Source organism: Myotis daubentonii, chromosome 8, assembly GCF_963259705.1.
Source record: "Myotis daubentonii chromosome 8, mMyoDau2.1, whole genome shotgun sequence".
Classification (NCBI taxonomy): domain Eukaryota; kingdom Metazoa; phylum Chordata; class Mammalia; order Chiroptera; family Vespertilionidae; genus Myotis; species Myotis daubentonii.
This window is the reverse complement of record NC_081847.1, coordinates 32,626,556-32,697,998: the sequence shown is the minus strand read 5'-3', so window position 1 is coordinate 32,697,998 and position 71,443 is coordinate 32,626,556. Positions and strand designations below refer to the sequence as shown.

At 42.4% G+C, this 71,443-nt stretch overlaps 4 protein-coding genes across 5 annotated transcripts in view; 3 read left to right on the top strand and 1 right to left on the bottom strand.

Annotated features, from left to right (window-relative positions):
• Positions 1-8,082, bottom strand: part of SIRPB2 (signal regulatory protein beta 2) — a 14,576-nt gene extending 6,494 nt beyond the window's left edge. Inside the window, exon 1 of the mRNA XM_059705813.1 lies at positions 7,862-8,082. Within this exon, the coding sequence (XP_059561796.1) occupies positions 7,862-7,931 (70 nt within the window). The 5' untranslated portion in view covers positions 7,932-8,082. The remainder of the gene's footprint in view (positions 1-7,861) is intronic.
• Positions 8,083-14,757: 6,675 nt separating this feature from the next.
• On the top strand, positions 14,758-34,358 carry LOC132239444 (KRAB domain-containing protein 5-like). Of its 2 annotated transcripts, XM_059705756.1 has the most exons (6): positions 14,759-14,955; positions 18,449-18,612; positions 25,189-25,315; positions 25,666-25,761; positions 31,138-31,211; positions 32,062-34,358. In XM_059705756.1, the coding sequence occupies exons 2-6, from the start codon at positions 18,598-18,600 to the stop codon at positions 33,082-33,084; spliced, it is 1,335 nt and encodes a 444-aa protein (XP_059561739.1). In that variant the 5' UTR covers positions 14,759-14,955; positions 18,449-18,597; the 3' UTR covers positions 33,085-34,358. The 2 variants fall into 2 exon arrangements, with proteins under 2 accessions (XP_059561740.1, XP_059561739.1); XM_059705757.1 differs by lacking the exons at positions 31,138-31,211; positions 32,062-34,358 and having other exon boundaries at positions 14,758-14,955; positions 25,666-26,227.
• Positions 34,359-45,607: 11,249 nt separating this feature from the next.
• Positions 45,608-65,201, top strand: LOC132239453 (KRAB domain-containing protein 5-like). The gene is made up of 6 exons (XM_059705770.1): positions 45,608-45,759; positions 57,727-57,889; positions 61,043-61,169; positions 61,796-61,917; positions 64,110-64,183; positions 65,146-65,201. Exons 2-5 carry the CDS (start codon positions 57,875-57,877, stop codon positions 64,155-64,157), a joined length of 312 nt encoding a protein of 103 aa, XP_059561753.1. The 5' UTR covers positions 45,608-45,759; positions 57,727-57,874; the 3' UTR covers positions 64,158-64,183; positions 65,146-65,201.
• On the top strand, positions 64,111-68,253 carry LOC132239448 (zinc finger protein 501-like). The gene is made up of 2 exons (XM_059705765.1): positions 64,111-64,183; positions 65,146-68,253. Exons 1-2 carry the CDS (start codon positions 64,175-64,177, stop codon positions 66,340-66,342), a joined length of 1,206 nt encoding a protein of 401 aa, XP_059561748.1. The 5' UTR covers positions 64,111-64,174; the 3' UTR covers positions 66,343-68,253.
• The last annotated feature ends 3,190 nt before the right edge of the window (positions 68,254-71,443 follow it).

Below are 71,443 nucleotides of genomic sequence, written 5' to 3'. Positions count from 1 at the left end.
TCCGTCAATGCTTGTTGATGCACTGTGAAGTGAGCCTATCTGGGGGGTAGGTTGAACTTTGAGGTTGGCCTCAGACTAAGTTCAGAGAAAGAGGGTGGAGGCCATCGATGGAAGTTCTTCTGCAGCCAGGTTATGAACATCATAGGTACCAGCACTCTATGAGAAGGGTGCTGTTTTACTACCTCTGTGGGTTTTTTTTTTTTAACTTAAAAAATACCTTTATTGGTTTTAGAGAGAGAGGAAGGGAAGAGAGATACATATAGAAATATGGATGCCCCTCCTGCATGCCCCTCACTGAGGATCGAGGCTGAAACCCAGGCATGTGCCCTGCCCAGGAATTAAACTCTATGACCTCCTGGTTCATGGGTTGATGCTCAACCACTGAACCACACTGGATGGGCTATTATGTCTATTTTTGAGACAAGAAAACTAATATCAGAGAGTTGAAGAAACCTGAGGTTAACCATGCATTCAGTAGGTATCATGGCCAGGATTGGAGTGCAGATCAGGTGACTTAGTGTTCTGCTCCGCACAAGGTCATCAGCTTTGTGCCCTTGGTTTGCTCCCATCAGGCCCTGGGAATAACTCAGTCTCACTCCAAGACATAAGCTTGCAGTATATATCACGGTGTTTCTCAGTTGCAAATGAGGTGAGGTAGGGCAGTGAAGCAAACGTCCCCTTCTAAGAGGATGTGGGGAAGGGTTGTAGAATTCTAAATTTTTTTTCTGTCTGCCTTCTGCTAGATGTGTGCTATTAGTCACAGTTGTGACCAAGCGACACCCCCTATTTAATCCTAGGGATGCCTTTTGTCCTGGGTGTCCTTAGTTTCAAGAAGTTCAGCAACACCCACCCCAAACACCATTATCTGAATTAGTCAGATCTGTTCTCTCCAATCTTTTCTGGTGGGCCTTTCTTTGGCCCAGGTAGTTTCCTCACATGTATGCACAAAACAGTGACCATCCCTCAGCACAGGACTGAGAATTGTGCCTGTTCCCACCAGCCAGACTGGAAGACCTCATGATCCACAGGGCAGTGGATAGACTACGCAGGACAGAGTACTTTACTCAGAGAGATGTGCTCCTGTCCCACTTAACAAATCTGAAAAAAAGGCCCCAAATTTATAAAAACTAGTAACATTCTAATGTGAGGTTTATAGTGCTTATTTAAGTAAAGAAAAGAATAGAATAAAAGAAGAGATGGAAGAAATGTTAGTATACTATTGTAAGGTTCCTATACTATAGTCATGCATCACATAATGACGGTTTCATCAACAATGGACCACATGTACTACAGTGGACCCATCAGCTCCTCTACAATCTTCCTAGTGACATTGTAGCCATGGTAAGGTCATAGAGCACCATATTCCTCATGTGTTTGTGGTGATGATGGTGTAAACAAACCTACTGTGCTGCCAGTTTTATAAAACTATAATATCTATACTAATAAAAGGGTAATGTGCTAATTAGACCAGACATCTTCTGGATGTCCTTCCGGACAAAGCCACAGTAGTGGGGGCTAAGGCAGAGGCAGTTGGGACGATCAGGCCGGCAGGGGAGAGCAGTTAGGGGCGATCAGGCTAGCAGGGGAGGGCAGTTAGGGTGATCAGGCCAGCAGGGGAGGGCAGGCAGGCGAGTGTTTAGGAGCCAGCGGTCCTGGATTGCAAGGGGGATGTCCGACTGCCGGTTTAGGCCCGATCCCACAGGAATCGGGCCTAAACCGGCAGTTGGACATCCCCTGAGGGGTTCTGGATTGGAGAGGGTGCAGGCCAGGCTGAGGGTCCTCCACTCCCCCTGTGCACAAATTTTGTGCACCAGGGATTTTATATATATATATATATATATATATATATATATATATATATATATACACACACACACACACACACACACACACAGTACATAATACTTGATGATGATAATAAATGATTATGTTACTGGTTTACATATTGACTATGCTATACTTTTAATCATTTTGGAGTGTACTTTTTCTACTTTAAAATAGAAGTATTTAGGGGAGAACCAAGATGGCGGCATAGGTTAACGCCGGAGTTTGCTGCTTTGAACAACTACTTCAAAAGTGAAACTAAAAGACGGAACGGACATCACCCAGAACCACGGGAACGCTGGCTGAGTGGAAGTCCTACAACTAGGAGGAAAGAGAAACGCATACGGACACTCAGAGGAGGCGCAGTGCTGAAGTCAAATTCTGAGGTGCGGAGTGCGCGGAGTGGGCTGGCGGCGGAGGGCGCGGTTGTTGTTTTCAATCGGGAGGGAGTCGCAGACTCTGAGCTCCAGATCCGGGCGAGTCTTTAGGGACCCAGACTCAAATGGGAGAAGCGGGACTGTCTGGCTTCGGTCAGAGCGAGTGCAGCTTTCTCTCCGAGCTTTGCAGCGGGTGCTGGGACTCAGAGAGGCAGAGCCCCTGGGGACAGGACTGAGAGCCGCCATAACTGCTCTCTCCGGCCCACCCTGTTGATCCTGTGCGACCCGCTCCGCCCAAGCCCTGCACAGAGGCATTTGCCGGATAGCCTCAGGCAAAGGCTAGATTAGCACCTCCCTAGAGGACAGAAGTTCTCTCACTGCTGACACAGCTGATTCTCATAGCCACTTGGCCTGGAGGTCAAACCCTCCCTGGGATTAGCTACAACAATCAAGGTTTAACTATAAGACTGCGAACAAAGACCACTAGGGAGTGCACCAAGGAAGCATAACAAAATGCGGAGACAAAGAAACAGGACAAAATTGTCAATGGAAGATATAGAGTTCAGAACCACACTTTTAAGGTCTCTCAAGAACTGTTTAGAAGCCGCCGATAAACTTAATGAGATCTACAAGAAAACTAATGAGACCCTCGATCTTATATTGGGGAACCAACTAGAAATTAAGCATACACGGACTGAAATAACGAATATTATACAGACGCCCGACAGCAGACCAGAGGATCGCAAGAATCAAGTCAATGATTTGAAATGCGAGGAAGCAAAAAACACCCAACCGGAAAAGCAAAATGAAAAAAGAATCCAAAAATGCAAGGATAGTGTAAGGAGCCTCTGGGACAGCTTCAAGCGTACTAACATCAGAATTATAGGGGTGCCAGAAGATGAGAGAGAGCAAGATATTGAAAACCTATTTGAAGAAATAATGACAGAAAACTTCCCCCACCTGGTGAAAGAAATGGACTTACAGGTCCAAGAAGCGCGGAGAACCCCAAACAAAAGGAATCCAAAGAGGACCACACCAAGACACATCATAATTAAAATGCCAAGAGCAAAAGATAAAGAGAGAATCTTAAAAACAGCAAGAGAAAGAAACTCAGTTACCTACAAGGGAATACCCATACGACTGTCAGCTGATTTCTCAACAGAAACTTTGCAGGCCAGAAGGGAGTGGCAAGAAATATTCAAAGTGATGAATACCAAGAACCTACAACCAAGATTACTTTATCCAGCAAAGCTATCATTCAGAATTGAAGGTCAGATAAAGAGCTTCACAGATAAGAAAAAGCTAAAGGAGTTCATCACCACCAAACCAGGATTATATGAAATGCTGAAAGGTATCCTTTAAGAAGAGGAAGAGGAAGAAAAAGGTAAAGATACAAATTATGAACAACAAATATGCATTTATGAACAAGTGAATCTAAGAATCAAGTGAATAAATAATCTGATGAACAGAATGAACTGGTGATTATAATAGAATCAGGGACATAGAAAGGGAATGGACTGACTATTCTTGGGGGGGAAAGGGGTGTGGGAGATGTGGGAAGAGACTGGACAAAAATCGTGCACCTATGGATGAGGACAGTGGGTGGGGAGTGAGGGCGGAGGGTGGGGCGGGAACTGGGAGGAGGGGCGTTATGGGGGGCAAAAAAAGAGGAACAAATGTAATAATCTGAACAATAAAGATTTAATTTAAAAAAAAAAAGAAAAATAAATAAATAAAATACAAGTATTTAGTACGCTCAAAAACAGAATGCCATGTTATGCTGGCAGCAGCCTCACACATCTCATGTCTATTGCATCTCTTGATTGCATCGGTTTCTCTTGGGCATGACTTAATCTCATGTTGCTTTGTTCATCATGACCCCTAAATGTAGACACAATGACAAATTCACCTAATGATGCCTTTCTCAGTCCCCACTGTCCTAAATAATGCATGACTATATATGTGAAATGGTATGATAAAAGGTAGATGGTGATAAATTAAAGGTGTGTAATTAAACTCTAAAGCAACCACTAAACTACAAAATAAAGAGTTATAGCTAACAGCCAATAAAGGAGATAAAATAGCATTATAAAAATATTTAATTACCAATAATAGGTAGAAGGAAAAGGGAACAAAGAACAGAGAGGAGGGTAATATATTTAAATTGGTCAATGTAAATGGTCTAAATATGTTAAGTACAGGTTAGAGCTTGTCATATTAGATCAGTGGTTCTCAACCTGTGGGTCGCGACCCCTTTGGCAGTCGAACGACCATTTCACAGGGGTCACCTAAGACCATCCTGCATATCAGATATTTACATTATGATTCATAACAGTAGCAACATTACAGTTATGAAGTAGCAACGAAAATAATTTTATGGTTGGGTCACAACATGAGGAACTGTATTTAAAGGGCCAGAAGGTTGAGAACCACTGTATTAGATAAAAAATAAGACCCAACTATCTGTTGCTTATAAGAAATGCAGTATAAATATTAAAGGTGTAAATAGGGTAAAAGGAAAATGATAGAAAAATATACAGCATACTAACACCAATCAAAAGAAAGCTGGAGTGGTTATTTTAATATCAGATAAAGTAGACTTCAGAGCAAACACTATCTCCAGAAATAAAGGGTATTATCTCATAATGATAAAGGAGTAAATTAATCAAGAAGCCATATAAATCCCAAACATTTATGTACCTAATAACAGAACTTCAAAGTATATAAAGCAAAACCCAGTAATAGAATAGCAGGGAGAAACTGACAAATGCACAAAGTGTGAGATTTCAACATCCATTCTTTCTATAGTTAATGGAGGGCTCAGCACAATGCAAATGCTAAACATATTGATAACCTGAAGGGTGAGCTGAGGTTTTTTTCCCAGGGTTGCGTCTCTGACGCCTAAGAGTGAGCTCCACGGACCAGAAGATTTAACTAAGCAAAAGTGTGGAAAATTTATTACAAGCAGATTCAGACTCCCCGCATGCGGGGGGGGGGGGGGGGGGGCAATAATGGGCTGCCCCCTTGAAGCCTTGTAGTCTAGAGGTATATATTTGCTACACACCTGCTCTATATCTACCCATGTAGCCACCTGATTGATTCCCTTAATTGTTCTTGCCCAGCAACGGATCTGAACTTTCCCAGTTCCTATGTGTCAGTTCACCTTATTGTTGCAGACCTTCCTTAGTTTCACCTGCCCCGCTCTGAGTCCAAAAACATTTTGTTATCCTGCTTGGTTGGTTTCTGTGATTAGGCTGCTCAACCTGCCTTGTCTGCCTGGCCTATGTTCCACTTGCTTTTGTTTTCCACTGGACCCCTGCCCTGTCTGCCCGTGTTTCATGCTAACTTCTCTCAATATTAGCTATCATTATTCAAAGCCCCACACCTGAGTCCCACCAGGACCCCCCTGGGGGTTACCATCTGGGGGACCGAAGGTGTGATGAACAGAATCTAGATCTCAATAGGGCCTGGGGACAAGGGCCCAGATGGGCAAGAGATGGAATGAGCCTGTTGAGAACCAAGCATTTTGTCTGGTGGATCACAGTGTTTTGGGCTGAGAGGCTGAACAATACCCAGGAGCCTCAGGCCCTGCAGCTAGATGATCTTAGAGGAGATATGAGTCTGATAATAATAGCCAACAGTTATCCAATCTTTACATTGTGCCAGGTACAGTTGACCCTTGAACATCATGGGTTTGGACTACGTGGGTCCACTTCAACATAGATTTTTTTTTTTTCAGTAAATACATACAGCACTATAAGTGTGTTTTCTTTATGATTTTCTTTAAAAAGTTATTTTAAAATATATTTTTATTGATTTCAGAGAGGAAGGGAGAGGGAGAGAGAGATCGAAACATCATTGATGAGAGAAAATCACTGATCGGCTGCCTCCTGCATGGCCCACACTGGGGATCGAGCCCACAACCCAGGCATGTGCCCTGAGTGGGACTCGAACCTAGTTCGATTGACCTCCTGGTTCTTAGGTCGATGCTTAACCCCTAAGCCACACCAGCCAGGATCTTTATGATTTTTTTAATAACATTTAAAAAATTTAGCTTACTTTATTCTAAGTATACAGAGTATAGAACATATAACACAAAATATGTGTTCATGGACTGTTTATAAGGAAGGCTTCTGGTCAACAGTAGACTACTATTAGTTGAGTTTTTGGAGAATCAAAAGTTATACATGGATTTTAATTGCTTAGGGAGTCAGAACCCCCAAACCCCTGCATTGTTCAAGGGTCAACTGTACTTATAGGTATAACCTCATTGAAACCTCCTAACAAAGTCATGAAGTGGGTCTTATGATTAGCCTCACTTCACAGAGAGGGAAACCTGAGGCTCAGAGAGAAGTTAATTCAAGCAATCGGTGGCGAGATTTGAGCCTAGCTTTGTCTCGGGCTGGGCCAGTGCTGGCTCATGGCTGTTCCATGTGAATAGTCACATAGGCCCTCTGCTTGAGTTAATGCTCTGTTGTTGCTGCCTTACATTATTATTATTATTTTTAAAGAATGGAATATTTTGCCCTAGCCGGTTTGGCTCAATGGATAGAGCTTGTGGACTGAAGGGTCCCAGGTTTGATTCTGGTCAAGGTCACATCCCCAGTGTGGGGCGTGCAGGAGGGAGCCGATTAATGACTCATCATTGATGTTTCTATCTCTCTCTCCCTCTCTGAGCTCAATCAAAGAATGGAATATTTTTGTTGTTGTTGTTAACAACAATGGCAATTGACCCAGGTCTCCCAATACTGGAGGACCCTGAGGATATTTTTCCATTGATTTTTATTTTATTTATTTATTTTTTAAAAAATATATTTAATTGATTTTTTTACAGAGTGGAAGGAACAGGGATAGAGAATTAGAAACATCAAAGAGAGAGAAACCTCAATCAGCTGCCTCCTGCACACCCCCTACTGGGGATGTGCCCACAGCCAAGATATATGCCCTTGACCGGAATCGAACCTGGGACCCTTCAGTCTGCAGGCTCTATCCACTGAGCCAAACCAGTTAGGGCGATTTTTATTTTTTTTAGAGAGAGTAGAAGAGAGAGGGAAAGACAAAGAGAAATATCCATGTGAGAGAAACACATTGATTGGTTGCCTCCTGCATGCACCCCAACCAGGGCCAGGGCTGGGGATGAGCCTGTGACCAAGGTACGTGCCCTTGATTGGAATCAAACTGGGACCCTTTGGTCTGCAGGCCAACCCTCTATCCACTGAGCCAAACCAGGAGCTTTAAAATTCTTAATACTTCTTGAACAAAGGACTTGCATTTTTATTTTGCACTGAAGGGCGAGGGCCCTGCCAATAACACCAATGGCCCTGGGCTGCGCCTCACCATTTTTATGTTTAATGCTCCCAGCATTTCTAGAGAAAGGTCCCATTAGCGGTCCTGCTTGGTGGAAGAGGTGACATGGGCACACAAGTGTCCGAACCAAAACCCACCTGGCATGAGCCCAGAGCCTGGGAGCTTAACTTCCTTGTGCTGCCCAAGAAGTTCTGCTTCTTTGGACACTGGATCTGTGCTCTGCTCGGGTCAGGAAAGTTCTCAACCTACTCTGTCTTGGTGGGTTCTTGCCCCACCAGGCATGCCAGGGTAGCTGATGCCCCTCTCCGGGACCAGCCAGGGGTAAATTCTGTTCTGTTCCAGATCCCACTCACCTGAGAGGACAAGGAGCAGCACCAGTTGCCAGGACGGAGGTGAGTGGGCCAGGTGGGGAGGGGTGGGCATGACGAGGGGCACACGGTGCCTCTTGTAGTCCCTGACACCGGCCGTGTGTTTGCTCTCAGATGCGTGTTGGAGTCTGAAGTGGGGCTGTGGGCAAGGCTGTGTCTGCTTCTTGTGGTGAAGGATACTTGGGGAAGTGTTTTGAACACAGCAAAATAAGGTTGCTGATGCAAGAGGGAGGAGCCTGGTGGACCGGTTCCGGCTTTTGTGTCTGGGCAGTGGTTCCTATAATTAGCCTTTCAAAACTTTAATGATCCCTTGCCACACACTCTGTCCTCAGCACCTTGGGAGGGAGATGAGCATGGCTGTCAAAGTGTGTGCTGTTTTCGGAGGTTGTAAAGCTTGCGAGATCCGGCCTGCAGAGGACATGGGATCTCATTGTCCTCCCAGCGATTCAACCCTTCCCTGAAGGCCCTCAATAAAATAGATTGTTCTTAAAAAAAAAAATAAATAAAAAATGGTGTGCTCAAGTCAGCCAGACTTTGGACCAAGTACTGGGTTTGCCTCTTCCTGGCTGTGTGAACTTTCAAACTCACTTGCCATCTCTGAGCCTTTGTTTCTGAGCCAAGAGTGGAAATGCCGGGTTATTGGGTATGTGAATGTTCAATGTAAAATTTTCCAAAGTAATTGTGCCAATTTATATGCCCACCAGTAGTGTGTAGGAAAGAGCCATTGTTTCCTTATTTTTGCTATTTGAATAGGGACAAAATAGCATTTCAGTGTGGTTTTATTTGGCTTTTGCTAATTACTAATGAGATTGGATGTCTCTTCATTTCTTTTTTGGCCGTAATTGTTTCTCTTTAATCCCATTTTAATGATGGGGCTGTAAAGGTTTTGTGGCAGAGCTTGGGTATCCACAATGGAGTTTCTAGGAGCCAGGAAGGGTCCTTTCAGAATTGCAGGTACGCGTTTCATCTGGGAGGGAGCCTGTCCTGTCTCTGCTGGATTTCCTGTTCTGGGTCAGAATGGCCACAGAAGCTTCTTTCCTGGGGAGGGCATGAGAACCCACCTTTGCCCTTCCCATCCAGGTTTTTACCTCCTCTGGGGGCTGCCGGCAACAGGAAGGGACAGCCAGCACTGACCATGTCTCAGAAGGCTGATGAGGCAGGAGAAGCTGGGGTAGCAGCTACAGGCATCATGGCAAGTGTCCCTCGTGGCTTGGTCCTCCTGAATAAGACAAGAGGGGACTTGGGTCCCTGATCAGCTCAGTGAAAACATTGTCCAACTGGCTCTGGAGAGTCCGGATGGGGCGAGACGGAAGGAGATGGTGTATCTAAGCTTCCCTGACCAGGCAAAGGAGCACTGGGTGCCACTTGAGGCACCTATGGAGGTGGTAAAACTGGCGGCACTTCCTCGGGGGGTTCCTGTAGAACAGGGGGCTGAGCTTCCTTCCGAGGGACCTGCTTCTGTTCTCCTGCCACTAAAACCTTACTCTGTCCCTTCTTACACACGCAGAGCCGGATCCAAGGAGACCTGTGTCGAGCTATTTCTAGCCATTGATCTATGCAAGAAAACTGATCAGGATGACCAGGGTCACCCGTGATGACCTCAAAGAGGGCCCTGACAGTTGGGACATCTAGGGTTCCCTCTGAGGGCCAACCCACACCATAGGCTGGCCATTCTAATTCACAGGATGTTCTTAACTTCCAGGGAATTAGTTTCACACTATAATCCCTGGCAAATTCTTTCTGTAAAACCCAATATTCTATATTATTATAACTAATAATAATTACTTTGTATTTGACAAAGGCTCCTATGTACCTTCAGTATAAAATTTTCTTTCATGAAAGAGAAAACAAACATTTGAGGCATTTCAGAGCCTATTGGGATGATCTAAAGCCAACTACAGGTCAAGAGGAAGTTTCTTAAAATTTAAACCCTTGAAGGATTGTCAAACTTGATTTTACCAAAAGATAATGTATCAATGTGTGTTAGACACAAACATTCTTATAACTTTCAGAAATTACCAGCTTTAGAAACTACCTTCTTTCTCCTTCAAAATGCATTTCTATGCCTATGCTTTCTCTATTGCACCAAAGCCATATTTTCCTTAACCTTAATTTTTAGGTGACATGTAAGTAATTAACGTTCCATAGATTTATATTTTAAGAGAGATTTCAAATAAAATACAAGACTTACTTATTAATGATTCAACGTCATCCTTGATTCTCCAGAGAAGGTAAACTCAGATCAATTAATGTTTCAGTATCATTTTGTAAGGTCCCAAGACCCCCGGTGAGTCCGACGGAGGGGGCGACGACCCCAAGTCAAACGCAGAGACCGAAACTTGATGCAAAAGCAAGAGGTTCTTTATTACAAGCGCAGCGCAGGGGCTCTCAGGCAGACAGACAGCAACACAAGGGAAGTGCTGGCTGACTGGAGCCCTGAGCAATTGCAGAACATGAGTTTATAAAGGCAAAAACCACACGCAGGTGGTCTGGAAAACAGGGAATTGGGTTAACAGTTAACAGTTGACTCATCTCCTAGGGGGCAGACCTGTGTTAGTAGTTGACTCATTTCCTAAGGGGCAGGGTGGTCTGTCTTTACACATACCGATCCCAGGAAGAGATAAGATAGCTATGCTATGACCAGACCAGGGCACCAGAGCTTACTGGAAAGGTCAGTTAAAACACAGGAGGAGGGGGGGTTTTCTCTTTGTTCTTACAATAACCAGGGCTTACTGGAAAAGTTAGTTAAGAGGGGGAAGGGAGGTTTCAGCGGCCTTACAATTTAACCCAGCAATGCTCCAAAGCCTTTCAGTTATCAAAGACTTTGGAAAATTATGTATAGGCCTGTATTTATAAACCAGGGAAAAGTAAACTAAAGTCCCTAAAAGATTACATTACAGATATACAGACAGAAATCTCACTAGCTTAACTGGGTTTCCCAAAGTGGGACTTGCCCCATCTTCAAACAAATTAAACAAACAACAAAAAGACATACAATTTCAACAGAAAACTCCCTCTGTCTGGCCACTCTCTCGGTGGAGACAAACTCTTAGCTTTGGAGAATCCGTATAAATCCTGGAACCGGATCACCACAGCAGGGAGGGGCCGGATTGCCTCAGTCCCCCAGGTGAGGATGCCTCTCTTAGCCATGTGGGAATCACCATTCACGCTCTCATTCACACACAGTCAGTCCGAGTTTGACTTCCTCCCCAGGAAGCCCCAAAACAGAGGCAGATCAACTACCTAAGAGCTCCACAGTCAGTCCGCCCAGCAAACAGAGGCAGATAACTGCCTAGCGGGTGATCAGCCAAACTCTTCTGTCCGGAAAGACAGGCCTGAACTCGGCCAAGTGGGGCGGGGGACGAGGGGAGGCGGGGGGGGGGGGGGGGGGGGGGGTGAGAGATATAACCGCGGGTCCGGAAAGCGGTTTCCTGCCTCAGTGAGTCCCCCAGAGCGCAGAGTCGCAGCAGTCTCTGCAGGCCCCACGAGTCCAGGAACCGGCGAATGTGCCAGTGACGCCTTCCCAGGGTCTCAGAGCCTGAACGAGTGCCCCAGTGCCCGGGAGTCCTCTCTCATCAGCGGTGGCCCCAAAACCCAGCGCAGCTGACGCTTTGTGGGTCAGGGAACCATGAATGTTGTTGCAAATGGCCCAAGGGAACAGTAGCTGGTAGCCGGCACCCAGAGGAATCTGGAAAGTAAAATCTTCATTACCCAGAGGAATTAGGAAAGCAAAACCTTTATTTTGCAGTGCTGCTAGTTCAGGGGACCTTGATCCAAAGCCTGAACTGACAATGTGGGGAGGCTTTGATATATACACTGAGTGGCCAGATTATTATGCCCACTTGACGTTTGTAGGCAAATTAGCCATACACTGCATCGTATGGGATATGGAAGCCGAAGGCCTGTTCGGACACCTTTGCTGTCTGCAGTTACCAAGATAAAATGTCTCCAATTGGCACAGGAACACAAGGATTGGACAGTTGAGCATTGGAAAAAAGTCATGTGGTCCGATGAATCACGTTTCCAGTTGCATCATGCAGATGGCAGAGTGAGAATTTGGTGGAAACAGCATGAAAGCATGCACCCCACATGCATGAGTACAACCCTTCAAGCTGGTGGGGCAGTGTTATGGTTTGGGGCATGTTTTCCTGGCATGATTTGGGCCTTTTAATTCGTGTGGAACAACGTCTGAATAGCACAACATACCTAAGTATCATTGCTGATCAAGTTCATCCTATCATGTTGATGGCGTATCCCAATGGAGATGGCTTCTTCCAACAAGACAATGCGCCATGCCACGGTGCTCGTATTGTGCAGGAGTGGTTTCAAGAACATGAGGGAGACTTTACCTTGCTTAGGTGGCCCCCACAATCACCACATCTCAATCCAATTGAGCATTTGTGGGACGAAGTTAAAAGAGCCATCAGGCAGCTGGTTCCACAACCATCAAATCTCACAAAACTGGACAGTGCTATTCATCAGGCATGGTGTCAGATTCCTCGCATCACCTTTCAACATCTCGTGGAGTCAGTGCCAAGAAAAGTCGCCGCAGTATTGAAGGCAAAAGGTGGCCCAACAAAGTACTGATGGGGTGGTCATAATAATCTGGCCACTCAGTGTGTGTGTGTGTGTGTGTATATATATATATGTGTGTGTGTATATATATATGTGTGTGTGTATATATATGTGTGTGTATATATATAATATATATATAAATATATCTCCCACGTTCAAAGGCTGTTAAATCACATTGTTTACCCATATCTTCAGAAAAAAATCACTTCTGTCATGGTAAACAACCTGCTTCCCTATTTATAATGGTCTGGCCCTCTAGCAACTTCAGCGCGAAATTATAACTAATTTGCCTAAAAACGTCAGGTGGTCATAATAATCTGGCCATTCAGTGTGTGTGTATATATATATATATTCTTGTGGCGGGCCCCTTGGGGTGGGCTTTGCAGCTCCGCCCAAGTCAGTTAGAACGGGGCTTGTAAAATTAGTTTAATAGATACTGAATTAGGCTGTACGCCCCCAAAGTTGCCCCCCTATTTTCCTTCTCAGTATTCTATACAGAAAAGTCAATGACAAATGAATTACGAAATCACAAAGGTCTACCTCAACAAAGGTATTTGAGTTTATCATTCCCCTCAAGTGCCGAATATGTAAAGGACAATACAATTTATATCTATTTTGTAAAAGTTGTTGCTGTATTTAAAAAACAACAACACCATGGATGGTGACCTAAATTATCACATGCTTCATCCTTCCAGATCTTGTCCTTATAAAATTCAAGGGTGAGTGGGGAATAGGAGTGGGAATGGTGTTCTGATAGATGTCGGTCTGTGAAGGCTTGTTTCACAAAGGTAGAATTTTGAGTTTTACATTTAAATTTGCATCTCCTGCACAGTCTCCTTTCCTTGCTTCACGAAATTGCTTACTTGGATGGTTCCTCCATCCAATTACTGTTTCACCACAACTCGCTATGGAAGTCCAGGTTCCCAGAACCCAGAGCTGGAGTTCAGCCGCATCTCAGCCAAGATGCGCAGGCATGTCCACTGCCGGGAGCCGGTCCATCCTTGCTGTTTCAAGGGACCTGGCATATATGGCATACGGTTCTTAATATGTTTGCTCACCTTCTTGGTGCTGTGTTTTAACCAAGGTCACCTCTCCGAGAAAGGTTGAATCCCCAGGTAGGGATTTTCCCCTGAAGTTAGGGAGGGAATAAAACCCCTCAACTAAGTGCCAGGCGGGTAATTAATCACTTTAACTATGAACAATCATGCTTAAGCTACATAATCTTTACTCCCTGGAATGGAGATAAGAAACGCCCTAACCTTTGTAATAGAGATTGATAGGATTGAATCAACTGGTATAAATACAGATGTAACAAGACAGCAAGACACAGAACTTAGAACACAGAATTTAGAAGTCAGAACTCAGAAGACAGGACCAAGAGAGACAGAACCTACAGGGAACCAGGAGATGGAGGAGCTTCGCTGGAGAGAACATGGCAAGGGATCCTGGACTGAACTTAACTACAGAAATTGGCAAGAGAGCCTGACTAGAACCTGGTGACCGAACCTGGCTGGAGATCTCAGACAGAACCTGGCTGGAGAACCTACCGAGGGAACATGGCTACAGAACCTGACTGGAGATCCTGACCAGAACTTGGCTGGAGATCCTGGCTAGAGATCCTGGATAGGCTGCTGATCAACTGAATGGTGTCTCCATGTCATTCCTTCTTCGCCGACTCCGTCCACACCTTTGGGGACCCCTGGACCCGCTGGGGTTGGACCCCGGCAGTCCACCACTTCACACTAGCAGTTTTGAGTAAATCCATTGTCAGCCTGTTAAAACAAAGACAATTTAACTTTCTTCCTTTCTTTTTTGACAATTTAACTTTCAACATAAGTGGCCCACAGGACTCTCAATTTTACATTACACTGTTTGAAACATGTACTTAAAATGGGCAGGAAATAGCCCTGCTTCACAGGGCACAAAAGAAATTGAGCAAGTTGAGAAATCAGAAAATACAAACTCAGACCCAAGACTGGAGTCCGGGCCCAGCCATACCCGCCCCGCGCCCGCCCCTACGGCCCCCCACCCCGCGCGGAGCTGACCCTGGCCATCATTCTGGGGGCCTGGCTCCACCCGCCTGCCATCAGGCGGCTCTGGGCCCAGTTCCACCACATTCTTTTCCCGACCCTGTCACACTCTTCCACCCGCTGAACCACTTTTGCTGAGGCCAAACCAGTTTCGTCGACCCCCATCCCAACGCCCCGCCCCGGACGCAGCCGGGCCCGCCCCTCTCTGGGTGCGCCTTTCCCGGTAGGACGGCTCCGCCCCGCCCCGCCCGCTGCTGCTCACGTCCCATCCGGGCCCGCCCCATCCTCTCCGGTCTCCACCGCCCTGGCCGCGTGTCTTGCGCACCCGGGAGCTGCTCAGACAGAGGGAAGGTAACTATGCGGATTTTTTGGTCTTTCTCCTTTAAACCCGAGCATCTCTACCCAAGGTCCTGTACAGATGAATCCTGGGGCCGCGACGGACTTTGAAATCCCAAACCCGCGTCTCCAAGGGCGGTAAGTCTCGCGTCCCCGTGAAAGGTTGGAATCCTTAGGGCTTTGCTTTTGAAACGGAATTTTTGGATTGGAACACGTGGTGTTCCCCTGGACTGGAACCCTGATTCTCTGTCCGCGGGAATTGAAGAGTGAATCCACGGACAGGAAGTGGTATAGCGAAGATGGAGATTTATTGAGAACAAGTACACACTCCCACGTGGGGAGGGGGAAAGGGTCCCACTGAGTTCCTTTTCCCTTTGGCTTATAAAGGCTGCAGATCCTAGTGCCTTGATATCCCCTCTGACTGGTCACTGTTCCCTTAGACAGCTTACTACAGTTGTAAGGCCAGAGAAAATTCCCCCCCTTCCTCCACCCTGACTGACCTTTCCGGTAAGCTCTGGTTTAGCAAGCTCTGATCTAGTCACAGCAGAGGTATTTTATCTCTTCCTGGGATCGGTCTGTGCAAACCAGACCACCCTTGCCCCTTAGAAAATGAGTCAACTGCAAACGCAGGTCTGCCCCCCCCTTAGGAGATGAGTCTACTGTTAACTGTTAACCTAGTTCCCTGTTTTTCCGGCCACCTGCGTGTGGTTTTTGCCTTTATAAACTCATGTTCTGCAATTGCTCAGGGCTCCAGTCAGCCAGCACTTCCCTCGTGTTGCTGTCTGTCTGCCTGAGAGCCCCTGCGCTGCGCTTGTAATAAAGAACCTCTTGCTTTTGCATCAAGTTTCGGTCTCTGCGTTTGACTTGGGGTCGTCGCCCCCTCCGTCGGACTCACCGGGGGTCTTGGGACCTTACACAGTAACTCCTAGGCTCAAAGGTCCAACCTCACGTGGGACATGTGAAGTCCTCCACCCCCCCCCCCCCCCCCCCCGCCTTCCTTATTGTTTTTCTGTTCCCTTCGGGCTTTTTCTCCTTCTGGATGAAGGGCTTCCTTCTCTCTATTTTGTAAATACAGACGTGTTGCTGTTCCCAGCTCCCTCATTCTATGGAAATATGCCTGTTGCAGCTTTTCAGCTTCCCTATTCTATGGAAATGTACCTTCTGCTGCTCTGCAGCCCTGTGCTTCCTCCATGGTCCCCTTAATTTCTAAAATTTCCTAAAACCTGTTTTTTTTCACCCCCCCACCCCCCAAAATTCCTGTTTCACTTTTGCGTTGAGGTTTCCCTTAATTTCTGGTTACATTCTTTCTGCATCCGCCCTGCCTCTGCACTTTCCTTCTTGGGGCCACTGCACACCGCCTGCCTCGATGGTTTTCTTGCCTAAAACCTCCCACTGGAGAGCCTTCCCACCCCAGGCCATTTAAAGTCCTGGGAGATAGACTCAAACCCTCCTTCAGCCTCGGACTCTCTAGGCCAGTTAAGGCCTGGATTCCTTCCTGGCTTGGGATTCTGCAGACTCCCCCCCAACTCTCCATTTAGTATCTAAAAGGCCAGATGCCAAGGAAGGGCACACATTTCTGTGAGACGGGATTTAGGCTAGAAAAGCACTGGGTGTCCCAGTGTTACCCGTCAGGGTCTAGTAGTGTGTGGGTTCTTTTCACAACCTGAGTCCAGGTGGCTTTGAGAGTAGCTGGGGACAGTAAAATGAAATAAGGCCTTAGGATAAAAGGTAACTGTAAGAAGGGAGTCTTACTCTGTGGATCGACGACACCCCCAATCAACGGCAGGAGGCGTCACTTGATGCAAACAGCAAGAGGCTTTATTCCAGCGCGCTGGGGCTCAACTCGTAACTCACGCAGGAGCAGAGGAGTCGAGCCCCGAGCAGAAAGTCTTACAAGTATATATAGGCAAAAACCACACATTGGGAGGGGTTACACACGGAAGGGGGGAAGAGGGGAACAAAGGAATTCCAAGGGGGAACTGGGCTCCTTAATAACGTGTTTCATGACAGGGCTTAAGCTTAGTCAACAGTCCCATCTGGTAATCTCATATCCAGTTTTTCTTAACTGTCAGAGCGCTGTTTGCTCTGCTTGCTCTTTGCTCGGGGCTGTTTCCTGGGACAGCTTTAAGGGCTTTGTTCCCATCACTGGCGGGGGACCTTGGGGAGTTGAGATAAAACAGGCAGCTTTTAAACATTTTTATTCTTTCAGAACCTAAGCCCCGCTGCTTTGTATTTGGGGGTCACTTGGAGAAAGTGAACATGAATGGCGTATGAGCAATCTCATATAGTGACAGTCTTCTAGACTGTGCTCCCTCAGTTCATTTTCAAACAAAGCTGTGATGGAAACACTTTTCTGCACCTGGTCCCTTAGGGTTTGAGGCACCTGTGGACAGGGCATCACAGAGTATGTTCTCCTGTTGTACATGTGTCCCATGGGAGGGGACTGGGTGAAGAACTGGGGACAGGGTAGTTGGGGAAGGGTGCTGAGGGCAACCCTGGGTTTCTTCTCCCCTGGTGCATCTGCACAGTATCCAAGGATCTGGCCATGCCCATTCCAGGACAACCCTACCTCTATGTCGTGTCTGTTTCCTTCCCACGTCCCGCGTGGGTCAGGGTTCAGGATCTGAAAGAGGAGCCGCACACAAATGAAAGAGAAAAGACACGAGATAATTTGAAATATTGGGGAGACAGGCGGGCAAGTCCAACTCAAGGAGAAGGACTTCCGCCGATGCTCAGGCCGCTCCAACCTTTTATTTTGTCTGGGGTAGCCCTAGGGTAAGGAGGTTTGTCTGGGGTAGCCCTAGGGTAAGGAGGTTTGTCTGGGGTAGCCCTAGGGTAAGGTGGTTTGAATGACACACGGATTAACTCATTGGTCTACACAAGTATCTAAGGAATTCAGTGAACTAAGGTGGGGATGATGTTTCAGCTACCATTATCTAGATTAACTGGGTGGTGTCTAAATTAACTGGGTGGTGCACAGTCCTGACGTTTTCTAGGACTTTCAAAGGTTATTAGCTTTTGGGGGTCTCTGTCTATACTCAGCTAGTGAAGACAGTAAATGGTTTCCTGCACCTCTAGGAATCCACCCTGGGAGTCTGCGCTCTAGACATTCCTGTCCCAACTCCTCACACTACTCAGATTTCAGATGGGTTGGGTCATTTGGATTCAAAACGAGGCTAGTATTTATCAGAAGAGCTATCTGCCCCGGTGCATTTATGAGAGTTGAGAGCAGGCTTTGGCCCAGGGCAGGTAACAGGGTTCTCTTTTGGGTTCGGGAGGAACAGAAGTGCAGCCCACATTCTCATTGCTGGGTTGGAAATTGTGCACATCTGTGGGCTCGGAGAGCAAGGGAAGACAGACAGGAGAGAACAACAGTTTGGTCTTCATGTAACATCTCATTGTTTCTTGATTTCAGAGAGGAAGGGAGCGGGAGAGATAGAAACATCAATGATGAGAGAGAATCATTCATCGCTGCCTCCTGCACGCTCCCTACTGGGGATCGAACCTGCAACCCAGGCATGTGCCCTTGGCCAGAAAGGAATCTGGGACCCTTCAGTCCGCAGACCAACGCTCTATCCACTGATCCAAACCTGCTAGGGCTCATTGTTTCTTATTCTCTTCTGTGACAAAGGGCAGGGGAGTGTGAAATTTTTCATCATTCAAGTCCTTCTGCCTGTGAGTTTTGGTGGAAGCACGGCATATCCTCAAGATGCAGGTGTGATTGGTCAACATAGAGTCGCCTGAGAAAACGACCCAGAGCAGGAGGAGGAAGAGGACAATATGGCTGCTTCTCAGGTAAACGCTCTGTCTTGGCTCAGTTCTGTGTCTGCTTTTCCTTCTAAAGTTCACGGATGTAGGTGGTGCAGACCTGCGGACCTTTGCTTCTCTATTTCTGATGATCCTGCCACAGGAAGTTTGTTTTCAACTACTAACTTTTTTTCCTTATAGCTGTCCAAGTTTCCTCTTTCAAAATCGTCACCATAGGATATATTCTCCACACCCCGCCACACACACACACACACACACACACACACACACACACACTGATTCTAGAGAGTGGAAGGGAATAAGGAGGGAGAGAGAGAGAGACATCTTCTTGAAAGAAACATGTGGGCTGGTTGCCTCCCACATGCACCCCTACCGGTGTCAGGGAACCTGCCACCGAGGTAGGTGCCCTCAACCTGGACTCTAACCCGCATCCTTTCTGTCTGGGGCAGATGCTCTAATCACGGAGAATGGCAGGGCCCAAGTTCCCTCTTTAAAATGTTAATGTCATTTGGGGTTTTGGGTTCTCCAAGATAGAATTCAAGAGGAGCTACCAGAGAAATTTCTGGGCATATTTTCTTAGGCTTTTGCTAAAGTATAAGGGAGATGACACAGAAGAAAGGAAGGGCCTCTGAGCTGACTCAGGGGCTGGCTCTGCTTGGCGGCCATAACAAGCTTGGGACACATAGGAGGGTGGTTGGAAAAGGCCTGCTGGTGGTTACTTGCTTTTCCAACAGGGTTACCTGGTAGCGCCTGCGCTGTGAGGGAAAGATGGCAGGGTGGTCACTAGAGCCACCCCAGGAAGTTCAGGTAGCAGTCAAGCCTTCATCAACTGCTCAAGTACATCAGCAGTTCCAACATCTGCAAGGAAGCAGGCCTTTAGGAGGGAGATAAAGTCAGCTACCTCTGCGTTTTTGTCCACAGCTTTCTGTCTGTCGTGTCCATCCAGGTCCCACATAGGAATCTCACCAAAAGTTAATGACCATTGTGTGGGAGGAAGATACTTTCTTCTACCTTCAAGGTTCTCTCAGCTGGCCTAATCAGAAAGGGGATATGTATGGGAGCTGCACACACATGACAGAGTCAGAGACCCCACATGCAAGAGAGGCTCAGAGACTGAAAGGGAAATTTAGCATATGAGACAGTCTGAGCCTGGGATGAGGTAATGCACTTTGAAACTTCAGAAGATCTTTGACTGGAGATCACATGTTCAGGAGGTATTAGTTTGCCTACCACCTAGATAGGTAAAAAGTCATTATTGGTTTTGACACTTATCATGGGCCAGGCTTCGAATTTAAATTCTTCTGGGTAGTTCAGGGGGAGAGCAGAAGCTTCTCTTGAGCCCATAGGGTCTTGGTCCCTTCAGCTCAACATAATCTACCTACTGTTGAAGCACATCTTAGGGTGCCTTGTTTTGAACCCCTACCTTCAACTCTTGGAAACATTTTTGTGTGTGTGACAGACCAACATGGGAAGGCACTGATATCCAAGATCCCTATAGAGATGAGATGTGAAGTGTAGATGGGAGATGTAGGTTTTAGATTTCGTATGGCTGCAACATCTGCTCTGTAGAACAGGATTGAGACACTGCACATTTAACCAGGCCCCGATTAGATCAGATGGTTCTGAAAGAAAAATCGTTGCAAGAGACTTGCTCACTACGTTGATAAGAAGGAATTACTTTTTAAAAAATAAATATATTTTTATTGATTTGAGAGAGGAAGGGAGAGGGAGAGAGAGAGAGAAACAATGGTGAGAGAATCATTGATAGGCTGTTTCCTGCACACCCCCCACACTGGGGATTCCTAACCGGGAATCGAACTGTGACCTAATAGTTCATAGGTCAGCACTCACCCACCAAGCCACACCGGCCGGACAGAAAGAAATACTCTTTAAATCAGTGGTTTCCAAACTTTTTTTGGCCGTGCCCCACCTAAGCATCTCTAAAATCCTGATACCCCTCCTGTGACATATAATTCTTATTATTCAAAAAGTGAACTTCTATTCCTGTGGAGGAAGCCTAAAAGGCCATTAACTTGGTCTAAACAATCTTCCAAAGAACATGGCATCCATGAAAGAGAAAAGTAAAAGAATGAAAGGACAATCGAAATACTGAGGAAGAAATCACTAAGGAATTGTTAAAAATACTAATGCTATGAAGTGATATGAAAAAAATAGCAAATAAAGTTTCAAAACATAATAGATAACTGAAATGGATAAATATGTCACAATATATATTCATATACTCTACATGAAGTCCCTAGAACCATAAGAAATGCAAAAAATACATTGTTAACTCATTCTTGAATTTCCCCTCTTAAAGTCAAATTGCCCCACATTGGGACCCCTGCTTTGAATGCACTGTTCGATTTACAGAGCCTGGGAGGTATATGTGGATGGAAATCTGTATAAGCCAGCGGTTCTCAACCTGTGGGTCACGACCCTTTTGGGGGTCGAACGACCCTTGCACAGGGGTCGCCTAAGAAAATCGGAGAACACGTAGAATTACATATTGTTTTTGTGATTAACCAGTATGCTTTAATTATGTTCAATTTGAAACAATGAAATTGGGGGTCACCACCACATGAGAAACTATTACAGGGTCGCGGCATCAGGAAGGTGCAGGTGTTCTCTGCCAAATTCCTGAGCTACAGAGTTAAATTTTTAAAAAAAGTATGTTTATTGATTTCAGAGAGGAAGGGAGAAGGAGAGAGAGAAACATCAATGATGAGAGAGAATCATGGATCGGCTGCCTCTTGCACCCCCTCTACTGGGGATGGAGCCTGCAACCCAGGCATTGAACCTGGGACCCTTCCGTCCACAGGCCGACGCTCTATCCACTGAACCTAACCAGCTAATAAACTTCAGGGTAATTTGTTGACATGAAAATTTTATTTTGTATTGCATTCAGTGTGTACATTATTTCCATTTGTATGTCTTGGTTTTTGCAGAAAATGCTAATGTTGAGCTCTTCTTTCTTACCTTCTTGTTTCTATTCTTTACAATTACAACAGCTGTGTACATTCATGAGGGTTGTGTCTGTGTGCTGGTCTTTGTTCTTTCTGACAGATTCCAGGTAAAGTTTGGAATAACACCCAGGCTCTACCAAATGCTGGATGTTTTACAAAATTTTCTCATAAAAAAGAAACAATCGCCATGGCTCAGTTGGTTGAGTAGTGACCCTGAGAGGTCACTGCTTCAGTTCCCAGTAAGGGCACATGCCCGGGTTGCCGGTTCAATCCTTGGTAGGGGGCATGCATGAGTCAGCTCATCAATGTTTCTCTCATCGATGTTTTTATCTCTCCACCTTTCACTCTCTCTCTAATCAACAAAAACTTATTTTTTGAAAAAGGAAGAATAATATTATTGTTCTTTGATTACTTTTGAGATTGATTAATATGTATAAAACTGTTAGAACAATGTATTAAAGAAGGACTGTGGCTGTTAGGTTTACTAATCAATGAGATTTGTAAATTCCATAAAACTATTCAAAGTCTTGTATATGAATTGTTTCCTGTGTTTTCTTCTGTGCTATGTAAAGTGCAGCACATGAACCAGACACAGTGGCATTGATAGTCATACGTGAGTTAGATAAACATGTGGAAACTCAGGCCCCACCCCAGAAATCCTTAAAATTTTAGAAGTACTTTATAGTTGTCACTCAGAATGACTTCTCCACCTAAAAAATATATACTGGTACACTTGATCCTCTATGATTCAAACAAAGCACTCAAAAATGAATATGCCTGTGTTGATGCCTTTATTTATTATTGTTATTTTTTAAAACATATTTTTGTGGATTTCAGAGAGGAAGGGAAAGGGAGACAGAGATAGAGACATCAATGATGAGTAAGAATCATTGATTGGCTGCCTCCTGCATTCCCACTCTGTAGTGGAATCAAGCCTGCTACCCGGGCATGTGCCCTGACCGGGAATTGAACCATGACCTTGTGGTTTATAGATTGATGCTCACCACTGAGCCATGATGGCCCGGCTATTTTTAAAATTTGTCTTCTAGAAAAGTAAAGCTTCAACTGTGGTTTTGTGGGTCATATGCCATCCTTTCTCAAAATACATTAGAGAATATTAGTGTCAAAGTGGTGTTATTAGATAACTCAGGATACTTCCCTGGCTCAAAATCAGTTCAGCACTAGCCGGTTTGGTTCAGGGGATAGAGCTCTGGACTGTAGACTGAAGGCTTTCTGGTTTGATTCCAGTCAAGGGCACATACCTTGGTTGCAGGCTTGATCCCAGGCCCTGGGTCGGCCGCATGCTGGAGACAATCAATCCATGTGTTTCTCTCTCTTTGTCTCTCCCTCTCCCTTCCACTCTCTCTAAAAATCAATGGAAAAATATCCTCCGTTGAGGATTAACCAAAACCAAAAACAACAGTTCAATCGAACTGTTTTCTTTTCTTTTTTTTTTTAATTAAATCTTTATTGTTCAGATTATTACATTTGTTCCTCTTTTCCCCCCCCCATAACTCCCCTCCTCCCAGTTCCCGCACCACGCTCCGCCCTCACTCCCCACCCACTGTCCTCATCCATAGGTGCACGATTTTTGTCCAGTCTCTTTTCGCATCTCCCACACCCCTTTCCCCCCCCAAGAATAGTCAGTCCATTCCCTTTTTATGTCCCTGATTCTATTATGATCACCAGATTATTTATTCACTTGATTCTTAGATTCACTTGTTGATAGATGCATGTTTGTTGTTCATAATTAGTATCTTTACCTTTTTCTTCTTCTTCCTCTTCTTAAAGGATACCTTTCAGCATTTCATATAATACTGGTTTGGTGGTGATGAACTCCTTTAGCTTTTCCTTATCTGTGAAGCTCTTTATCTGACCTTCAGTTCTGAATGATAGCTTTGCTGGATAAAGTAATCTTGGTTGTAGGTTCTTGGCATTCATCACTTTGAATATTTCTTGCCACTCCCTTCTGGCCTGCAAAGTTTCTGTTGAGAAATCAGCTGACAGTCGTATAGGTATTCCCTTGTAGGTAACTGAGTTTCTTTCTCTTGCTGCTTTTAAGATTCTGTCTTTGTCTTTTGCTCTTGGCATTTTAATGATGATGTATCTTGGTGTGGTCCTCTTTGGATTCCTTTTGTTTGGGGTTCTCCGCGCTTCTTGGACCTGTAAGTCTATTTCTTTCACCAGGTGGGGGAAGTTTTCTGTCATTATTTCTTCAAATAGGTTTTCAATATCTTGCTCTCTCTCATCTTCTGGCACCCCTATAATTCTGATGTTGGTGCGCTTGAAGCTGTCCCAGAGGCTCCTTACACTATCTTCGTATTTTCGGATTCTTTTTTCATTTTGCTTTTCTGGTTGGGTGTTTTTTGCTTCTTCGCATTTCGAATCTTTGACTTGATTCTTGCGCTCCTCTGGTCTGCTGTTGGGAGTCTGTATAGTAGTCGTTATTTCAGTCAGTGTATGCTTAATTTCTAGTAGGTTCTTTATCATAACATCGAGGGTCTCATTAGTTTTCTTGAGGATCTCACTACATTTATCGGCGGCTTGTAGACAGTTCTAAAGAGACCTTCAAAGTGTGGTTCTGAACTCAATATCCTCCATTGACAGTTTTGTCCTGTTTCTTTGTCTCCGCATTTTTTATGCTTTCTTGGTACACCCCCTAGTGGTCTTTGTGCGCAGTCTTGTTGAAGTTGAGCCTTGATTGTTGATGGCAATACCGGGGGTGATTTGACCTCCAGGCTAACTGGCTATGAGAGTCAGCTGTGTCTGCAGTGAGAGAGCTTCTGTGCTGGATCTCTAGGGCGGTGCTAATCTAGCATTTGCCTGAGGCTATCCGGCAAATGGCTCTGTGCAGGGCTTGGGCGGGGCGGAGCGAGCAGTTATGGCTGCTCTCAGTTCCGTCCCTAGGGGCTCTGCCTCACAGAGTCCCAGCAACCACTGCAAACTTCAGAGAGAAAGCTGCCTTCGAGTTCCGACCAAAGCCAGACAGTCCCGCTTCTCCCGTTTGAGTCTGGGTCCCTAGAGACTCGCCCGGATCTGGAGCTCAGAGTCTGAAACTCCCTCCCGATTGAAAACAACAACCTCGCCCTCCGCCGCCAGCCCGCTCGCTCGCACTCCGCACCTGAGTATTTCACTTCAGCACTGCGCCTCCTCTGAGTCTGGGTATGATATTCTCTTTCCTCCTAGTTGTAGAATTTCCACTCAGCCAGCCTTCCCGTGGTTCTGGATGATGTCCGTTCCGTCTTTTAGTTGTTTTTTGAAGTGGTTGTTCAAGGCAGGAATCTCCGGCGTTAACCTATGCCGCCATCTTGGTTTCTCCGAACTGTTTTCTTTTTTAAAAAAAATACATTTTATTGATTTTTTACAGAGAGGAAGAGAGAGGGATAGAGAGTTAGAAACATCGATGAGAGAGAAACATTGATCAGCCGCCTCCTGAACACCCCCCACTGGTGGTGCACGCAACCAAGGGACATGCCCTTGACCAGGATCAAACCCGGGACCCTTGAGTCCGCAGGCGGACGTTCCATCCACTGAGCCAAACCGGTCAGGGCTCGAACTTTTTTCTTATTGGGTGACATTATGACCTCTGCCCATGGTCACTTGAGTAGCGTTTGTTTGTTTTTTCTTTTAATTTCAGGGGCACTTGACCTTCAGTGATGTGGCCATAGAATTCTCTCAGGAGGAGTGGGCGTGCCTGGACCCAGCTCAGCGGAAACTGTACAGGGACGTGATGTTGCAGAACTACAGGAACCTGGTATTCCTGGGTGAGGACCGCTTCCTTCCAGAATTTCTCCTCCACCCGCAGGGTTTTGTTTTCTTCATTAGCACAGTGTCTGCTTGTAGCTTCTGCTTTTTATGATAGAGTTTCAGATCCGTGTTAGTAAGGAAAGCAACTGGGGTTTTGCTGGTGTACTTGCAAGTGGAAATCAGAATCTGAAAACTTTAAATGTAGTCTCTAGTATGGTAAAGGTGAGATCAGAAAATAATATTTTGGGGAAATGTTTTCTAGACTATTCTGATATTCTACAATATCCTGTCTTCTCCCTTGAGCTCAGTATATATTTGAAATTGGAGAGTCTCCTTTAAAATTCCTGTTCCTTTTTCTCATAAACAGGTCTTGCTGTGTCTAAGCCAGACCTGGTCACCTTTTTGGAGCACATGAAGGAGCCCTGGGAATTGAAGAGAAAAAGAACAGTATCCATCCACCCAGGTAGGTGGGAATGAAGGAAGCAGATGACCCAGATGAGAGGCCAAGGTTGACAGAGGAAGCCAGACCTTAAACTATGGTTTGGGAAGCTTGGCTTCAATGGAAATGATTTTTGAGAGGGTATATTTGGGTGAGGTATATTTCTTTTTAATCTTTTATATCTCATGTAATTAATTTGTGAGGGAAGCAGTTGAGATACTAGAATTTAGTTCTCACAAACCAGGAACACTAGAGATAGGTGTCCAAGTTGTCTTATTTCTCCTTCTGTTTGATCAGGTCTGTTGCTGATAGTTCTATTGTATATTTAAATTCAGGTACTGGGTCCTTCAGCTCCCAATATATGTGTTTTTTTTTCTTATACTTTCTGTCGCATTTTATTTTTCCCATGCTTAGTTTTGATGATAATATTTAGATTTTTATGTTTTCTATATTTTGCAGTATTTCCCCTTTATGTTGGTTTATTTGAGATCTTTTTTTAAAAAATATATTTTATTGATTTTTTACGGAGAGGAAGGGAGAGAGATAGAGAGCTAGAAACATCGATGAGAGAGAAACATCGATCAGCTGCCTCCTGCACATCTCCTACTGGGGATGTACCCGCAACCCAGGTACATGCCCCTGACCGGAATCGAACCTGGGACCTTTCAGTCCGCAGGCCGACGCTCTATCCACTGAGCCAAACCGGTTTCAGCATATTTGAGATCTTTGTCAGGTAATTAACAGATGTTATCTAACTTAGGGCCAGTATATGGAGATTTATTTTGTTCCTCGGGCTGGACTGTTTTTCTGTTTCTTCGTAAGCCTTGTGATCTTTTGCTGCTACTTAAGGTCATTAGAAGCAGCACATTCTTTATGAAATTGCTTTGTACAAGACAACCCAAATAATTAGCTGTGGTAGATTGTTTTTGTTCGGTTGTGTTTACTATTTTATTTTATTTTTATTTATTTTTAAATATATTTCATTGATTTTTTACAGAGAGGAAGGGAGAGGGATAGAGAGTTAGAAACATCGATGAGAGAGGAACACTGATCAGCTGCCTCCTGCACACTCCCCATTGGGGATGTGCCCGCAACCAAGGCACACGCCCCTGATGGGAATCGAACCCGGGACCCTTGAGTCCGCAAGCCGACGCTCTATCCGCTGAGCCAAACCGGTCAGGGCTGTGTTTACTATTTTAAATATATTTTTATTTATTTCAGAGAGGAAGGGAGAGAGAGAGAGAGATAGAAACATCATGATGAGAGAGAATCATGATGAGCTGCCTTCTACATGCTGCCCCAGGGAATCAAACCTGATCTCCTGGTTCATAGGTCAAAGCTCAACCACTGAGCCATGCCAGCCTGTCAGCTGTGGTAGATTTTTTTGCCTGTATATCCCATATTTTACTTTTTTAATTTAAATTCTTTATTGTTTAAAGTACTACAGATGTCTCCTTTCTGCCCCCCCCCCCCCCCCCCCCACTGTGCTAGATTTTTAATGGCCTGTCAAACCTATTCTGGAAAGTGTAATTGGAGTGTGTGTGTGAGTGTTTGTGTTTCATTCATTTTCTATTTTCAATTATAATTGCAAGTACAATATTATATTAGTTTCAGGTGTACACTGCAATGAATAGACATGATATAGTTTTTGGCCTGGGGCTACTTAGCAAGTGGTATGGGGCACACTAGGGCCAGCTGATGCTTATTTGACATATTGTAGTAAAGACTGAAGCTCAAGCCAATCAGGCTGTTTGTATGGAAGAGCCAGTGGAAACAGCTTGGGTCGCCCCACAAGCTGATGGGGCGGGTGGTCAGGAAATCTTCCGGGTGGGGTGAAAAGTCTGAGACAGGTCGATGGAGACTCACCTATGGCCCCTATCTGATAGCCATTTGCGGGGAAAGTTTCTGAAAAGGAACAATGGCTTCTATCAGATCTTATGTCTGGGAGAAAGCTCCTCCTCCTGCTCTCTCCCGTATGCAAGACATTTCAGTTCCTCCCTGTATGTCTCTCATGCCAAGCTGCATCCATAGCACTCAGAAGGCATGAGTCTGAGTAAGCCTGAGCACGAGCCCTTTAAGAGGAGCTGCCTGGGTTTCCATCCACTCTCTGACTCACTCAGCCACAATCACTGCTGGTTTTTACAGCCATAGTAATGGTCACATCTCTGCTCTGCTTTGGAACCCTGGGCTGGTGGCCTGGGACCGTTCACTCCTCAAACATGACTTCTGCAGCAGAAATATATCTCATGATTTTTATCAACATGGGACCAACCCATTCTGTGACTTTGCCCCAGTCCCAGTCTCAATGAAAGTTCTTCTTTATATTCTCAGTTTTAAAACTTAATTCAGCCAGGTCTGTGGCATTTCTGAATTATGGTTTAGTTGTATATTTTATGTGGTTGCGGGAGGATGCCAGTGCCGGAATTACCTACACTGCCATCTTTTTTTTCTTTTTATCTTTATTTTTGAAAGTATTACATAGGTTCTCCTTTCCCCCCCATTAACCTCTTCCAGCCCACTCCCATCCTCCCCCACAAGCCCTCACCACCCCATTGTCTGTGCCCACAGGTTATGCATATATGCATACAAGTTCATTGGTTGATCTCTTCCTAGCCACCCTCCCCTGCCTTCCCTCTGGGGTTCAAAAGTCTGTTTATACTTCTGTGACTCTGGGTCTATTTTTGATCATCAGTTTATTTGGTTCATTAGATTCCACATATGAGTGAAATCATGTGGTACTTAACTTTCTGTGAATGGATTATTTCACTCAGCATAATACTCTCCAGGTTCAACCATGCTGTTGCAAATGGTAAGAGTTCTTTCTTTTTTATTACCTCGTGGTATTCCATTGTATAAATGTACCATAGTTTTTTTATCCACTCATCTGTTGATGGGCCCTTAGGCTGTTTCTAAGTCTTAGCTATTTGTAAATTGCACTGCTATGAGTATAAGAGTGCATATGTTCTTTCTGATGAGTGTTTCAGGTTTCTTAGGATATGATATATTCCTAGAAGTGGAATGACTGGGTCAAATGGGAGTTCCATTTTTAATTTTGTGAGGAAACTCACTGCATACTGTTTTCCACAATGGCTGCACCAGTCTGCATTCCTACCAGCAGTATACTAGGGTTCCTTTTTCTCCACAACCTCACCAACACTTGTCATTGATTGATTTGTTGATGATAGCCATTCTGACTGGTATGAGGTGATATGCCATTGTTGTTTTGACATGCATTTCTCAGATGATTAGTGACTTTGAGCATTTTTTCATGTCTCTTGGCTTTCTGTATGTCCTCTTGTGCCAGTATCAGGCTGTTTTGAGTACAATGGCTTTGTAGTATAACTTGATATCTGGTATTGTGATACATCCTACTTTTTTCTTCTTTCTCAAGATTGCTGCAGCACTTCAGGGTCTTTTTGGTTCCATTTAATTTTTGGAGTGTTGGTTTTAGATCTGTGGAATATGCCCTTGGTATTCTAATAGGAATTGCATTGAATCTGTAGATTGTTTGGGTAGTATGGATATTTTAATGATGTTGATACTACCAATCGATGAACATGGTATATATTCTTCCACTTTTTTATATCTTCCTCTACCTCTTTTTTCAATGTCCTGTAGTTTTTCAAGTACAGGTCTTTTACCTCCTTGGTTAAGTTTATTCCTAAGTATCTTAATTTTTTTGTTGCAATTGTAAATGGGATTGTTATTTTAGTTTCTCTTTCTGAGAGTTCACTATTATTAAAATGAAATCGATTTTTGCATGTTAAATTTGTATCCTGCTATGTTTTTGAATTCAGTTATTAAATTTAGTAGTTTTTTGATGGACTCTTCAGGGTTTTCTATGTACAGTATCATGTCAACTGTGAATAGAGTTTTACTTCCTCCTCTCCAGTTTGGGTGCCTTTTATTGCTTCTTGTCTGATCACTATGGCCAGGACTTCCAGAACTATGTTGAACAAGAGTAGTAAAAGAGGGCATCGCTGTCTTCTTAAGGGAAGTGCTTTTATTTTTTGCCTATTGAGTATGATATTGGCTGTTGGTTTGTCATATATGGCCTTTATTATTTGGAGATATGTTCCCTCTATTCCCAGTTTGCTGAGTTTTTATCAGAAAAGGGTGGTGGATTTTGTCCAATGCTTTTTCTGCATCGATTGATATGATCATGTGATTTTTGTCTTGCAATCAGTTTATGTGCTATATCACATTTATTGATTTCCAAATATTGTACCAGCCTGGCATCCCTGGAATGAATCCCACTTGATCATGATGAATGATCTTTTTAATGTATTGCTGGATCCGGGTTGCTAAAATTTTGTTGAGGATTTTAGCATCTATGTCCATCAGGGATATTGGCCTGTGATTCTCTTTCTTTGTCATGTCGTTATTTGGGTTTGGAATTAGGGTGATGGTGGCCTCATAGAAAGAGTTTGGAAGTGATCCTACCTCTTGAAATTTTTGGAATAGCTTGAGTACAGGTGTCAGTTTTTCTTTGAATATTTGGTAAACTCCCCTGTGAATCCGTCTGGACCAGGGCTTTTGTTTGCTGCATCTTGACCAGAAGCATGTGTGTGTGTGTGTGTGTGTGTGTGTGTGTGTGTGTGTGTGTGTATTTTGTAAGTTCCCAGTTTAAAACATAATTTGATTTCACATCTTTCCATTTCTGATGTCTTTCTTCAGCATTGCAGTCTCTCTGGTGTTTGAACAATTACTCTCTTACCTTCTTAGCCACCATAATGCAGTCACAGTATATTAACATTTCCTTTAAATCTGTGTCATTCAAAAGAGAAACAAGTTCCTCAGGCAGTTGTAAAAAATCCAGACTACTGGAGACACAGTACACTCATTGATTTCTATTCTGAGAAGAAACTGAGACTTGGGAGTTATCCCACAGTTATTTTGTAGTATGTCACAAAGGGTGAGTAGGTATTGTAGGCAAATGTAGGTAACTTGTTTTTCTCTTTGATAATGAATTTTTTAATTTGTGCTTTCTGGTGAGTATTGTGGTCTTTGAACTGGCCTCTGAAGCAATTTAAAAGGTAATTGGGTCAATTAACATCTCCATGGAGGAAAAAAGTTGTGCTTCCTATTCTGCCATCTCACATTAGAATTTAAAGAATATTTACTTGCAGAAACCGGTTTGGCTCAGTGGATAGAGCGTCGGCATGCGGACTGAAAGGTCCCAGGTTCGATTCTGGTCAAGGGCATGTACCTGGGTTGTGGGCACATCCCCAGTAGGAGATGTGCAGGAGGCAGCTGATGGATGTTTCTCTCTCATCTATGTTTCTAACTCTCTATCCCTCTCCCTTCCTCTCTGTAAAAAATCAATAAAATATATTTAAAAAAAAAAAAAAGAATATTTACTTGAGTGTAGTGTTTCATACTTAATTTGCTATATTTCAGCTCTGTCTTCTCAAGTCACCCAGGGTTTGTTTATAAAGTCAGACGGAGAAGATTCATTCCAGAAAATGCAACAGGTAAGATCTAGCACGAGTGGCACTGAGAATTTACACTTAATGAAAGTTTTGTAATGGGTGAAGTAATATGAAGAGAAAAAAAAGGATGTTCTGATGGATATAATCAAAGTGGGGCAATTACCCTTAATAAAATCGTTGTTGCCTAAGGAGATTAAGTATATAAAACATCTTTGGGGGAAAAATCTTGAAAATATCTACTTTTCATCAGCTATGTTGACAGAGCAATGGTCTCTGAACGTAAAGACCAATAAAATTTAAAAAACATATTTGCTGCCATGGTTAGTGTGGCACGGTTGGTTGGCGTTTTGCCCTATATAATGAACGTTGTGGGTTTGATTCCTGGTCTGGTTGCATGCAGGAGGCCATTGATCGATGTTCGTCACTTTCTCTTTTCCTGTCTCTCTACTTCACTCTCTATAAATATCAATAATCATGTCTTTAGGTTAGGATTAAAATGAATAAAGAAGTGAATAAATAGATATAGATAAATCAATAAATACATACATACATACTTATTACCTAAAGTAAAATTTGGAATATCAGAGAAGTCAGCTAGTCCATTGTGCAAATAATTTTGTGAATGATGTAATGTAGGATTTGATTAAGTTGTCAAATATTGCTAAAATGTAGGTGTTTCTAAAATGAAGGTAAAAATTAGTTTTGCAAATCCCTCAAAGAAGTTTCCATTATTCTTTCATGGAGAAATAGTCACCTGTCTTTCAGAGTGTATACTTTTTGTAAATGTGGGAGGATGTAGATAGGTATCAGAATAGGTAATTGGAAACAACTTTATATGTGCAATGATATTTGAGCCCTCTTTAAAAGATTTTATCTCTTCAATGATTACCAGAGTTCACCTAATGAAGAGAGAAGTAATCAATGCAATGATTACTTTAACGAATGTGGAAGACTTAAGCAACATCTGATAGTTCATTCTGGAGAAAAGCCTTATATATGTGGAGAATGTGGCAAAGATTTCAACTGTTATAAAAGCATTACTCAACATCAGAGAATTCATACTGGAGAGAAGCCTTATAAATGTAAAGAATGTGGCAAAGCCTTTATCCACAGGTCAAGTCTCATTCAACATCAGGTAATTCATACTGGAGAGAACTATTATAAATGTACAGACGTTGGAAACACCTTTAACATGTGTGGAACCCTTAAAGAACATGAGATAATTCATTCTGGAGTAAAGCCTTATGAATGTAAAGAATGTGGCAAAGCCTTTTTCTTGAGCTTAGAACTGGTTCGACATCAGAGAATCCATAGTGGAGAGAAGCCTTATATATGTAAACAATGTGGCAAAGCCTTCACCCGGAGCTTAAGTCTTTCTCTACATGAGAAAACTCATTCTGGAAAGAAGTCTTATAAATGTACAGAAGGTGTTAATGCTTTTAACAAGGGAGCAAGCCTTAAGAAACAGAGAGATCATTCTGGGGAAAAGGGTTATGAATGTAGAGAATGTGGCAAAACCTTTAACTGGAGAGAAAATCTTCGTCGACATCGGGTAATTCATTCTAGAGAACAGCCTTATAAATGTAGTGAATGTGGCAAAGTATTTATGTCGGGCTCACATCTGATTCGACATCAGAGAATTCATTCTGGAGAGAAGCCTTATAAATGTACAGAATGTGGCAGAGCCTTTAATGAGTGTGGAAGCCTTAAGAAACACCAGACAATTCATACTGGAGAGAAGCCTTATAAATGTATGCAATGTGGCAAAGCATTTAGCCGGTCTTCAACCCTTACCCATCATCAGAGAATTCATTCAGGACAGAAGCCTTATATATGTGTAGAATGTGGCAAAGCCTTTACATGGTCTTCACACCTTTCTAGGCATCGAAGGATTCATCAGAGAGAAGCCTTATGAAGGTTGAGTATATGGCAAAGCCTTTACACTGCCCAATTCTTACCAAATACATGAGAAGCTTTAGGGATGTGAGAAGTGTGACAAAGCCTTTAGCCTTGCTCTAGCTCTGTTCAATATTGGGGAATACATGATAAATAGAAGCAATCTAAACAATATGGAAAAAACATCAACCATTGCCCAAACCTCATTAAATATCAGAGACTTCGTACCAGAGAGAATCCTCACAAGTGCATAGAATGTGGTAATGTCTTTATCCAGTGTTGAAACTTTAGTCAATATATAATTCTTGCTGGACTGAAACAATTGAAACATAAAGAATGTCAAAACCTTTAACCATTTATCAAGGCTCACTGAACTTTAATGAATTCATACTAAAAAGAAGCCATACAAATAAAAAATTTCGGCATAGCCTATATTCAGCATTTACATCTTAATTGATGCACGAGAATTCATACTGGAGAGAAACTTTAAAGAATGTAGAAACCCTTTACCTCGACCCAGAGTCTTCCTGAATATCAGAGATTGCCTTTGAAATAAGTGATGAAAATCTTTCCCCCAAATACACATTATAGGAAAGTCTGCAGAATTTGTGCGTGAAAGTGACTTAAAGATGTAGAAAATGTGTGAAAGGAGATAATGCAAATTAATGTAAAATATCGGAGAATTCACATTAGAAACTAGTAAGTCAATAACACTTTTCAAATATGACTTTAAATCAGAATCCTTATTTAAGACAACCTACTAAGGATATTTACATGATTTTTTAGTATAAATCACAATATCAAGGGATGAATGTTAGGACAAACGTAATTTACCTCCATTGTATCCTTTTTTTAGTATAACAGAATTTGTGATTTTTTTAAAAAAAGTATTAATATGATTAATTTATTTCATGATTCTTTGAGTGGTTGTAATGTTATTTCAACCCAAGGCAATACAGTGTGTTTGCAATGCTTTGTTTAGACTATATGTGGACTTAATATGTTCATTAATAAAGATGAAGTAATTATGTTACCAGTGATGTGTAATGAATGAGGTGTTGACATGCCATCAGTCTTAATGGTTCCCACCTTATTCACCATTGTGGGTAACAACTTGTAATCCAGTAGAGTGACATCATTTACTCACAGGCCTTAAACCTTAATGTGTAAAGAGTTTACCCATAATTTATCTTTTTATTCATTGTACCTGCTGGGACATTATGATGGTTACAAAAAATATCTAATGGGATTGTTTTTTTTTTAAGAGTTTATATAAAAGTGTGTGGTGTTTCAGTGTTGTCATTTATTTTGTATAGCTAAAACATTTTGAAATGAAATCCTAATGCACACAGACACCAGATTCCAGTGTAATAAGTGAATGTAAGTTTTTGATATGACTTCTCCAGCAGTCCTTGTGAACAATAGTCTTTTGTGCATCTCAGGGCCTTCAATTTGTATGCCCCTTATGTAAGGTTTCTGAAGAGCTAGCCAAACCTTGCTGATTATGCTTTGAGTTGAACAATCTGGACCTAGGTCGAGAACCCCAAGGTACTCCACATAGTGATCCTAATGCAGACCTACTCTGTGTGTACTGCCACTCTCTTCCTGCATCCTGTCTTGCCCTGTGTTAGCCCCTGCAGGCGTGCCGTGTACTTCCTCCATGAGTTATAAACTTTTATTTCCAGTTTATCTGTGGTCTTTTGGGAAAATGCTGGACACCATCCAGTACCAGGGAGGTTTCCTTAACAAATGCTAATTTAACAAATATCCAAATGAATATGTTGAGAAGCCTGATTTTTGGATTTCTGCATCCTCACAACATTTTATCATATATATAATGTATACATATATATATATGTTTATACATATATGAATAGCATGGCCTTTTTCTGAGTTTTTATAACAGCTGTACACATTTTGTTTTGCACTAAATGCAGTATGTAAATATAGTAACATAAAAATGTATTTAGGAGTAAGGAGTAATGAGGAAGTTTGTGTGTATGTGTGTATTCATATCTTCAGAAGAAAAGGGAAATAATGGATTAAAATTGGTTATTTAGAAACATTTGCTGATTTACTAACAAACCTTACAGATTTATTATGTGAAGCATCTTTTATTACATTACATTGATTTTTCTCCCTGATCTGATGACTCTTCTCAGATTCTCCTACTGCAGGTCTATGCTTTTTACATTTCTGTGTTTCATGTAAGATGCCATATATTTTTTTTATTGCACCAGAGGCCTGGTGCATTAAATTCGTGCATGGGGGTGGGGGGTGGGCCTCAACTTGACGCGCACCCTCTCCAATCCGGGAGCCCTCAGGGGAGGTCCTACTGACGGCTTGGGCCCACTCCCTATGGTTCTCTTCTCTCTGCGGGGCCTACCTGCTCCATAACCACGACAATAGCCAAGCAGGCCCTGCTGGGTGCTGCCTGCGGGCACACTTGCCTGCTGGGCTCACATTGCCGGGGTGACATCACTAGTGTCCTTCCCCGGCCACTACGGGCGTCGCGATCTTTGTGGTGGAGTGATGGAGTGAGGGTTAATTTGCATATCACTCTTATTAGATAGGCTAGGTCATGAAATGTTCCTTATATGTTGTGGTCAGAGGAATGGCTTCCATTGAAATCATTATTATACAAAATATCTTGAAAATAGAAGTAATGTCACAATGAGCATATGAAGTTATAGTTCATGTGGTACACTTCATATCATCTACTTATTAGAAAAACTAAGTCAGTATTCCTTTAGTTACTATTTTCAGTGTTTATTATTGATGTCACCAAAGACATTCAGTGTTTTCCCATTTATTCAGGTCACAACTTGGTGATGTCATAAATTATGGTCTTTTTACAATAATATGAAGTGAAGAAACATAGCACATTCAAGTTGTGTAAGAGATACTCCATTATTAGAAGGAAAATGTTGCAGTAGGAGTGATGTAGTATTAAATAGCAGATGGAAAAGATCCAGGATGAAAAATTGATATGAATTCAGTATGTGGAAAGAGAGGATATCTTTTTCCAGGATGCAATACTGACTCTGAAATTAGTAACTTAAATGATACTTTTTTTCATTTCCTTCCTATCTCCAATTCCTTTATTTCTTTTCATTCCCAGCTACATAGATATCATAGTCATTCTCTTTTGAGGTGTTATGACTATACCATCTCCCTATTCTCCCCATCCTAAATCATCCTTACAGATCCTTTGTTTGGAATTTATATAATAGGGGGAAACATCACATAGTGAAAATTTTGGATTATATTTTGAATGAAAAAGAGACCTCACAACTTACAATTTCATTCTGAAATCTCTCTTTTGGAATGTGAATATTGAATGCTGGAAAACATGAGAATGGCATCTGATTTGACAATTGGAATGATCTTCCCAGTCACAGTTTTATTATAACCCCGAATAGCCCCAGCAATTTTGAGAAAGAACAAAGTTGTCAGAACCACACAACATGATATCAAACTATACTACAAGGCGTTAGTAATAAAATCAGCATGGAACTGGCATCAGCTCATACATAGATCACTGGAACAGAATAGAAAACCCAGAAATCAATCCCCACTTATTAGGTCAATTAATATTTTCAAAGGGAGGCAAAACATACAAGGCAGTAAAGACAGTCTATTCAATAAATGGTGTTTGGAAAATTGGACAGATTTGTGCAAAACATCAAATCTATGTCCTTACACCATACACAAGTATGAACACTAAATGGATTAAAGACTTAAATGTAAGACTCAGTACAATCAAAGCTATATAAGATAAAGTAGGCAGTGAAATCTTGAATATTTTCTCAGATTATCTTGATTCGCTTAGCCCAATCATGTGTTATTATGACAAGAATGTCTTCTGAAGACCCCTCCACTGCTCCCTGAATACCTTCTATAAAATTGCACATTCCACAAGGTGCTTGACAGGAAAGGAATTCACAGAAGAACAGAAATGTACATGAAAGAATGTTCAGTGAACAATTGTGTTTATTTCTGGTTCTTTGTCATAAATAGCGGAGGAAGAATGGCTATGTTGTAACTACTCACAGCTGTGTGTCTGGTCCAGGTGGGAAAGTGTAGGGTGTATTAGAGACCATGAAGAGATTAAAAGAGCAAGGAGAAGGGCAGGTATGATATGAACAGTGAACACAGTGACTTAGGTGAAGAAAACAAGTGGCACTGAACAGGATGATCTTTCTTCCTCTTTATTTCTTTTTTTTTAAAAAAAATATTTTATTGATTTTACATAGAGGAAGGGAGAGGAATAGAGAGTTAGAAACATCGATAAGAAAGAAACATTGATCAGCTGCCTCCTGCACACCCCCTACTGAGGATGTGCCTGCAACCAAGGTACATCGATAAGAAAGAAACATCGATCAGCTGCCTCCTGCACACCCCCTACTGAGGATGTGCCTGCAACCAAGGTACATGCCCTTGACTGGAATCGAACCTGGGACCCTTCAGTCCGAAGGCTGATGCTCTATCCACTTAGCCAAACAGGTTAGGGCTTCCTCTATTTTTTTTTAATTTATTTTAGTAAGTCTTTATTGTTCAGATTATTACATTTGTTCCTCTTTTTTCCCCCCCCATAGCTCCCCTCCACCTAGTTCCCACCCCACCCTCTGCCCTTACCCCCCCACTGTCCTCATCCCTAGGTGCACAATTTTTGTTCAGTCTCTTCCCGCATCTCCCACACCCCATTCCCCACCAAGAATAGTCAGTCCATTCCCTTTCTATGTCCCTGACTCTATTATAATCACCAGTTCATTCTGTTCATCAGATTATTTATTCACTTGATTCTTAGATTCACTTGTTGATAGATGCATGTTTGTTGTTCATAATTAGTATCTTTACCTTTTTCTTCTTCTTCCTCTTCTTAAAGGATACCTTTCAGCATTTCATATAATACTGGTTTGGTGGTGATGAACTCCTTTAGCTTTTCCTTATCTGTGAAGCTCTTTATCTGACCTTCCATTCTGAATGATAGCTTTGCTGGATAAAGTAATCTTGGTTGTAGGTTCTTGGCATTCATCACTTTGAATATTTCTTGCCACTCCCTTCTGGCCTGCAAAGTTTCTGTTGAGAAATCAGCTGACAGTCGTATGGGTATTCCCTTGTAGGTAACTGAGTTTCTTTCTCTTGCTGCTTTTAAGATTCTGTCTTTGTCTTTTGCTCTTGGCATTTTAATGATGATGTGTCTTGGTGTGGTCCTCTTTGGATTCCTTTTGTTTGGGGTTCTCTGCGCTTCCTGGGCTTGTAAGTCTATTTCTTTCACCAGGTAAGGGAAGTTTTCTGTCATTATTTCTTCAAATAGGTTTTCAATATCTTGCTCTCTCTCATCTTCTGGCACCCCTATAATTCTGATGTTGGTGCGCTTGAAGCTGTCCCAGAGGCTCCTTACACTATCTTCGTATTTTCGGATTCTTTTTTCATTTTGCTTTTCCGGTTGGGTGTTTTTTGCTTCTTCGCATTTCAAATCTTTGACTTGATTCTTGCGCTCCTCTGGTCTGCTGTTGGGAGTCTGTATAATATTCTTTATTTCAGTCAGTGTATGCTTAATTTCTAGTTGGTCCTTTATCACAACATCAAGGGTCTCATTAGATTTCTTGTACATCTCATTAACTTTATCAGCAGTCTCTAGAAGACTCTTGAAAGACCTCAAAAGTGTGGTTTTGAATTCTATATCCAGCAAGCCTGCTTTCCTCCTGTTCTGTCATTTGTGTCCTGTTTCTTTGACTCTGCATTTTTTATGCTTTTGCTGTGTCTATAGAGTGCCTTTCTGTGCTAAGTGTCCCAATTACCTGAGGTAGACACTCTTTTTTTTTTTTTTTTAAATATATATTTTATTGATTTTTTACAGAGAGGAAGGGAGAAGGATAGAGAGTTAGAAACATCGATGAGAGAGAAACATCGATCAGCTGCCTCCTGCACATCTCCCACTGGGGATGTGCCCGCAACGAAGGTACATGCCCTTGACTGGAATCGAACCCGGGACCTTTCAGTCCACAGGCCAATGCTCTATCCACTGAGCCAAACCGGTCAGGGCGAGGTAGACACTCTTGATGCACCCCCTTGTGGTCTCTGTGCGCAGTCTTGTTGTAGCTAAGCCTTGATTGTTGTAGGTAACACTGGGAGGGATTTGACCTCCAGGCCAATTGGCTGTGAGAATCAGCTGTGTCTGCAGTGGGAGAACCTCTGTCCTGGATCTCTAGGGCAGCGCTAATCTAGCCTCTGCCTGAGGCTAACCAGCAAATGCCTCTGTGCAAGGCTTGGGCAGGGCGGGTCCCAGGGGATCAACAGGGCGGGTCGAGGGAGCAGTTATGGCTGCTCTCAGTCCCATCCCCAGAGGCTCTGCCTCTCAGTATCCCAGTAATCACTGCAAGCCCCTCGGAGAGTTCCGGCCAATGCCCGACAGTCCCGCTTCTCCAGTTTGAGTCTGGGTCCCCAAATACTCGCCCGCAACTGGAGCCCGGAGCCTGAGACTCCCTCCCGATTGAAAAAGACAACTGCGCCCTCCGCCGCCAGCCCGCTCTGCAGGCACCTTTGTATTTTACTTCAGCACTGCGCCTCCTCTGAGTCTCGGTATGCTTTTCTCTTTCCTTCTAGTTGTAGAATTTCACCTCAGCCAGCCTTCCTGTGGTTCTGGGTGATGTCTGTTCCATCTTTTAGTTGTATTTTTGAAGTGGTTGTGCAAGGCAACAGTCTCCGGTTACCTATGCCGCCATCTTGGTTTCCTCTCTAAGATGAAAAATTTAAGAACCAATGGACCATGGAACCAACATAGTCACGCTGATTTGAAATTTTTAAATTTTGAAAACAGAACTAGTACTCTGAGGGATTGTAACAATCTGTATTTATCAGGAAAACATAAATGTAATTATCTGAGAGGTAGAAACTTGAGCACAGGTGTATGAAAGACTGGGAAATTATATCCAAAAGCAAAAAGTGCGAGGAGAAGCCAAAAATCATGGATATTTCTGAGAGTTATTGCTTCTGGCTACCTTAAATTAGAACCAATGGGGAGATTTAGAGAGTCTTTATCTGGTCATGGAGTTCTCCTGAAAATGATATTTTTGCTTTCTTTTTACCTTTTTAATTCAATACATGTTTTTCTCATTGGCAAATTTCAGTGAAAATCATCCAGAATTTGAAAGCAACAATATTGGCCACAGCAGACTAGGACAAGGGGTAATGGGATAAGTGACAGAAAGATCAAAAGCGTGTGGTGAGGCTAAGAAGAAAAAAATGTGTGTGGACGAAGGGCTTTACAAACAGCACCCATATACTGGGGAATAGAAGTACCTGGGTAAAGACATTAGTTGTCTCCTCTTGCTCTGCACAAACAGAAAGTGAATGTGAAGACAGTGTGGCAGATGGCGTGGCTGAATGTTTGATCAGCTGTCAGAACTCAGAGCCAATCTGCAAATACTGGGAGAGTAACTTATTTTCTTTTCCTCTTTCCTTTCTGTCTTGGTTCCAGTTACTTAGTGAAATCTCTGTGAAACACAAAATGACTACTAAGCTAATGGAAGAGAGACTACACTGACCACACAATGTAATAAACGCAAAATCACTGTGAAAAAGCACTAAACTAATTACAGTCCACAACACGTAGCAGCAACAAACCTGAAAGAGGAGATTCTGATTTCTAGATTTCCACATTAGGTCATGTAAAGTGTCAGTTCTCAACAAAAGCTAGAAGGAATGAAAAACACAGAAAAGTGTGGCTAAGTCACAAGGAAAAGGAAATTAAGAGACTGTTTTGAGGATGCCTGAACATTGGTCTTCAAGCTGAAATGAAAAATGTTTGTTAGTAACATGAGAGTATAAAAAAGCAAGTGTAAATTGAAGTGTATAGTCAAATTCAGAAAAATACAGTATACCAGAATCTTTGAGCATGCTTCTTATTATTGTTATAGGATTTGAGTGTTTTTTAATATTCTAATATATTTGCATTTATTATTTTTTAACTTTTTGGTGTCATAATTGGTAGTGACAACATTGAACTTTACCTGAGCCCTCTCATCCTGGCACCCAGCAGCTGTTAAAGAAGTTCCCCCAAGGCTTTGTGTTGGTGAAAATAGAAATGCCCTTTCTTATATTACTCAGGATTGTGGGCAACACCATTGCTTACCTGGAACAAAGCCATTTTTCATCTTATAATTAGCTGAACTGGTTGTCTCCATTGATCAGTTGGAACAAAATGCTGTGTCATGACTAAATCACACCTAATCAATCTTCTCTCCGTCTCCTCAGATCCCTGAACTGTGGCTCATCCTTGAACAGTATAATTAGGAACAACCCCTCCTTCTAGACGAGGCAAACTCAGGGTAAAAGGTGTTCACAAGGGTGGGTTAGGCTACCTGCTCATCCACTCCCCCACACCTGTTCTTTCTAGCCTTGTCAACCACTCTTTATAAAAAGAAAAGCCCTTTCTGTGTGATCTTTGAGACCCTTTTAAGTCCCATGGTCAGAGCATTCTCCCTACTGAAATCATGTTTTGTATAGTCTCTCTTTACATAAACCCAGATTTTTTTTAGTTGACAGTGTTAAATATGTGTTCCATGTGTGCTTAAGAAAATAGAGTCTGCCGAGACCGGTTTGGCTCAGTGGATAGAGCGTCGGCCTGCAGACTGAAAGGTCCCAGGCTCGATTCTGGTCAGGGGCATGTACCTGGGTTGCGGGCATATCCCCAGTGGGAGATGTGCAGGAGGCAGCTGATGGATGTTTCTCTCTCATCGATGTTTCTAACTATCTCTCTCCCTTCCTCTCTATAAAAAATCAATAAAATATATTAAAAAAAAAATAGAGTCTCGCCTGGCCACTGTGGTTCTGTGACTGAGCGTTGACCCACACACCAGATCACCAGTCTAATTCTTGGTCAGGGCACATGCTGATTTCATGCTCATTCCCGTGCAGGAGGCTGCTGATTGATGTTGATGTCTCCCATGGGTGTTTATGTCTCTCCCTCTCCCTCTCTCTCTAAAAAAAATAAATATACAAAGATGAAAAAAAATCTCTCTATATATATGTATATGGTCTGTGATTTTGTGATATAGAATTTAACTCACCAGATCAAACTAATTTTTATGTTTTTCAGTTTTTTGAAGCCTTCAATAATTGTGAAGATTTTAACCTAATAGTTTGCATGTTTTATAACGATAGTACAGGGAGACACATGCCAAAAATTTCCAGTGATTAAGGAAATACTCCTTTTATTCATGTGAATACTCCTTTTATCCATTTCACTCCCTTGTAAATTTTTTTTTTTTTACAGATTTTTTTTGCCATCTTTTTTTTTTTTTAACATATTTTATTGATTTTTTACAGAAAGGAAGGGAGAGAGATAGAGAGTTAGAAACATCAATGAGAGAGAAACATCGATCAGCTGCCTCCTGCACATCCCCCACTGGGGAAGTGCCTGCAACCCAGGCACATGCCCTTGACCGGAATCGAACCTGGGACCCTTCAGTCCGCAGGCCGACGCTCCATCCGCTGAGCCAAACCGGCCCTGGCAACTCCCTTGTAAATTTTATAAGCAGCAAAACTCCCCATGAACAACATGGATGCTTGACTTTGATCTGTAATTGGGTTTTCTCCTACAGTTCTGAGTTTGATAAAAAGTTCATGTGAAAATGGGAGCCTGTGTTGAAAGATCTTTTGTGGCAACATGGTTGGTTGGTGATATTACTACAGACAGTAAATCTACATAATCTACCTGGTCAAGATCATCAAATCTAAGCCGAACACTGTGTTAAAAACACATATATATGCTGGAAGCCAATGCCTGGAATGGTTTGATAAAAAGATGGGTTTAAGCTTTCAGTTACCTCAGGCTTAACTATAGAGATCAATATTGAGTAGCATAGTGTAAGTGTAATCCAGTCAAGAAATCTTTCAAAATGTTTCCTTAGTTTCATAACATGGAAGAATCCTTCCTAGTATCAAAACCAACATTTGCAATAGAGATAGGGAAAGTTTCAATCCATTCTTCATTAATGAACAAATATCACAGTTATATATATTAGGGAAAAAATTTACAAATATAATGAATTTGGGCTGTCTCTATGAAGGATGAAACTTCAGGAAGCATGAGCATTTCCTACTTGGGAAGGTGTCTTAAAATATAATGCACTGGACAATGTATTTTACCAAGAGTTGAACTTTACCAAACTTCAGTAAATATACATGTAAAAGAAATCTTAAAAATACATTGTGTGGCAAAGTTCTTATCCAAATGTCAACAGTTGGGGGATAGTCATGATATTGAGTTTGAAATGAAATCTTACACATTTTATGAGTAAGGGTGTTCAAACTTTACAAAATATTAGGTAAGTCAAATGTAATGAATGTCAAAAGAGTACAACAAAGACATAACCTTGGGAAACATCACATATGAATATGGCAATGACAACTTATCAATTTATTATATTCTAAAGGACAGTTTATCCAAAATGCCTTGAACTCATCAAAAATTCTTACTGGACAGAAATGTTGCATATGTAGGGATTTGAGTAAAAAATGTAATTCATGATGGATATGATGTCATAGATATTGCTTTAAAGTTTTGTGAAGGTTTGAAAGACCTGGAAATTGAGTAGATTGTTTTACTTTAAGGTTCATTTGAAAGAGGATAGACATCTTTATTAAATGTATTTAGAAGTATTGCAAAAATTTCTATAAGGTAAAAGCAAATTCTATTGTCTTTGTTTTTTTAAAAATAAATATATTTTTATTGATTTTGGAGAGGCAGGAAGAGGGAGAGAGATAGAAACATCAATGATGAGAGAGAATCATTGATTGGCTGCCTCCTGCACACATCAAGGCATGTACCCTTGACCGGAATCGAACCAGTCCACAGGCCAACATTCTTTCCACTGAGCCAAACCAACTAGGGAAAATTCTATTGTCTTGTAACAGTACATTTATTTTACAGGGTTTATTATCCACACCTGCGAGAACTTCATAAGTAGAAAACAAGCAAAAAGCTAAAATATAAAAAAGTACATAAAATACTCCTTTTTTGCATAAATATAAATTTTAATTTGAATTATATACAGAAGTTAATGACAAATTAATTGTTGTCCGAAAAGTTTATCTCAACAAAGGTGTTGAAGTTTATCATTCCCCTCAAGTGTCGCATATATAAATAACAATACAATTTATATCTATTTTGTAAAAGTTATTGCTGTACTTTTAAAAAACATATGTTTATTGATTTCAGAGGAGAAGTGAGAGGGAGAGAGAGATAGAAACATCAGTAATGAGAGAGAATCATTGATTGGCTGCCTCCTGCATGCCCCATACTAGGGACCAAGCCCACAACCCTTGACTGGAATTGAACCTGGGACCCTTCAGTCCACAGGCAGATGCTCTATCCACTGAGCCAAACCAGCTAGGGCTGCATATTGTTATTATTATTATTATTATTATTGATAAAGAAGTTCATTTCAAAATGATAAAGAGATAAATTCATCAGGAGTACAGAATTCTGAACACTGTGGAATCAAAACAGAAATTCTAAACAGGTGGAGTAAAAACTGACAGAACTCTACAGAAAAACATAACAATTCAGAACTATAGCTGCATATTTTTTTTAAAAAGCGTGGATGGTGACCTAAATTATCAGATGCTTCATCCCTCCAGGTCTTGTCTTTATAAAATTCTCTGCATCTGAGCACAGGGTGAGTGGGGAATGGGAACAGAAATGGTGTTCTGATAGATGTTGGTCTGCGATGGCCTGTTTCCCAAAGGTAGAATTTTGAATTTCACACAGATACAATTTTGAATTTTACCTTCAAGTTTGCATCTCCTGCACAGACAACTGCACTCCTTGCTTCATTAAATTACTTATTTGTGTCGTTCCTCCATCCAATCATCGCTCCACCACAACTCTGCCAGGTTCTCAGACCCCAGAGCTGGAGTTCAGCTGGCAACTCTGCCAATACTCACCGGCGAGTCCACCACTTCCTAATAGAAGTTTTGAGCAAATCCGTTTTCATCCTGTTAAAACAAAGACATTGTAGCTTTCAACGTAAGTGGCCCACTGAACTCTACATTTTACATAAAACAGTATGAAATATCAACTTAAAATGGGCAGGGAGTAGTCCTGCTTTACAGGGCACGAAAGAAATTGCACAGGTTCAGAATTCAGAAAATACAAACTGTGAGGCAAGCGGACAGGAGTAGGGGCCCAGCTATCATCCCAGGCGACGCTGACCCTGGTCGTCCTGGGGGCTGGGCTCCACCCTCCAGTAGGCAATGTGCTCCAGCATGGGTTCCGCCACTTTTCCCACCGGACAGGCCACACCCTCCTTTAGGCCGCAGTGCATTTCACGCGCCTTCCTGGAGCTCAGCCCAAACCAGGCCAGATGCAATGTCCGAGTCTAACCCCCTGTTCACGCTACGCACTTCGGCCCGGCCACGCGGTCTCATTGTGCCCAGAGCTCCAGGCGCCCCAAACCCCGCCCATCGCCCGCCGCGCCTCGCCCCGCCCCCGTGAGACGGCGCCGCGCACGCGCAGTTACTTCCGAACCCGGAAGAGGCTGGTGCAGAGGGAAGGTAACCGTGGCGTCTGAGACCTGTGGTCTTTCTCCTTTAAACCTCCGCATCTCAGCCCACAGCCCTGCACTTGTGAAGCCCGAGGGCCGAGGAGACCTTGAAACCCCAAACCCGCCTCCCATCAGCAGTAAGTCTCGCGTCCCGGTGAGACCTCTGACCCCGAGGGCTTCGCTGCGGGATTGAGACCCGCGTTTCCTTCGGCTGAAACTGTTGAGCCCTCTCTGCCTGCGGTCTGCCTTCCCGGGGCCCCTGCGCCGGCCCGCGCGTGGTTTTCCTGCTAAAACCGTTCACGGGCCAGCCCTCCGCCCCAGGCCATTAAAGTGTTGGGAGATGGAGTCAAACCCTCTCTCCCCTCCGCAGCCTCGCAGTTCCCGGCCTGTAGAGCCGGATTCCTCCCTGGCCTGGGAGTATAGACACCCCCCTTTCCAGATGCTCCCCCCCCACGCCCCACTTAATGAGTAGGAGGCCGAATCCCGAGGGAGTGTGCACGTTTCAGTAAGGTGGGATGTAGGACAGAAGAACACGGGGTGTCCCACGAAGCTGTCACCTTCCCCCATGCAGGGATTGGCTTCGTGGAAGGCGTGACTGCGACTGGGTGGCTCGGAAAGGGGCGCAGTGCGGGTGAGTGGGAATCAGAGAAAGAGATAATGAGAAGAAATAAAGTAGTGAGAGGGCAGAAAGGTCAGTGAGGGGGCCCATAAGGAGACAGCAAAGTTGAGGACGTGGAAGGTCCTTGCAAATCGACTGTAAGTATGAAAGAGGAACTCGGGAAAGTGGTAAATGGAGAACAAGTAGAGACCCATGGAGGAACGGGGGTAGCTCTAGAGACGTGAAGGGGAGCAAAAGGGTGAGGAGCCCTTGGTTAGCAGAGGTGGGGCCCCGAAGGCCAGGCCCTTGAGATGGAGAGAGTCAGGAGAAAAAGTTGGATGAGGCCAGTGCAGGGGCTGGAAGGGAGGAAGGGATGACCGAGTCCAGCAAGAATCAGCACTCTGAGCTGTGCCAGGCGTTGGTGCCAGGGAGGCTGGCAGGAGAGGTGGAACCAGAAGAGAAGCAGAAGGGACACTGGGATCGGGGGAGAAAGGCGAAATGTATGGAGGTGGAAAACAACCAGAGAGATTATGGAGAAAGGGCTACTGAAGGCGACGGTTCCAGCAATTTCATGGAACGGGTATAGGAAAGGAGTAGAATACAGGGAGACAGGAGGAGGGGGAACACAGGAAAGGACAGTGGAGAGAAACAAAGGAAAGAGAGCGACCTAAACGGATTGAGAAACAGAAGTGGAGGAGGAAGGGAACCCAGTTCTGGGTGAGTGGAAAACTGATGGATGTGGGGATTAAGTTGTGATGTGTTGACTTGTGGCTTTGTGACCTATTTAATTAAATATTTGTATTTCAGTTATACAGATGCAAGTGAGAATTGCAAAGGTCCAGTTTATAAGGCTTGTTCATTTTATAAATGATAAAATGGTTATTTGTGTCAGCAGGTAGCTTTCATTGGCAGCCCTTGTTCAGCCAGAGGGGAGAGTCAGTCCTGGATCTCTTCCCATTTCCTGGGATGGGATTAGCAAGGTGAACTGGGACAGAATGACCAAGTCTATCCCATATGATGCTTTTTCAAGGAGTATTAAAAGTGATGGTTTTTTATTTCTTTGAAATGGATTTACTTTTTCCTTTCTATTGCTGTTACACTTATTTCATTGTTTTTTAAAAAGTATTTTGAAATAGCCCTAACTGGTTTGGTTCAGTGGATAGAGCATTGGCCTATGGACTGAAGGGTCCCAGGTTCGATTCTGATCAAGGGCATGTACCTCAGTTGCAGGCACATCCCCAGTAGGGGGTGTGCAGGAGGCAGCTGATCAGTGTTTCTCTCTCATCATCCCTCTCCGTTCCTCTCGTAAAAAAATCAATAAAAAAATTTTAAAAAATAGTATAATGAAATAAATTCTTTTTTTTTAAATTCAAAATAAATGAGTTTATTTTATTTTATTTTATTTTTTTAAATATTTTTTATTGATTTTTTACAGAGAGGAAGGGAGAGGGGCAGAGCGTTAGAAACATCGGTGAGAGAGAAACATCAATCAGCTGCCTCCTGCACACTCCCTGCTGGGGATGTGCCTGCAACCAAGGTACATGCCCTTGACTGGAATCGAACCTGGGACCCTTGAGTCCGCAGGCCGACGCTCTATCCACTGAGCCAAACCAGTTTGGGCTAAATGAGTTTATTTTTAATGAAACATTTCAAATGTAGAGAAAATTTTCAGAGTAACAATAAAACCATATTCCCACTTTCAGAGCTAACAAATGTTAACATTTTGCAAGATTTTTTAAAAATAAAATATGACAGATGGAGTAGAAGCCCCTTTCTCTGTGCTTCTCAGTCCCAATATATTTTCTCTCTTTTCCCCATTAAACTGCATTTGGTGTGATTACCAATGTCTCTGTAAACACCACACAGTATCATTATAGTTGTATATCTAATATCATACTATACAAACTTTTTATACTCAATATTATCTTTTCTAGATTTATCCCTGATTATACAATTAGATATAATTTCCCCATTTTAATGGCAGAATAGAATCCTATTAAATGAATATACCAGTTTGTTGAATCATCCCACTGAGGATTCATTATGGTTCTTGCATTTGTATCTCTTTTTTTTTTTTAAATTAAATCTTTATTGTTCAGATTATTACATTTGTTCCTCTTTTTCCCCCCCATAACTCCCCTCCTCCCAGCTCCCACCCCGCCCTCCGCCCTCACTCCCCACCCACTGTCCTCATCCATAGGTGCACGATTTTTGTCCAGTCTCTTCGCATCTCCAACACCCCTTTCCCCCCCAAGAATAGTCAGTCCATTCCCTTTCTATGTCCCTGATTCTATTATGATCACCAGATTATTTATTCACTTGATTCTTAGATTCACTTGTTGATAGATGCATATTTGTTGTTCATAATTTTTATCTTTATCTTTTTCTTCTTCCTCTTCTTAAAGGATACCTTTCAGCATTTCATATAATGCTGGTTTGGTGGTGATGAACTCCTTTAGCTTTTCCTTATCTGTGAAGCTCTTTATCTGACCTTCCATTCTGAATGATAGCTTTGCTGGATAAAGTAATCTTGGTTGTAGGTTCTTGGTATTCATCACTTTGAATATTTCTTGCCATTCCCTTCTGGCCTGCAAAGTTTCTGTTGAGAAATCAGCTGACAGTCGTATGGGTATTCCCTTGTAGGTAACTGGGTTTCTTTCTCTTGCTGCTTTTAAGATTCTGTCTTTGTCTTTTGCTCTTGGCATTTTAATGATGATGTGTCTTGGTGTGGTCCTCTTTGGATTCCTTTTGTTTGGGGTTCTCTGTGCTTCCTGGACCTGTAAGTCTATTTCTTTCACCAGGTAAGGGAAGTTTTCTGTCATTATTTCTTCAAATAGGTTTTCAATATCTTGCTCTCTCTCATCTTCTGGCACCCCTATAATTCTGATGTTGGTACGCTTGAAGCTGTCCCAGAGGCTCCTTACACTATCTTCGTATTTTCGGATTCTTTTTTCATTTTGCTTTTCCGGTTGGGTGTTTTTTGCTTCTTCGCATTTCGAATCTTTGACTTGATTCTTGCGCTCCTCTGGTCTGCTGTTGGGAGTCTGTATAATATTCTTTATTTCAGTCAGTGTATGCTTAATTTCTAGTTGGTTCTTTATCACAACATCGAGGGTCTCATTAGATTTCTTGAGGATCTCACTACATTTATCGGCGGTCTCACCAGTCTTTTCGAGGGCCTTACTAAGTTTATCGGCAGCTTCTAGACAGTTCTTAAGAGACCTTAAAAGTGTGGTTCTGAACTCAATATCCTCCATTGACAGTTTTGTCCTGTTTCTTTGTCTCCGCATTTTTTATGCTTTCTTGGTACACCCTCTAGTGGTCTTTGTGCGCAGTCTTGTTGCCTTTAAGCCTTGATTGATGTCGGCAATACCGGGGGTGATTTGACCTCTAGGCTAACTGGCTATGAGAGTCCGCTGTGTCTGCAGTGGGAGGGCTTCTGTGCTGGATCTCTAGGGCGGTGCTAATCTAGCGTTTGCCTGAGGCTATCCGGCAAATGGTTCTGTGCAGGGCTTGGGCGGGGCGGGTCCCGGGGGATCTACAGGGCAGGTGGAGCAAGCAGTTATGGCTGCTCTCAGTTCCTTCCCCAGGGGCTCTGCCTCTCAGGGTCCCAGCAATGGCTGCAAACCTCGGAGAGAAAGCTGCCTTCGAGTTCCGACCAAAGCCAGACAGTCCCGCTTCTCCCGTTTGAGTCTTGGTCCCCAGAGACTCTCCCGGATCTGGAGCTCAGAGTCTGAAACTCCCTCCCGATTGAAAACAACAACCGCGCCCTCGGCCACCAGCCCTCTCCGCGCACGCACTCCTCACCTGAGTATTTCACTTCAGCACTGCGCCTCCTCTGAGTCTGGGTATGATATTCTCTTTCCTCCTATTTGTAGAATTTCCACTCAGCCAGCCTTCCTGTGGTTCTGGATGCTGTCTGTTCTGTCCTTTAGTTATATCTCTGAAGTGGTTGTTCGAGGGCAGCAATCTCCGGCGTTAACCTATGTCGCCATCTTGGTTTCTCCAAAAAATAGTATAATGAAATAAATTCTTGTTGAATTTCCACTTTGTTGTAAATTTTCATTTACTTCTGAAATAAGCATTGTTGACGTCTCATTACCAGCTCTTACCATTCTTTTCTAAATATAGGGCAGCTTAAATTAAAAAATAAAATTAACCCTGGAAGTCATTATATTTTCAAAAATTTGAATTGTTTTCCCTTCTAAATATATTGTATCTAGTTTAGATCATGTGCTTTGCATTCTTTCTCTCCTTTAATATATGTGGGAACATCCATTGGTATACACAAATGATTAGGCTATTTCAGTATACACTTAGTAAGGATGGTTTGTTCTTGAGAGAACCTAGTTTTAGTGAGTTAGTATAATATTCACAGTTTTAAAAATTCCATTTATATGATTTGTTAAATTAGTGAGCTGTGAACTACAATGATATTCCTCTAAATCCCTTTTCTCCATTCTCTGAAAATGTTGAAGGATGGACATGAAACTTTGCTCCAAGAGAGCTCATCTGTTCATTTTGAAGGAATTTGATCCATCTATTTTCAAAGATAACATGTTTTTCAAAGTTTTCAGCGCCAAAACCTAAGTGCACAATCATATATATTTTAAATAATTCGCTGTGAATACCTGGAAAAGATGCAGGATATGCTTGTGTCTCTTTAATAGACCTGTGGACAGACAGTTCTCTTAAGGTAGACGGAGTATTATTAGTGCCTTTTGGACAGACAGATCAGGAAATTGAGGCAGTAGAATGAAAGGCTCAGATGCTGGTAGCAGAAAGCCATGAGTCAAGTCAAATTTTGGCTCTGTGACGCACAAGCTGTGTGAGTTTTGGCAAATTATGTACCTTGGGGTCTGCATCTGAGAAATGGGATAATAAAGGCTCCAACTTGCAACTAAGTGTGTGAATTTGTAGAAAGCCCAGCACAAGACCTGTGTCACTGAGGTGCTATGTGTGCAAGTGATCACTACAAAGTGTTTCTTGTTAGAGCTCCCTGTGCTCATCAGGAACCAACTGGGACTTTCCTAACCTCACCCCCTTCAATCCACCTGCCTCCTGCCCCCACACCTGTTCCCAGGTTCTTTCTTCCATCATAGACGTCCCATGATGCTACTGCCCTGAGTAGGAAGTCCCAGCACCTTTGCCTGGTGTTTGAGGCCTTGGTTTTCTGGTGGCATTTTTCAAAGCTTCTCCCACACCCATCCCAGTCTGACCAAAGTTACTGGAACACCCTGAGCATTTTCATTTTTGAAGGGCTTTGCATAGGGTTTCCCCCCCCATGATCCATGAGACCACACTCTGTGATATTACCCTATTTAAAGAAAGGATCCTGGCTATTAGACTGTTGGGCCTAAATATCCCCCTTATGGCCCTTCACACTCACAGTTCCCACTGAGCTCACTGTCTTTTCTAATCTTCCTCTTTTCCCAGCTTCTCTTCTGTCCACACCAGTCACTGGAGAAGACCCATGCTCCTCTGTGCCAACAAGTGCCCACCCCCATTCTCTGTCCCTCCTTCTCTTGGTTTCAGACCCCTAAATTGACCCATTCTCTCCTTTCCATCTCCATGGTTTCAGGTGGTTCAGCTTCTGTCCTCTGTCCCTCAGCCTTCTTCTAGCCTCTTCTTTGGTCTCCAGTTTCTATCATCCAGTCTGTCCCCCCTCATGGCCCTAAAGGGGTCTTCCTGTATCCAGAGCTGACCTGCCCTCCCCTGCTTACAGCCCTCTCATTCCACCTGTCCCTTCAACAGTGTCCAGGGTCCTCAGTTTAATGAGGAACTCACCAAGACATGTTAGTGCCCACGAACCATCAGGCCGCATTGGGTTCCTGGGGCCCCTCTACGTCTTCCTTCACCAGTGCAGGCACCAAGCAGATACTAGCAGCAGGAGCAGAGGGGCCTGAGGGATTGTAAGGGCTGTGTTCCATCAGACCCTGGGTTTTTTTGGGAAGGTCGTAGGGAGGAGGAGTCCGAGAGGAGAGAGGTAGGTGGTGATTGAGGAGAAGTGCTAGGACAGGGAAGGAAAGAAAGGCCTGCCTGGTGCTGGTTGTGTAACTTTGTCCTGGCGCCCTGTGGCTTAGGCTCCACATTGGTAAAATGGGTACAATCATTACCACGTAATGTTGTCACAAGAATTAATGACTCTGGCCGAAACCGGTTTGGCTCAGTGGATAGAGCGTCGGCCTGCGGACTGAAGGGTCCCAGGTACGATTCCGGTCGGGGGCATGTACCTGGGTTGCGGGCACACCCCCAGTAGGAGATGTGCAGGAGGCAGGTGATCGGTGTTTCTCTCTCATCGATGTTTCTTTTTTTTTTTTTTTTTTTTCTATGGTTTGGCATCTTTTTTTTTTTTTTAATTAAATCTTTATTGTTCAGATTATTACATTTGTTCCTTTCCCCCCCCCATAACTCCCCTCCTCCCAGTTCCCGCCCCACCCTCTGCCCTCACTCCCCACCCACTGTCCTCATCCATAGCTGCACGATTTTTGTCCAGTCTCTTCCCACATCTCCCACACCCCTTTCCCCCCCAAGAATAGTCAGTCCATTCCCTTTCTATGTCCCTGATTCTATTATAATCAACAGTTCATTCTGTTCATCAGATTATTTATTCACTTGATTCTTAGATTCACTTGTTGATAGATGCATATTTGTTGTTCATAATTTGTATCTTTACCTTTTTCTTCCTCTTCCTCTTCTTAAAGGATACCTTTCAGCATTTCATATAATCCTGGTTTGGTGGTGATGAACTCCTTTAGCTTTTCCTTATCTGTGAAGCTCTTTATCTGACCTTCAATTCTGAATGATAGCTTTGCTGGATAAAGTAATCTTGGTTGTAGGTTCTTGGTATTCATCACTTTGAATATTTCTTGCCACTCCCTTCTGGCCTGCAAAGTTTCTGTTGAGAAATCAGCTGACAGTCGTATGGGTATTCCCTTGTAGGTAACTGAGTTTCTTTCTCTTGCTGTTTTTAAGATTCTCTCTTTATCTTTTGCTCTTGGCATTTTAATTATGATGTGTCTTGGTGTGGTCCTCTTTGGATTCCTTTTGTTTGGGGTTCTCCGTGCTTCTTGGACCTGTAAGTCCATTTCTTTCACCAGGTGGGGGAAGTTTTCTGTCATTATTTCTTCAAATAGGTTTTCAATATCTTGCTCTCTCTCATCTTCTGGCACCCCTATAATTCTGATGTTGGTACGCTTGAAGCTGTCCCAGAGGCTCCTTACACTATCCTCGCATTTTTGGATTCTTTTTTCAATTTGCTTTTCCGGTTGGATGTTTTTTGCTTCCTCGCATTTCAAATCATTGACTTGATTCTTGCGCTCCTCTGGTCTGCTGTCGGGCGTCTGTATAATATTCGTTATTTCAGTCCGTGTGTGCTTAATTTCTAGTTGGTTCCCCAATATAAGATCGAGGGTCTTATTAGTTTTCGTGTAGATCTCATTAAGTTTATCGGCAGCTTCTAAACAGTTCTTGAGAGACCTTAAAAGTGTGGTTCTGAACTCTATTTCTTCCATTGACAATTTTGTCCTGTTTCTTTGTTTCCGCATTTTGTTATGCTTCCTTGGTGCACCCCCTAGTGGTCTTTGTTCGCAGTCTTATAGATAAATCTTGATTGTTGTAGCTAATTCCAGGGAGGGTTTGACCTCCAGGCCAAGTGGCTATGAGAATCAGCTGTGTCAGCAGTGAGAGAACTTCTGTCCTCTAGGGAGGTGCTAATCTAGCCTTTGCCTGAGGCTATCCGGCAAATGCCTCTGTGCAGGGCTTGGGCGGGGCGGGTCGCACAGGATCAACAGGGTGGGCCGGAGAGAGCAGTTATGGCGGCTCTCAGTCCTGTCCCAAGGGGCTCTGCCTCTCTGAGTCCCAGCACCCGCTGCAAAGCTCGGAGAGAAAGCTGCACTCTCTCTGACCGAAGCCAGACAGTCCCGCTTCTCCCGTTTGAGTCTGGGTCCCTAAAGGCTCGCCCGGATCTGGTGCTCAGAGTCTGCGACTCCCTCCCGATTGAAAACAACAACCGCGCCCTCCGCCGCCGGCCCGCTCCGCGCACTCCGCACCTCAGAATTTGACTTCAGCACTGCGCCTCCTCTGAGTGTCCGTATGCGTTTCTCTTTCCTCCTAGTTGTAGGACTTCCACTCAGCCAGCGTTCCTGTGGTTCTGGGTGATGTCCCTTCCGTTTTTTGGTTTCACTTTTGAAGTAGTTGTTCAAAGCAGCAAACTCCGGCGTTAACCTATGCCGCCATCTTGGTTCTCCCTCATCGATGTTTCTAACTCTCTATCTCTCTCCCTTCCTCTCTGTAAAAAAATCAATAAAATATATTTAAAAAAAAAAAAGAATTAATGACTCTGCAGAAAGAGCTTAGAACAGCCTGGCCCTTAGGAAGATTGCATTTTATTTTGTAATTGGAAAAATGTGTTTCTATTGCTTTTCTATCAAATTGTTTATTCCTCTTCTTTTTTAAAATATATTTTATTGATTTTTTACAGAGAGGAAGGGAGAGAGATAGAGAGCCAGAAACATCGATGAGAGAGAAACATCGATTTGCCGCCTCCTGCACATCTCCTACTGGGGATGTGCCCGCTACCCAGGTACATGCCCCTGACCGGAATCGATCCTGGGACCCTTCAGTCCGCAGGCTGACGCTCTATCCACTGAGCCAAACCGGTTTCGGCTATTCCTCTTCTTAATATCCTCTGAGAGTTATAGGGGTGACAAGAACCTTATCTGTCTCGTTCATTGCCAGAACCTGTTTGTTAGAGCTCATTAAATAATATTCTAATAGTTTCATGAAATATTTCAGTGAATGGATAGATAAGAACACATGCAGTGTATGAAGCTAACATGGCCCATTGGAGCCCACAGGTCAGGCTCCCTTTGCTCCTTCTACACTCCATCTCCTGCTCGCTCCCCCTCCCTGCATCAGCTGCAGGCACAGGGGCCTCCGCACTGTTCCTTAAACACATAGGAAGGTTTCTGCTTTAGGGCCTTTGCCGTGACTATTACATTGTCCCCAACCTTCACTGAGATTTCCACGCTGTTTTAACTTGTCTTCATTGGCCATCTCTAGACTCAAGATATTTTTCTGTTTATTTATTTGTTTATGTATTTATTGTCTGTCTCCTGATTAAGGTCCCACATGTGCAAGGCCTTGGTCTTGTTCTGTTCTCCAATGCCAGGCACGAAAGAGATGGTAAATAAAACTTGAATGAGTAAATGCATAGTAGTCATAAATGTAAGTACTAGTGGCAAAGCTAAAGATGAATGACATAATGATTGGAAATGTAAGGAGAAATTGAGAACCGTATATCTAGAGTGAAAGTTAGAATTTTTAATTCCTCTCTCAGAACTTGGCAGATCTTTAGACAAATACAACAAGGAGAAAAAGACTGAGTAACACCATGATATTAGGTTGAAAGTGTATATACACACCCACTTGACTCTGACCCTACAAAAAAAAAATTCTTTTCCTAAGACCATGCTCAGTTACATAGGTGATTTTATACTTAACCTCAAGGAAAGCATCAAAGAAATGAAAAGGTTGAGTATTACAGGGCACAGTCTGCCCTCATGTTGCATAAAATACTTTCATGCTGATACTGTAGTGCTGGCCCACCCAATATGGCATCCAGTCTCCTCCTGTGGCTGTTGTGCGTGTGAACTGTAGCCAGTCTCAGTTGAGATGTGCTGTTAGTGGAAGATACATACTGATTCTTCAGAACACAGCAGGGGGAAAAGGATGTGAAATACCTCACGTAAGTTTCTTTAAATATTGACTATTTGTTGAAATAGAACTATTTATAGTAAGTGTATATTCAGTTAAATAAAAGATGGGTTAACTAAAATTTGTTATTTAATGATTGTTTGAAAATTATAAAGTTATCAAAAATAAATCCAACCAGATCAGTATAGAGAACAGACTAATGGTTGCACTGGGTTAGGGATGGGAGTTGTCAGGAGGGGTGACAAATTAAGGATCTGGTTTGTGGTCCCTGATTTAAACAAACTTAACTGTGTGATAAAATTTCATAGATATATACACATACACACTTACACCCCCACCCACGTAAATTTACTGTGTAAGGGTTCAGTTGGGTCTCTCAAAAATTATATGTTGAAATCGTATCCACTGCCTTGGGATATTACCCTATTTAAAGAAAGGATCCTTAAAAAAAAATAATCAACTTAAATTAAAGACATTAACAGTGGGCCTTCCTCCAATATTCCTGTTGTCCTTAGTAACATGGGGAATCTGGTCACAGAGATATGCATAGAGGGAAAAGGTACTAATTTTTTATTTCCAAAAACAATGTTAATGAGAAGTAATGACTTGGGCCTATGGATTTGCTTCTCTGCAGTTAAAAGCATAAATTTCTATATGAAGATTTCGGACTGCTTTAAGGTTTTATTATAGTCAATCTGTTGTGTTTCAGGAATTTGTTTTCTGTTTCTTTCATAAACTATAAAATTTAGAGTTTATTTTAATTTAATCATATCTTCTTCCTCAAATTTAAGAATATGACTACTAACCTTACAGATATTTAACTTATGTGTCATAGAAAGTACTTTTAATGTATAAACACGGTATAAATACAGGTTCAGAATTCTCACAATAGAGTCAAACCCATAGGAACAAAGATTAGAGGAAAGATTAGCGTTGCCACAGGCAGAGGAGAGTGGAAATGGGAGGTGCTATTCAGCGATACAGGTTTTTATTTATCAAAGATGAATAAGTTTCAGAGATCCACTGTACAAAATTCTTTTCATTGCTACTTCATAACTGTAATGTTGCTACTGTTATGAATCGTCCTGTAAATATCTGATATGCAGAATGGTCTTAGGCGACCCCTGTGAAAGGGTTGTTCGATCGCCAAAGGGGTCGCGACCCAGAGGTTGAGAACCACTGCTCTAGAAGTTCCTGCCCCAACCCCTCACACTATGCACAGCACGCAGGTGTGTTGGGTCTAGTATCTCCAGCCCAGTGCTACCTAAAGCAGGTCACCTCCACCAGAGCACTAAGTAAAGATGCTATTTCATGGGTGTCACTGCAGCTCTACAGAATCATAACTTTTTAGAGTGAAACCTTGATCCCCACGGTTCTGTATGCACGTTAAAGCTGTAGAAGAAATGCTTAGCTGGATGGTCCCCTTCCATTAGACCACTTGACGAGTTGTAAGAAATAACAGTGCCTGTGCCTTCCCCCTCAGAGTTGAACAACTGGTCTGGGTAGAACATCGTTGTCATTTTAGTGTGGTGCTCCAGGTGATTCAAAAGTGTGGCCAGTGTTTAGCAGAAGGGCTCCCTGCCCCAGTGCATTTGTGAGAGTTGACAATGGGCTTTGGTCCAGGGTCCTCTCTTGGGTTTGGGAGGAACAGAAGTGCAGCTCACTTTCTCATTGCTGGGTTGGAATTTGGGCATGTCTGTTGGAGGGGAGAGCAAGAGAAGACAGGAGAGAAAAACAGTTTGGTCTTCATGTAGCATCTCATTGTTTCTTAATCTCTGCTGTGTCAAAGGGCATGGGAGTGTGAAATTTTTCATCATTCAAGTCCTTCTGCCTGTGAGTGTGGTGACAACAAGACATATCCTCAAGATGCAGGTGTGATTGGTCAACATAAAGTCGCCTGAGAAAACGACCCAGAGCAGGAGGAGGAAGAGGACAATATGGCTGCTTCTCAGGTAAACGCTCTGTCTTGGCTCAGGTCTGTGTCTGCTTTTCCTTCTAAAGTTCATGTATTTAGATGGTGCAGACCTTTGTTTCTCTATTTCTGATGATCCTGCAACACGAAGTTGTTTTCACCTGCTTACTTTTTTTCTTTGTGATTCTATAAGTTCCCTCTTTAAAATGTTACTGTCGCTTGGGGTTATGGGTTCCCCAAGATAGAAATCAAGAGGAACCTCTAGAGATACATCTTGGGAAATTTTCTTAGGCTTATGCTCGATCATAAGGGAGACAACACAGAAGAAAGGAAGGGCCTCTGAGCTGCTGAGGGGCTGGCGCTGCTTGGCAGCCCTAAGAAGCTTGGGACACATAGGAGGGTGGTTTGAAAAAGGCCTGCTGGTGGAGATTTCCATTTCAGGGTGCAGTTACTTCCTTTTCCAATGGGGTTGTCTGGTTGTTAGCGCCTGCGCTGTGGGGAGAGATGGCAGTGTAGTTCACTAGAGCCACCCGAGGAAGGTCATGTAGCAGTCAAGCCTTCATCGACTGCTCATGTGGGTCAGCAGTTTCAACATCTGCAACGAAGCAGGCCTTTAGGAAGCAGATAAAGTCAGCCTCCTCTACATTTTTGTCCACAGCTTTCTGTCTGTGGTGTCCATCCAAGTCCCCCATAGGAATCTCACCATAAGTTAATGACCATTGTGTGGGAGGAAGATATTTTCTTCTACTTTCAAGGTTCTCTCAGCTGGCCTAATCAGAAAGGGGATATGTATGGGAGCTGCACACACATGACAGAGTCAGAGACCCCACATGCAAGAGAGGCTCAGAGACTGAAAGGGAAATTTAGCATATGAGACAGTCTGAGCCTGGGATGAGGTAATGCACCTTGGGACTTTAGAATATTGTTGCCAGGAAATCACATGTTGAGGAAATACTAGGTTCCTTACCATCTAGGTAGTTCAAATGTCATTTTTGGTTTAACTTATATCACAGGTCACGCTCATAATTTAAATTCTTCTAGGTAGTTCAGGGGGAGAGCAGAAGTTTCTCTTGAACCCAAAGGGTCTTGATGCCTTCAGCTCAATATAATGCATGTACCATTGAAGCACATCTTAGGGTGCCTTGTTCTGAACTCCTATCTTCAACTTTTCAAAACATTTTCTTTGCCACAGTTCAACATGGGAAGGCATTGATATCCGAGTTCCCTATTGAGATGGTATTGGCAGAAGGGACATGCAGGATTACATTTCCTATGTCTGCAACATCTGCTGTGCAGAACAGGATTGAGACAAAGCACCTTTAACCAGGATGGCCTTAGTGGCCGGGATTAGATCAGAAAGTTCTGAAAAAGAAAACTCATTAGCAGAGACTTGCTCTCTACATTGGCATGGATGCTTTATTCTTTAAATGCTCTGTAAGATTTATACAGTATGGGAGGTATTTGTGGAATGAATTTTGTATAAAATTGATATTAGTGATGATGTGTCCATCTGTCGCTTGATGTGCCTTCCTTTGCACCTGATTTTCACTTGGTGCGGGTGTTCTCTGCCCAATTCCTGAAATATAAAGTTAATTTTTGTTTTTTTTAAATAAGGGTGTCAAAAGTTTTTTTGAGAGTTGTGCATAAATGATCACATTTCTTCTGGAAACTTTGATTGCTTTTCAGTTTTGCTTTATTTGTAGGTTGCTTTGTTGTTGTTGTTCACTGGAGATACTTGCTTTGCCCCAGACCTGTAAATTCTTATTGTATTTCACCGACTTATCACAGATACACTCTTCTTTATCAGGGCTTTGTATTTTCAAAAATGTTTACAAGCATCATAGTAATGGATGTTCTAGTGTGTTAAAATTATAAAATACAGATCAGCACCAAAGATAAATTTTATCAAAAAAATAAATGGCTAAGAAATAATAGTACTAATATTTTTTATCATGGTGTGTTTACCTCCCTTTTGTGTTCATAGAATACAAAGACAGTCATTCGCAAAGAGATTTGTGACATTGACACATTGACATTAATGTTGATTTTATTGCAGGGTAATTTTATTGACATGAACATTTTATTTTGTGTCACATTTAATTTGTACATTGTTTCCATTTTTATGTCTGCCTCTTTACAGAAAATGTTAACATTATTTGCCCTGTTCTTATTTCTTACCTTCTTATTTCTATTCTTTATAGTTACAATAGCTGTGTACATTCATGAGGGTTGTGTCTGTGCACTGGTCTGTGGTCTTTTTGTCAAATTCGAGGTAAAGTTTGGAATAACACCCAGGCTCTACCGTTTTATGGATCTTTTACAAAATATTTTCATAAAAAAGGATGAATAATCATGGCTCACTTGGTTGAGTGTTGACCCATGCACTGAGAAATTACTGGTTCCATTCCCTGTAGGGCACATGCCCAGGTTCAGTGCTCAATCCTTGGTAGTGCGTGTGCAGGAGTCCACTCATTAGTGTTTCTATCCCATCGAAATTTCTGTTTCTTTTCCTTCCCCCTTTCTCTCTCTCTCAAAATCAATAAAAACATTAAAAAAAATGAATAATAATGTTATTGTTCTTTTTATACATTTGAGATTTGTTAATTATTTATATATAAATAACTGTTAAAACAACTGTGGTTGATAGGCGTACTATTCTATGACACCTGTAAATTCCATAAAATTGTTCAGTCAAAATCTTGTGTATGTTTTTCCTGTGTTTTCTTCTGTAGTATCCAAAGGTACGCCACATGTACCAGAACATTGGTATCCATAGTTATAAGTGAGCTGGTTAAACAGATAAAATTCAGGCCCCCCCGGAACTCATTAAAATTTTAAAAGTACTACACTGTGCTCACTCTGAATGACTTTTCCAGCTAAGAAATATGTACAGTTGATCCTTTATGATTCAAACATAGCACTAAATAATGGATATGCTTGTGTTGATGCCTGTATTTTTAAAATTTATCTTTCAGAAAAGTAAAACTTCTACTGTGGTTTTGTGGATCATATGCCATCTTCCTTTCTAAAAATACATTAGATTATTTTATTGTCAAAGTCATGTTGTTGGATAACTCAGGATACTGTCTTAAGTCTCAACTGGTTCTATTATCTTTTCATTTTGGGTGGCTTTATGACCTCTTCCCATGGTCAATTGATTAATACTTTTCTTTTAATTTCCTTTTAATTTCAGGGGCAGTTGACCTTCAGTGATGTGGCCATAGAATTCTCTCAGGAGGAGTGGGCGTGCCTGGACCCAGCTCAGCGGAAACTGTACAGGGACGTGATGTTGCAGAACTACAGGAACCTGGTATTCCTGGGTGAGGACCGCTTCCTTCCAGAATTTCTCCTCCACCCGCAGGGTTTTGTTTTCTTCATTAGCACAGTGTCTGCTTGTAGCTTCTGCTTTTTATGATAGAGTTTCAGATCCGTGTTAGTAAGGAAAGCAATTGCAGTTTTGCTGGTGCAGAACAGAAAGGCTTCCTGATGTATTTGGAAGTGGAACTCAAGATTTGAAAACTTTAAATGTTGTCTCCAGTATAGTTAAAGGTTCTGTCAGAAAATAATATTTTGGAAAATAATTTTTTATGATATTCTGGTATTCTACAATGTCCTATCTTCTTACTTGAGCACAGAGCTAAATTGAAAATTAGAGATTCTCCATTGAATCCATGCTTCTTTTCTTTGTAAGTTTTTGGTTGTTGTTGTTTTTAATATATTTTTATTTGATTTCAGAGAGTGAGAGTGAGAGAGAGGTAGAAATATCAATGATGAGAGAGAATCATCGATTGGCTTCCTCTTGCACATCCCTTACTGGGGATCAAGCCTGCATCCCAGGCATGTGCACTTGACCGGAATCAAACCAGGGACCCTTCAGTCCTCACGCTGACACTCTACCCAATGAGCCAAACTGGCTATGGCCCATGTTCCTTTTTCTAATAAACAGGTGTGTCTAAACCAGACCTACTCACCTTTTTGAAATACATGAAGGAGCCCTGGGAGTTGAAGGGAAAAAAGGCAATACCCATCCAGCCAGGTAGGTGGGAATCAAGGAAACAGATGATCCAGGTGAGAGGCCGAAGATCGGATATTATATAATGGTTTGGAAACATCTTCTTCAATGGAACTAATTTTTGAGAGGGTCACGTTTATTTCTGTTTCTGTCTTAGAGGGACAGATCCTCTCCAACACTTACTCACCAATATCATCTAAGCATTCTCTTTCTGCTTCCATCACATTTGCAGTGAGAGCCAAAGTCCTCCTGTAACAGTGTAAGGGTGCCATGACCTGGCTACTATTGCATTTCTTGGTGAACCTAGGGAAGTCTGTAGACGTTGCTGAGGAATTTTATGTTAAACTAGTTTTAAAGTTCTGTTTTCTGCCCCATGTAAGTAATTTGGGAGGGAAGTGGTTTAGATACTGGAATTTGGTTCCCACATCCCAGGAACACTGTGGGTCAGTGTCCAAGTTGTCTTATCCTTCCTTTTGCTTGATCAAGTCTGTTTCTGATGTTTCTATTGTATATTTCAATTCAGGCACTAACTATATTCTTCAGCTCCCAATATCTGTTTGGTTCTTTCTTATACTTTCTGTCTGCTTGCATTTTTATTATTGTCATGCCTAATTTTGATGACAATAATTAGTTCTGTATGTTTTTCCAGTTGAGCCCTTTTAAGGTGTTTTTTTTTCTCATATCTTTGTCAGGTAATTAACATATGTTCATGATCTTAGGGCCAACATATGGAGATTTATTTTGTTCCTCTGGTTGGATTGTTTTTCTGTTTCTTCATTTCTGTTTCTTGTGATCTTTTGTTGCAATCCCATTCTTTATAAACTTGCTTTGTATAGGAGAACAAAAATAACTATCAGCTGTGGTAGGTTTTTAAAGGCCTGTCACACCTATTCTGGGAAGTGTAATTGGTGTGTGTGTGTGTGTGTGTGTGTGTGTGTGTGTAACTCATTTAAAAAATTTTTCAATTGTAGTTGCCAATATAATATTAAATTAGTTTCAGGTGTACGCCCCAATAATTAGACATTACATAGTTTCCGTGCTGGGGCCACTTAGCCAGAGTGATGGGGGGTACACTGGGGCCAGATCCTGCTTGTTTAAGACATTGTTGTAAAGACTGAAGCATAAGCCAATTTTGGCTGTTTGTATGGAATAGCCACTGGAAACAGCTTTGGTGGTCCCACATGTTGATGGGGTGAGGTGTCAGGAAATCTTCAGGGTGTGGTGAAAAGTGTGAGCCAAATTGATGGAGACTCAGCTGTGGCTCCCGTTTGCCAGCTATGTGGGTGAAAGGCTCAGAAAAGAAACAATGGCTTCTACCAAGACTTATGCCTGGGAGAAAGCTCCTTCCACAGCTCTCATCCTTCAGGTCCAACCTGTATGTCCCTGGTGCCATTCAAGCTGCTGCCACAGCACTGGAGCTCACAGGGCACGAATCTGAGTGAGTCAGAGCGTGAGCCCTTTCAGAGGAATTGCCTAGGACTCCACCAGCTCTCCGTCTCACTCAGCCACAATCCTTGCTAGTTTTCACAGCCAGAGTAATGGGAACATCTCTTCTTGGCATTGGAACCCGGCGCTGGAGGGCCTTCTGTGGGCTGTGACCCTTCACTCCTCAGATGCGACCTCTGCAGCCGATATGTCACTGGTGATTTTTATCCACCATGTGGGCCCAGTCCATTCTGTGACGCTGCACCTCCTACCAGTCTGGATAAGCCTTCTTTATGTCCTTAGTTTTACAACTTCATTCAGTTAGGTTTCCGTCAGTTCTGAGAGATGGTTTTCCTGTAGTTCAGTTGTATTTTTTTTTTGTGTGGTTGTGGGAGGTTGCCAGTGCCACAGTTACCTACACCTCCATCTTGACCAGAAGCCTTCGTGTGTGAGTTTTGTGTAACTTTCCAGTTTAAAACATATTTTGCTTTTATTTAGAGCCCATGATATTTCCCCATTCCTGTGTCAGAAGGGTGAGCAGGTATTGTGGGCAAATGTACACAATTTGTTTCCGTCTTTATATGACTTTTTTATTTTGTGCTTTCTGATTCATATTCTGGTCTTTGAACTGGCTTCTGAAGTACTTTAGAAGGTAATTGGATCAGTAATTGTTGGTAAGTTAACATCTCCATGGAGGAAGAAAGTTTTTGTGCTTCCTGTTCTTCTATCTCACTGAAGTCTTCTTACAGGTATTAATTCTGTACATTAAAATTGAAACAATATTTAGCTGAGTGTATTTTCTAATTAATTTGTTATATTTCAGCTATATCTTCTCAAGTTACCCAAGGTTTCTTGTCAAAGTCAGGTGTAGAAGTGTCATTCCAGAAAATGTTACAGGTAAGATATAGCAGATATGGCATTGAGAATTTACACTGAATGAAAATTTCATAATGTGCAGGGGACTATGAAGAGAAAAAATCTTGTGAGTTATGATCTTGCCCCAAAGTGGGGCAGTTACCCTCTACTTGACAACAGCTACATTGGCAGAACAATGTGTTTCTGAACAAAAAAACTTTAAAAGTATATATTTTCTGCTCTGGCTGCTGTGACTCAGTTGGTTGGAGTGTCACCCTGAAATGTTGTGGGTTCAATGCTTGTTGGGACACATGTAGATTTAGGGTTCAATCTCTGGTCCAGGTGCAGGCAGAAGGCAATTGATCGATCTTTCCCTCTCATCAATTTTTTTTTTTATCTCTTTCCGTCCCCCCTTTTCTGTCTCTAAAAATCAATAAACATGTCCTCATGTGAAAATTAAAATAAATAAATGAATATATATTTTCTGCAGTAAAATTTCTAATATTAGAAAAGTCACCTAGTCCATTATGCAAATAATTTTTGAATGATTTAATGTATCATTTGATTAAACAGTCAAATATTTCTACAAATGAGATATTTTAAAAATGAAGGTACAAAGAGATCAACCAAAGGACTTGTATGCATGCATATAAGCCTAAGCAATGGACACAAGACACTGGGGCGTAGGGGTGGCCGGGGGAAGGTTAAGGGGGGGAAAAAAAAGAAGATATATATACTACTCTTTGTAATATTTTAAGCAATAAAACAAAATTTTAAAAAAAATGAAGGTACAAGTTATAAATGAATTTGTAAATCCCTTAACCAATTTTGAATTATTGTTTCATGGGAAAATAGTTCTTTTTCCAGAGTTTATAAGTTTCATAAATGTGGGAGGATATATATACAACCATCATGGTATCAAAATAGGTAATTGAGAACAATTGTAAATGTGTAATGATATTAGAGCCCTCACTAAAAGTTTTTCTCTCTTAAATTATTATCAGAGTACATATAATGAAGAGAGAAGTCACCAATGCAATGAATCTCAGAAAAACTTTAACCAAGGGTCAAATTCTAATAACCATCAGAGAGCTCAGCTTCCACAGAACAAGTATAAATTGCCTAAAGTCTTTGAAAAAAACTCAAATATTTTTATACCTCAGGGTATTCATACTGTAGAGAAGACAGAAAGTTTTAGTGAATGTGCCAAGTCTTCCAACCAATCGTCAAATCTTACTGAACATAAAAGTACTCATATTGAGGAGGAGTCTCTCCCATGTAATCACTACGTGAAAGTGTTTAGTCAGTCCTCTAAGTTAAATATACATAAGGAAATCCATACTGCAGAGAAGCCTTACAAATGCAAAGAATGTGATAAAGCCTTTAAGTGGCAGGCAAATGTTATTTCACATCAGAGAATTCATACTGGAGAAAAGCCTTATAAATGTAGAGAATGTGGCAAAGCTTTTATCCAGAGCTCATATCTTACTCGGCATCAGATAATTCATTCTGGAGAGAAGCCTTATAAATGTACTGAATGTGGCAAAGCTTTTAGCCACTGTTCAAACCTTAGCCATCATCAGAGAATTCATACTGGACTAAAGCCTTATAAATGTAGAGAATGTGGTAAAACCTTTATCCGAAGCTCAAGTCTTACTCGGCATCAGATTATTCATTCTGGAGAGAAGCCTTATAAATGCAGAGAATGTGGCAAAACTTTTATCCAGAGCTCACATCTTACTCGACATCAGATAATTCATTCTGGAGAGAAGCCTTATAAATGTACTGAATGTGGCAAAGCTTTTAGCCACTGTTCAAACCTTACCGATCATCAGAGAATTCATACTGGAGAGAAGCCTTATAAATGTAGAGAATGTGGTAAAACCTTTATCCGGAGGTCAAATCTTACTCAACATCAGAAAATTCATTCTGGAGAGAAGCCTTATACATGTAGAGAATGTGGTAAAGCCTTTAACCAGGGCTCACAACTTGCTAAACATCAGAAAATTCATTCTGGAGAGAAGCCTTATAAATGTGGAGAATGTGGCAAAACCTTTACCCGGGGCTCACATCTTACTCAACATCAGAATATTCATTCTGGAGAGAAACCCTATAAATGTACAGAATGTGGCAAAGTCTTTAGCTGGTATTCAGCCTTTTCCAAACATCAGAGAAATCACTCAGGACACAAACTCTTATAAATGTGCAGATGTCAAAATGCCTTCACATCATATTTAAACATTTATAGCATCAGAGGACTCAACTAGAGAGAAGCCTTAGAAACACAGAATGTGGCAAAGCCTTTACCCACTGCTCAAATCTTACCAAATATATGAGAATGCGTACCTGAGAGAAGCTTTACAAATGTGAAGAGTATGACAGAGCCTTTAACCTCGCTATTGCTGTACTCAATATTGGGAAATTTATAGCAAATAGAAGCTATATAATAAAAGCCTAAGCAACCCTTACAGCAGAACAACCAGAATGATTTGACCACCAGGGGGCCAATGCTCAACACAGGAGCTGCTCCTTGGTGGTCAGTGCGCTCCCACACGGGGAGTGCTGCTCAGCCAGAAGTCGGGCTCACGGCTGACGAGCACAGTGGCAGTGGCAGGAGCCTCTCTTGCCTCCAAGGCAGTGCTAAGGAGCAGCAAGCGATGTGGTAAAGAGCAGCGAGCAGGCAGGCAGGAGCTGCAAAGGGTCCCAGACTGCAGGAGGGATGTCCTGCTGTTGGCTTAGGCCTGTTCCCCACAGAGAGCAGGCCTAAGCCAGCAGGTGGACATCCCCTGAGGGGTTCTGGACTGTGAGAGGGCACTGGCCGGGCTTAGGGGACCCCCCCACTCCAGTGCACAAATTCTGTGCACCGGGCCACTAGTATAAATATAAAGAATATGGAAAAACTTCCAACCATTGCCTAAACCTCACTGAATATCATACCAGAGAGAAACCTTACAATGGAGAGAATTTGATAACACCTTTACCCAGTGTTGAAACCTTAATCAGTATCACATAATTTATTCTTTACTGAAAGAATACAAATATAAACAATCTGGCAAAACCTTTAACCATTACTCAAGCTCCAATTTACTTTAGAACAATGGTTGCCAAGCTTTCAGACCTCATGGACCACCAGTGGTCTGCAGACCGCCAGTTGGCGACCCCTGCTGCAAAGGTTTCCTTAAACCAGCTGTCGCCAACCTTTCAGACCTCATGAACCACCAGTGGTCTGTGTACCACCGGTTCGCGACGGTTGCTTTAAAAATTTATAGTGGAGAGATGCCATACAAATATCAAAAGTTCAGCAGATTGTTTTCAGCATTTACTGTTGCATCTTAACTGGCACATGAGTATTTTTACTGGAGAAAAACTTAAAATGTTAAATAATATGCAAACCCTATACATGGACCTACAATCTTTCTGCATATCAGAGAATGCATACTCGTGAGAAATTCTACTTTTGTAATAAATTATAAAAAATCTTTCCTCAAAATACATACACTGGGGCCTTGACTTACGAATGTCCCGACTAACAAGTTTTTTGAGATACCAGCTGTCTCTGCCGATTTTTTGCATTAAGTTGATAATTTGAGTTAATGAGCTCCGTAAGGAGCTCGGTCTCCGAACGAATTAAACTCATAAGTCAAGGCCCCACTGTATTTCAGAAAACCCCAGTATTTCAAGCATTTGTACTTGAAAGTAGTAAGTCAGTAACACTTTTCAAATATGAGTTTAAATCAGAATACATATTTTAAAGACTCTAGTAAGGAAAGTTAGATGATTTTTTAGTATAAATCAAAATACCGCCCTAACTGGTTTGGCTCAGTGGATAGAACGCCAGCCTGTGGACTCAAGGGTCCCAGGTTGGATTCTGGTCAAGGGCATGTACCTTGGTTATGGGCACATCCCCAGTAGGGAGTGTGCAGGAGGCAGCTGATTGATGTTTCTCTCTCATCCATCTTTCTAACTCTTTATCCCTCTCCCTTCCTCTCTGTAAAAAATCAATAAAATATATTAAAATCAAAATAAATCAAAATACCAAGGGGATGAATATTAGGACAAATGTAATTGTCTCCACTGAATCCTTTTTTATTGCAACAGTTATTTGTGGCTTTTTTAAACAAAAGTATTCATGTGATTTCTCTCTCAATTCATTTCATGATCTTTGAATGCTTGTAGTGTCTATTTCAACCCAAGACAATACATGTGCTTTGAAGTACTTTGTTTAGACAATGTGTGGACTTAATATGTTCATTAATAAAGATGAAGTAATTGAAATATGTTAACAGTGATGTGTAATGAATGAGGTGTTGACATGCCATCAGTCTTAATGTTTCCCACCTTATTCACCATTGTGGGTAACAATTTGTAATGCAGTGGAGTGACATTTACTCACAGGCCTTAAACCTTAAATAATGTGTGAAGAGTTTACCCATAATTTATTTTTTTATTCATTGTACCTGCTGGGACATTATGATGGTTACAAAAAAATATGTAGTGAGAGGATTGTTGTGGGTTTATGTAAAAGTCTGTGGTGTTTCAGCATTATCATTTATTTTGTGTAGTTAAGTAAAGAACTGAACTCCCATGAATCTCTAGTGCGTACAGGCACCAGCTTACAGTGTCACAAGTGAATGTAAGTTTTGATATGATTTCTCCAGCAGTCCTTGTGAACAGTAGTCTTTTGTGCACCCTAGGGCCTTCAATTTGTATGCCCCTTATGTAAGGTTTCTGAAGAGCTAGCCAAACTTTGCTGATTTTGCTGCTGCTGTCGCCTCACCACTCACCGCCCTCTGCAGCCACTCACCAGTCCTGCCCTGCTGCCACCCTCCCCCCCCCCCCCAATTTGCTGTGGTTCTCCTTTCGAGATTCTGCAATTGGAGCCTGTGGGGTGGGGGGGGGGGGGGGAAGGACCGAGAGGTGGTCAATGTATCTCTTGGCAACTGGTCGAGTGGTCATTCCAGTCGTTATGCTTATGATTCCTGGCCTTTTATTATATAGGATTCCTGTGACTTCCTCAATTCCTTATCCCCCAACATGTAGACTTCATTTCCTTGTTCACTTTTTTGTACTCTTGCACCCTGTAGTGTACATTCAGCCCTCAGTTACTTTAACTATCTTGTACCTTGCAGTCCTTTTTTTAAAAAAATATATTTTATTGATTTTTTACAGAGAGGAAGGGAAAGGGATAGACAGAAACATCGATTTGATAGAAAAATCGATCGGCTGCCTCTTGCACACCCCACACCGTGGATGTGCCCGCAACCAATTCTTGACCGGAATCGAACCTGGGACCCTTCAGTCCTCAGGCCGACGCTCTATCCACTGAGCCAAACCAGTCAGGGCTGCTGTCCTTTCGAATGGTGAATTGTGTGACTCAAATGCATGTTCAGAGCCTGAAAATCAGTACCTGTACCTGTGGGAATAGGGTCTTTGCAGATGTAATCAAGTTAAAATGAGATCAGACTGGACTAGAATGAGACCTAACACAATGTCTGGGGTTCCTCAGAGAAAAAGGAAGTTGGACCCCCAGATACAAAGAACACCTTTGATGATGAAAGCAGATAGAGGGATGAAGGTATAGGCCACAGAGAGCCAAAGGTGCTGACATCCACGGGGCAGAAGCAAGGGTTAAGACTTAATCCCTCTAGACTTCTAGGTAGATAGAGCATGACACTGCCCACAATGTGATTTTAGACCTTTTGCTTCCAGGACTGTCAAAAATATTTTTCTACAGTCTTAAACTCTGGGGAATTGGTGCAGATCCTCGCAGTTTCTCTTCTCCTGCACTCTGGGACCCCTGGAACCCAGACTCTGCAGCTCCAGTTTATCCTTATGCCCTTTTTTCTATAGCCCTTTCCACTCTGCGGCTGCATTCAGCCACACACTGTCACTTGTCCACACACATTAAGTTTCCCACCATAGTCTTTGACCTAAAGTGGCAATGCTCACTGCACTTTCAAAGTTCTGAACATTGGAAGCCATTTCCACGTGCATTGTTGTAGTGTAGGCGGGATCATGGATGAGGGAAGTAGCCACCCTGTTAGGCACCCAGAGGACTGTAGTTACTACTGTGTATCCATACATGAGCATGTTATTGAGATATGCTCACTCATGGGGCCTGTTAATGTGATATTTTTATAAACCTGAGTACACCCATGTGAGCTTCTGTCATGGCATGTTTCATTATGAGTATGTATGAATGTGATTATGAGTATGTGGTGTGTGCAGGAGTCTAAGTGCGTGATAGAACATGAGTGAGGATATGCATTTTTGCATTTTAATGTGTGGTGAATCTTTGTACAAGTGTGTTGGTGTGCTGTGTATATTTGTTTATGTACAGAGCATGAGTTGTCTACTGGCTCATTTCTTCTTTCTTTCTAATAAAATGTCTTTCAAAATCTTTTGCTTTGGTACCATCTGGAACTTTTGCTTTGTCAGATAGAAAGTTACACACTCCAATTCTATTCCATATTCCTCAGGTTGTTAGGACATACTCTTTTATGTAGCAAAACTTTGAACTTCTCTACTGTAAGTATTAAGAAATTTTAAATTATATAAGTTTCTGCATAATAAGTACATAACATTTAATTCACAGTCATCTTTATTTTTTTTTAATTATTGAAGCCAAAGTGCATTGTGTCTTGGTCTCACCACTGAGCTATGATGAGGCTGCTTTAAATTAGCGCTCAGGTTCCTGAGAGATGTGTGAATAAACACCTGAATGTTGTAAAAATCTAGGATTTACATTTTTGTGATAATTGCAGGGCATTTTGTATTCTTTTTGTTTTTTATTGCTTAAAGTATTACAAAGGGTATTACATATGTCTCCTTTTCCCCCCCGCCCTTGACAATCCCCTGGCCTCCCCTACCCCCCAGTGTCTTATGTCCATTGGTTATGCTTATATGCATGCATATAAGTCCTTTGGTTGATCTCTTACCCCCCCTTCTGTCCCCCTACCCTCCCCGGCCTTCCCGCTGCAGTTTGACAGTCTGTTTGAGGCAGCACTGCCTCTGTATCTATTTTTGTTCATAAGTTTATACTGGTCTTTATTATCCATGAATGAGTGAGATCATGTGGTATTTTTCCTTCATTGACTGGCTTATTTCACTTAGCATAATGCTCTCCAGTTCCATCCATGCCGTTGAAAATGGTAAGAGTTCCTTCTTTTTTACAGCAGCGTAGTATTCCATCGTGTAGATGTACCACAGTTTTCTAATCCATTCATCTACTGATGGGCACTTAGGCTGTTTCCAGATCTTAGCTATGGTGAATTGTGCTGCTATGAACATATGGGTGCAAAT

Coding starts and splice junctions, on each gene's coding strand:
- LOC132239453 (XM_059705770.1), top strand. Junction 61,170..61,795: donor CAGGAACCTGGTATTCCTGG/GTGAGGACCGCT, acceptor TCTAATAAACAG/GTGTGTCTAAACCAGACCTA. Junction 61,918..64,109: donor CAAGGAAACAGATGATCCAG/GTGAGAGGCCGA, acceptor GTTATATTTCAG/CTATATCTTCTCAAGTTACC.
- LOC132239444 (XM_059705756.1), top strand. Junction 25,316..25,665: donor CAGGAACCTGGTATTCCTGG/GTGAGGACCGCT, acceptor TCTCATAAACAG/GTCTTGCTGTGTCTAAGCCA. Junction 31,212..32,061: donor CATTCCAGAAAATGCAACAG/GTAAGATCTAGC, acceptor AATGATTACCAG/AGTTCACCTAATGAAGAGAG.